The 69689-nt window shown below is 34.4% G+C and overlaps 11 protein-coding genes and 2 long non-coding RNA genes across 14 annotated transcripts; 4 read left to right on the top strand and 9 right to left on the bottom strand.

The window, feature by feature from the left end:
• Positions 1-764: 764 nt before the first annotated feature.
• Positions 765-2482, bottom strand: LOC125222420 (CASP-like protein 1E2). Its single transcript, XM_048125011.1, has 2 exons — positions 2114-2482; positions 765-1245 (listed from the first exon to the last, which is right to left on the bottom strand). Exons 1-2 carry the CDS (start codon positions 2356-2358, stop codon positions 906-908), a joined length of 585 nt encoding a protein of 194 aa, XP_047980968.1. The 5' UTR covers positions 2359-2482; the 3' UTR covers positions 765-905.
• A 4061-nt stretch (positions 2483-6543) lies between these two features.
• LOC125222419 (UDP-glucosyltransferase 29-like) lies at positions 6544-8289 on the bottom strand. The gene has a single exon (XM_048125010.1). The coding sequence runs from the start codon at positions 8143-8145 to the stop codon at positions 6784-6786; it is 1362 nt and encodes a 453-aa protein (XP_047980967.1). The 5' UTR covers positions 8146-8289; the 3' UTR covers positions 6544-6783.
• A 6162-nt stretch (positions 8290-14451) lies between these two features.
• On the top strand, positions 14452-15870 carry LOC125223939 (CASP-like protein 1). The gene is made up of 3 exons (XM_048127258.1): positions 14452-14762; positions 15240-15366; positions 15462-15870. The coding sequence occupies exons 1-3, from the start codon at positions 14518-14520 to the stop codon at positions 15699-15701; spliced, it is 612 nt and encodes a 203-aa protein (XP_047983215.1). The 5' UTR covers positions 14452-14517; the 3' UTR covers positions 15702-15870.
• A 641-nt stretch (positions 15871-16511) lies between these two features.
• Positions 16512-17977, bottom strand: LOC125218367 (divinyl chlorophyllide a 8-vinyl-reductase, chloroplastic). The gene has a single exon (XM_048120020.1). It carries the CDS (start codon positions 17882-17884, stop codon positions 16631-16633), a length of 1254 nt encoding a protein of 417 aa, XP_047975977.1. The 5' UTR covers positions 17885-17977; the 3' UTR covers positions 16512-16630.
• A 1323-nt stretch (positions 17978-19300) lies between these two features.
• LOC125219845 lies at positions 19301-21250 on the top strand. The gene is made up of 4 exons (XM_048121923.1): positions 19301-19497; positions 19636-19791; positions 20484-20732; positions 20835-21250. The coding sequence occupies exons 1-4, from the start codon at positions 19426-19428 to the stop codon at positions 21102-21104; spliced, it is 747 nt and encodes a 248-aa protein (XP_047977880.1). The 5' UTR covers positions 19301-19425; the 3' UTR covers positions 21105-21250.
• A 359-nt stretch (positions 21251-21609) lies between these two features.
• Positions 21610-22839, bottom strand: LOC125219846. Its single transcript, XR_007176217.1, has 2 exons — positions 22476-22839; positions 21610-21816 (listed from the first exon to the last, which is right to left on the bottom strand). It is a non-coding gene; the product is annotated as an uncharacterized LOC125219846 (long non-coding RNA).
• Positions 22840-23190: 351 nt separating this feature from the next.
• Positions 23191-26953, bottom strand: LOC125219844 (probable serine/threonine-protein kinase At1g54610). Its single transcript, XM_048121922.1, has 7 exons — positions 26213-26953; positions 25814-26098; positions 25414-25731; positions 25086-25313; positions 24719-24819; positions 24486-24603; positions 23191-23710 (listed from the first exon to the last, which is right to left on the bottom strand). The coding sequence occupies exons 1-7, from the start codon at positions 26603-26605 to the stop codon at positions 23441-23443; spliced, it is 1713 nt and encodes a 570-aa protein (XP_047977879.1). The 5' UTR covers positions 26606-26953; the 3' UTR covers positions 23191-23440.
• Positions 26954-30154: 3201 nt separating this feature from the next.
• LOC125217890 lies at positions 30155-33458 on the bottom strand. The gene is made up of 9 exons (XM_048119461.1): positions 33221-33458; positions 32319-32431; positions 31872-32044; positions 31404-31497; positions 31151-31261; positions 30963-31052; positions 30733-30818; positions 30568-30632; positions 30155-30448 (listed from the first exon to the last, which is right to left on the bottom strand). The coding sequence occupies exons 1-9, from the start codon at positions 33402-33404 to the stop codon at positions 30342-30344; spliced, it is 1023 nt and encodes a 340-aa protein (XP_047975418.1). The 5' UTR covers positions 33405-33458; the 3' UTR covers positions 30155-30341.
• Positions 33459-37104: 3646 nt separating this feature from the next.
• Positions 37105-42380, top strand: LOC125221763 (probable serine/threonine-protein kinase At1g54610). Its single transcript, XM_048124003.1, has 8 exons — positions 37105-38048; positions 38149-38433; positions 38529-38846; positions 39084-39311; positions 39454-39554; positions 39707-39824; positions 40269-41317; positions 42014-42380. The coding sequence occupies exons 1-7, from the start codon at positions 37644-37646 to the stop codon at positions 40569-40571; spliced, it is 1758 nt and encodes a 585-aa protein (XP_047979960.1). The 5' UTR covers positions 37105-37643; the 3' UTR covers positions 40572-41317; positions 42014-42380.
• Positions 42381-45453: 3073 nt separating this feature from the next.
• Positions 45454-48032, top strand: LOC125218392 (inactive beta-amylase 9). Its single transcript, XM_048120049.1, has 3 exons — positions 45454-45901; positions 46445-46924; positions 47005-48032. Exons 1-3 carry the CDS (start codon positions 45647-45649, stop codon positions 47878-47880), a joined length of 1611 nt encoding a protein of 536 aa, XP_047976006.1. The 5' UTR covers positions 45454-45646; the 3' UTR covers positions 47881-48032.
• An 81-nt stretch (positions 48033-48113) lies between these two features.
• LOC125218393 (tubby-like F-box protein 6) lies at positions 48114-51316 on the bottom strand. Of its 2 annotated transcripts, XM_048120050.1 has the most exons (5): positions 50690-51316; positions 49408-49495; positions 49150-49282; positions 48892-49071; positions 48114-48739 (listed from the first exon to the last, which is right to left on the bottom strand). In XM_048120050.1, exons 1-5 carry the CDS (start codon positions 51008-51010, stop codon positions 48268-48270), a joined length of 1194 nt encoding a protein of 397 aa, XP_047976007.1. In that variant the 5' UTR covers positions 51011-51316; the 3' UTR covers positions 48114-48267. The 2 variants fall into 2 exon arrangements, with proteins under 2 accessions (XP_047976007.1, XP_047976008.1); XM_048120051.1 differs by lacking the exon at positions 49408-49495 and having other exon boundaries at positions 50690-50771.
• A 3871-nt stretch (positions 51317-55187) lies between these two features.
• Positions 55188-56673, bottom strand: LOC125218395. The gene is made up of 3 exons (XR_007175948.1): positions 56500-56673; positions 56042-56303; positions 55188-55852 (listed from the first exon to the last, which is right to left on the bottom strand). It is a non-coding gene; the product is annotated as an uncharacterized LOC125218395 (long non-coding RNA).
• A 191-nt stretch (positions 56674-56864) lies between these two features.
• Positions 56865-60954, bottom strand: LOC125221418. Its single transcript, XM_048123538.1, has 7 exons — positions 60764-60954; positions 59705-59805; positions 58855-58941; positions 58598-58644; positions 57785-57842; positions 57466-57576; positions 56865-56872 (listed from the first exon to the last, which is right to left on the bottom strand). Exons 2-7 carry the CDS (start codon positions 59784-59786, stop codon positions 56865-56867), a joined length of 393 nt encoding a protein of 130 aa, XP_047979495.1. The 5' UTR covers positions 59787-59805; positions 60764-60954.
• Positions 60955-69689: the final 8735 nt, after the last annotated feature.

The raw sequence follows: 69689 nt of genomic DNA, 5'->3' as shown, positions 1-69689 counted from the left end.
TATATTTTAATTATTTAATAAATTATTAATTATTATTATGAATTATTATAAAATAAGTTATAATTATGATAATTTTAATCGTAGTTATTTATTTTCTAAAATTAAGTAGTATGATTTATATTTTTAAATTATTTTTAAAACATTCTAAATAATAATAAAAAAAAAAATATACTATATTGCATTATATATGTAAGAATCCTAAAACTGGGAAAAAGAATAACTAAGAAAAGCTAGGATTCAGAATCCTGGAAAATTGTACTAACTTTCCTTGTTCTCGGATTCTGATTACTTTCCCAGTTTGATTAAAAACTGAAACAAACACAGGAATTTAAAATTTAAGGAATCAGATTACTTTCTCAAACAGAATCCTGGCAACCAAACATGGCCTTAATGACAGCATTTCAAATTTTTCAAAAATAACTATATAATTTATAACATAAAAGAATATAATTTATAACATAAAATTTATAACATAAAAGAAAACGTCCTTAAGTTAATAGAAAATTATCTTAATGTTTTACTTGTTACGTCCTTAAGTTAATAGAAAGTTATCTTAATGTTTTACTTGTTTGGACGCTTCTATTTGTGCGTCTTAATTTTAATTAAAATACTAATTTAAGAATACTTTATGAAGTGTGATATAATTAGACATATAAATTAACATAGTTAATAGTATTAAAAAATATCCTTAGCCAAAATAGTATCCTTAATAGTATTAAAAAGTATCCTTTAGCTACTCTTTTGTTGAAGTGATAACTAGACAGTAGACAACAATCAAGATCATTATAATCCTGAAAATAATGCTTATAACCAAAGCAAAACATCAACACAGCCTCATTAAAAAAAATTCCTTATTTTACAAAAACTTGAATTTACTATGGATAAGCATTCAACTCTCCAATTATCTAGTGTCTCTTGTGGAGGTTGTAGGTGGCAAGCACCACCAATAAGAAGAATGCCACCGCGGCCGCAGCTGAAAGGCCCAAGGAGGCCGCGGTCTGGGAACAGAATTTGTCGAACACATTGCACACCTTCTCCCATCGCACGTGCGAGTTTCCATGGTAGCCCATGAGGCCGATGGCACCAGCGGCCCCGATGGCGGAGAATAGGAGGGCCACCATTATTAGGTCAAATATGGCGATCAATGTTGTGATCCACTTTTTAGTACCATCTCTATTTGCTAGGGTTAGAGCCAATGAAATGGCTGCATAGCCACATGCTATTGAGTTTGCCACCACTAAATACCTAAAATCAGACAATTTAATAAAGAAATGTTAGTATAAATGAGGAATCATTATTGATCTCTTAATAAACAAGATTGTATAAAGTCTAGATTAATACTGCTAGATTCTTTTTTAGCTTACATAATTTAAAAACATTTATGACTATAATATTTTAGTCTCACCCTCTACATAATTCTATATTATTTAAAACTTTTTTAAAATATTAAAATATAGTTGAAAAATGAGATCCATAATTAATTGACGATGTCTAACTAGAGTGGGATATTTTGAAGCACAACCAACAAAATTAATACTGCCCCCTGATCACAGTCAATAATAAATGAAAAAAGAAGTATGAACTAACAACTACTCATTTAAGACAATTTATTTCTTTAATAATGATCGTAATTACTCCCTTTTTGACTATATATACCTACCAACTAGTCTAATAGTTCAAGATTCCATATAACTTCATTATCGTGTAAAAAACTGTTTTATTTTATTAATCATAGTCTAACAAGGGATATGACTCTATCAATATAACTCTAACGCCCCTATTATTATGGAACGGAGGGAGTACTTAACTGCCCAAGTTTCCCACTACTTACTGATGAATTATTTTCTTTGTAATTAAGATTCTGAGAATCCATACATAGCCTCCAACACATTTAAAAATTTACATTATTTGACACAAATAATATTCCATCTATCTAATAAAAATAAAAATTCTTTTCATTCGGCTACTATAAAAATAATTAAAATTTATTTTTAGTAACTTCTCTCTCCTGTTACTTACTTAAATGAATTAAGTAAGTATCATTTCAAAATTAGTATCTAAGTATCTATTTTTATGGGACGATAAAAAACGAAAAAGAATCATAATATCTTACGTAAAGGCCGACAAGTAGTTCCATTTGGCGGTGGCCGGAATGTTGATCGGCGGCAGCGTGGGGACCAAAGTGACCGACACCATCTTGGTCTCCTTGTTGACGCCGAGAACCACGGCGGCGGCGAGGGACATCGCGAGGGAAAGGAACCTCAAAACGACGCCGCAGCCGCTCATACTTCTCCTGTTAGCAATCCTCGTACCACTCTCAAATCCCCCATAACCGCTCCCTTTTTGCTCAGAATCCATCTTTTTTTTTCTATAAATAAATTATTTCACAATTACTATTATTTGTTTCACTTCTTTTTTCTCTGTTGAGGAGCGAGAAGAATGTGAGAGCTGTGGTCGCCTTTTATAGAGAGGTGAAGGTGACCGTGTGAATTGTTTTTGCTTCTGTGACATTGGAAATGTGTGTAATTTATATCTCGTTAAATTTTTAAAAATTTAATGTATGCTTGTTTATATTTGGTGTTACTTTATTACCCCTAGATTTATTACTCTATTTTTGTTCACCACATATCATACAATGGCCCAACGACAATATCTCTATCTCTCTCTTAAATTATTTTTAGCCTGTACTAGTACTATTATTTAATAAAACAATTTCATCAATCTAAATCGATTTATGAATTCAAAAATACCCAAAAATGTAATGTTTTATACTACATCTGTCCTGCACAACTGTCACATTTACTTTTCTTTACTATTTTGTAAAAATATACTACTTTCATTCCCCAAAATTTGTCCAACTTTGATCCGGCACGGATTTTAAGAAATATAATGAAAAGTGAGCTGAAAAAGTCAGTAGATTGTGGATCCTACTTTTATAGTTTTATAATAAAATGTGAGTAGGAATAAGTTAGTGGAATATGTGATCCACTACCAAAAATTGTAAAAGTGAAATGGGACAAATTTTGGGGTCGGAGTGAAATAGAAAAATTGGACAAATTTTCAGGAACGAAGATAGTAATAAATAGTTAAAATCAAAAAATAATAAAATAAGAAAGAGAATAAGGTAGAGAATAGTCTTTTTTTACATTATTCTCTCTGTTATTTTACTATTTCTCTACTTTAATTATTTATTATCATTTTTAAAAACAAGTGCAGAAAAGTAAGTGGGACCGTTAATTTAACGCGGGACGTGGTAGTATTTAATTTAGGGAGTACTTTATAAATTCAGTGATTCAGAAGAATTTTTTGAAGTGAATTATAAAGAACAAATAAGAAAGTGATTATAATGTGAACCACAACAAAAATAATTAATCGATTCATTATATCATAAATATGAACAAATATGGAAATAATGAATGAGAAAGGGGTTGAGTCGTGCTACATTGACATTGGGCATTATGAGAAATAAATGCGTGTCACATGGTGTGGAATACGTGTGAGTTAGTTGATTTGCGTAATCCAAATCGGCCTTCAAATTCGGTGGAGTATGAATTAAGATTTCATTTCTTCACTTACTTTTTAGTTTTTCCAATACGTTTCACGGTGGAGTTGGATTGTTATGGACGTATATTGATTTATTTTCTTTTTAGCTTTGAGTAACATATTCCAACAGCTAGTATTTTTTTGGAATTATCGTTTTTCATCGGTAATTTATCAATTTATTAGACTATTAATCTTATGATGGTGTGGCTGATATAAGAGGATATTATTTATGCTTTTACACAAATAATAGGATTAATGTTCATGTCACACGTATGGAATATTTATGTGGACGTACTAGCTAGATCCAAAAAATGAAATTAGTACGTAATTAATGAGATCCAAGTTGAGTAGAGTAGAGTAGTTAGTAGATTGTGTAATATAAATATCTTCTAACAGTTGACCACTGAGTCAATGATTAATACTTAATGGAATAGGAGTATATAATTATTTCAATTCCGTCTTCAAACTCCTTCTAGAGTCCCTTTTCTTAGTTCTTAGTATTTGGTTGATGCATGATAGATTATGTGTTTTTTACGTTCGTTAGCGTGTAATTAGGATCTGCCCGCTTTTCTTACCAAAAGAAAAAAACACCTAAGAAAATAACTTGTAATATGCGCAAGTCGATATCTTAATTTATATGAAGAAATAAAATTCCCAATAAAGAAAATAAAATAAATTATGTTATAATATATATTATGTCCAAATTATTATCAACATCATTTATTTTAAAAATTAGAGTTAAATATATTCATTAGATCTCTAACATCAAATAAATAAATTAAGTTTTAATATATGTAATTTATAAAATAAATAAGCATTTAATAACAATTTCAAAGTATTAGAATTAGAATAAATTTATAAAATAAATACGTTAAACACGGAAAAAATATATATTTTCTATTTTCGTAGTATTTTGTTATGAATATAATATGCCTTATAATTTCAAGATCTTGATAAAGAAAATAGTTAAATTTGATATCTGAGACGTAACAATGGATTTTAAATTAATAAACTATGATTTTTTAAAGTTTCAATGTATAAATAAAGTTGTTATATTCAGTTATTAAAAATGTGTGCTCTTTATTGAAAAATATAATATGTGTCTGTCCATGGTCCATGTATGCAAAATTGCATATGATGTATATAAAAAGTATTTGGAATCTCAAAAATTATATATTCAAGTCGGAGGCAATAATACTAATAAGATGAGTTTGTTGACTGTTAATAGGAACGCTGATATATAGAGCAGCTGTCGCATTTTTTGACTCTATCTTTGTGTGGTTATTATTTCTGCATTAAATTGCACAGATTTGATGGATAATGTATTATATTTTCGTATTTTCGTTGAAACTTATGCGAGGAATTTTATATTAATTATTTGTAGCATATAGTAGAAATATACGAAATATTATTGTAGAGAAATGATATACTATATATTTTATGTAAGCTTCACTTTCATATTTGAATTACCTTTAGTATTGTTCGTTTCGATTTATATATTGTTCTAATACATTAAAAATGTTATAGAAAATTTTAATTTCATAAAATTTATAAAAATTAAAGTTTGATTTGGTATTTTGTTAATTTATTTGAAATAATAAAATTATGCATTTTTTGTCTAAATCATACATTTAATGAAGCCGTCATTTTGTGATATGTTTGTGGCCAGACTTTGCAAGTGGTTGGGGTATAAATTAATTCAGTTTGATGATCTGAAATTGATTGATCGACACTACATTTTAACTTTTTTTAATAACTATTGGAGCTTACTTAGTAGAAATTTCAACTTTGGCTCACATGAATGAAGAAGCCAAGACTTAACCAACTTGCAAAATTATTGCTAAATGAATTTTTAGTGAAAGAAGTAAAAACTAAATTGACTTTGTAAGTTCACTTATTTATTTAGAGAGACTGCTTTATTTGCAATATTATACCCTCGTAATTAAATTTGTACTATATTTGATTTATGAGATTAAATTTTACGACTTAATCTTAAATGATAATAATCATAATCACCCTCTAACTAAAATAATATTACAACTTAATTATATATGAATAATCATATTATAATAAGTAATGACATCCGAATAACGCATATCAATAAATGTAAACCGCAATTAATCTGCATATATCTGATGGAACGCATTGAATATATGTAGTCTCTTCACTTCCCATGAATATAATACCCACACAATAATAATAAGTTTGATTAATAATATGCGACAAATAATAACAAAAATTCCAACAATTGGAAGTAGAAAATTCGATCTTTGAGACATCTTACTCTTGGAGAAAAAATAAGGTCACGACGAATAAATGACTATTCAAAGATAATAATTATTTTATGGCATTCATGATAATTAGTTTTGATTACGACCAATAGCCGTCTATGTTTAGAAATTAGAACATATAACTGAGGGTATTAATTTTAAGTCAGTCCAAAATGTCTTTCAATTTCCACATTTGATTGATTAATATCGGAATCAAACAAATATTCTTTACGTTACTCCTATCTATGAAAAGTCTTAAATAATCTATTTTTAATTTATACCACACTTTTGCAAGTCTCCAATTGACTCATAATTTTAGCCTAGTAGAATCACAATTAAGTTGTGCTATATTTACAATTTATTTATTTTTCTCAATAATTTTCCGTTCAATTACCAGTTTGATTAGGTTATAAAATCGGAATTGTATTTTGTTGATGTAGTCATACACACATTGCACTTAGAGACCATGTGATCATATTTTTCAATAACATATTTCTAATTTTAATATAATAAGAAGTGGAAGTTATCCCAAATAATATATGCACTCATACTTTTATGGGCAGTCAGCCAATCTCATATTTCTATTAACTTAAAACATCACTCAATTCAGTCGATTGATAACTAGGTATTAGTAATATATAAAACGACTATTATATTTAATCATATTATAACATCGAATATGAATGCTCCTAATCTAGTACTTCATCATCAAACTTAATTAAACCCAAAATTATTTAAATAAATCCCTCAATCCATCACTACTTCACTTAGTACTTCCATTTAGGAGAATAAATCCATCAATCCATCACTACTTTACTTAGTACTTCCATTTATTAGTGTCATTCTTACATCGAGGCTATACTAATTTTTCCCTGTATCGTTTCAATTTTAGGGAAGGTTTCCAAAAGACATTCCGATTTAATTATTTTTTTCCATATTATATCAAATTAAAGATAATTTTGCGATGATTCTAACAAATCTCGGTTGTACTCTTCTTACAAAGCAACAACAACTCCTCCGCCGTCTCCTCCACCGCGGCCTCCGCTTCCCTCCTCATCCTCTCACTCAAATCCCGAACCCTTCTCCGTATCCCCTCCGACCCAACAACCTCATCAATCGCGGCCGCCACCTCCTCCCCACTAAAACACCCATCCCGGCCCCTGGCCACCTCCACCCCGACCCCGGCCGCCGCCACGACCCTCGCATTTATCGGCTGATCATACTTGATCGGCATCGCCACCACCGGCACCCCACACCACAAACTCTCCATAATCGAGCTCCATCCACAGTGCGACACGAATCCACCGACACTCCCATGGCTCAAAATCTCCGCCTGCGCCGCCCATCCCTCCACCACCAGCCCCCTTTCCCTCTCCCTCTCCACAAACCCTCCGACCACCGCCTCCTCCAAACAAGCCCCCTCCTCCGGCAGCCTCACCACCCACACGAAATTCGCCTTGCACATCTCCAAACCCTTCGAAATCTCCCTAATTTGATCCATGGATACGAAATGTTCGCTGCCGAAACAGACGAAAACAGTCGAAAATCGCTCCTTTTTACTCAGCCATTGCAGAATCTCTGAATTCTCCTCTCCGATTCGATGATCGGGCTCGTGAATTAGTGGACCGGTCGCCACAACTCTCTTGTTGCAGAGCTCAGACATGTAATCGAAGTATTTCCCATCAAAGCCTCGCAATCCTCTGATCAAAACGACGTCGTTTGACAGATCGAAAACCCCAAACGAGAAAGCGCCTTCGTCTTCCTCCGCATCCTTGATTTCGATCTTAATCGGAGGGCGATTGTCTCCTTTTTCACGATCGGTGAGGTATATCTCTTCGTGAGGGAAAGGTCGATCCCCGCCGTGCTTAAACAGGTGGTAGAAGTAGGAAAACGGCGCTGCTCCGGCGGTGGCGAAGTAAACAGAGGGAATGCCTCGGCGCCGGGCTTCCTTCGCCGCCCATGGCTGGAAGTAGTCGTAGATCAGCAAATCGGGGTTGGTTCTGCTCATGATTTCGTTGAAGGCGGTGGATGTTTGTTGAAATGCTTGAATGAGAGCTGGCGTGAGATTCGGCGGGAGATTTTTGGTGGTGTGGAGGTGGGGAGGGAGATCCGGCAGCGGCGGGAAAGGGAGTTCGATTAGATCGACGGCGGTGGGGGAATCAAGTGCGATTTTGGTGCGGATGGAGTCGAGATTGACGGCGGAGGAGCAGAAGAGGACGCGGAAGGATTTGGCGGAGAGATTGTTGGCGAGTTCGAAAAAGGGGTGGACGTGTGAGTAAGCTAGCCATGGAAACATTAAGATGGTGAATTGTTTAGTTTTAGCTTCCGCCATGGTTGAATTGAATGGAAGTGTCGCCTCTGGTTTGCTTTCTTCATGTAGACATTTTAACAAACAGTTGGCGGAGTAATTTGATCAGTGAGGTCACTGTTTTGATTCCAATCATTTGAGTGGAAAAGTCGAGGTGATTTCGATATCACAAATTCGCAATAATTCATTGCGTAACACTGAGACTATTTAGAATGTCCACGGTGGTGGCCTCTGTGGGGTATGTCCAAGCCACCATTTCTTGGGCATATGCCCAACAAACTTGGCCACTACAAACCACCAATTAAATTTATTTTTTAGTATTTGTTACTCCCTCCGTCCCAAATATTTTGGGACACTTTGACCCGGCACGAGTTTTAAGAAATCTAATGGAAAGTGGGTTGAAAAAGTTGGTGGAATGTGAGTCCTACTTTTAAAGTATTAGTTTTATAATAAAATATGAGTAAGAATGAATTAGTGGAATATGGGGTCCACTATCAAAAATGGTAAAAGTGAAATGAGACAAATTATGTGGGACGGCCCGAAATGGAATATTGGGACGGAGGGAGTATTAAATTTTGATTTTAGATATCATAAACATTATTTGCCTATAATAATTAAAACACATAATGCATAATTAAAAAAAATTCCTCGTTGAAAACTTTCATCATCGGAATTCATGTTTTAAAACTAAATTGAAAGCAATTTGAAAGAGTGGAGTTTGGTTTGGGGTAAAAAAATGGAGGAAAAATGATAAATATATAAAAAAATATGAAAAAAAAAATTAATTCGGATTGCCCAAGGACCGCGGCTCTCGGCCCCTGCAGTGGCGAGCCGAGTCGCGCGCCCAAGGGCCTCGGCCAGGCCGAGAGCTCGGCTCTCTCTCGTCCACCCCCCAGGGCCGTCTCCTCCTTGCGCCTCGGTAGTGTGGGGCCGCGGCGGGGCCGACTCCGGGCCAAGGGCCGCGGCCCTCCCACTATGGACACTCTTAGAGCCTCCACAATATTGCTCCCCTTTTTCAACATAAAATAGGAAAAAAAAATTGTCTCAATCCCATCTTTTTCCAATAGCTGAAGGAGTTCTCATTGATAACTCCCGTTCGACCCAGTTAACAACTCTAGTTCTCATATTGTACGTCTTCGGCATAATCGCATTGCCCATAAATCAAACGTTGGCATCCAACTCAATTTCGATAAACTTGGGGGGGTTTGTGGATGGTCTTAATCTCAACTTTTAATTGTTGGGCTATTAGTCATTGGCTCAATTTATTAAGTTATCCCACTTTATCACTTTAAAGATTTGCAAATCAATCTTTAAATCTTATCGCCAGGAATGATGTAGTTAGTAAACACTAATATAAAATGTAGCTACTTGTGCGATTCATTCTTGAGTACGTGTTGACGTGCTCCACCACCGTTGCGAGTTGTTGAGTATATCGAGTTTGTTGTCTAGTCAAAATTCGCCACATGGGTACATATATATTAGTAATATTTAGAAAAAATCAAATTTTACTAAATAAATTGTATTAATTCTAAATTTCAATGCTCAAAAATTACGGGTCGTACTTAAAATTACGTAAATTATGTAAATACTTAATTTATTAGTGTTTGGCGTTTTGGACTGGTTCGAGATGTTTGGTCTTATATTCCATGGCATAGTATAATACTATTGAGATGTTTATATTTTTGCTTTATTTTGCCCAAGTAGGAGGCCCAGCAAAATAGGCCTAAATTAATTGGATTTAGATTTTTTGACCCAATTTAATCCAAAAATCATGTACATTGAATCGGCCCAAATAGAATTCAACAATAATAAACTTATTATACGGAGTATTAAATTTAAGATTTTACACTCCGGAATCCATGTAAGTGACTTCTATTTTATTGTAAATTTATTATGAAAAAATATGCATAAGAAAAATATGTGAAAACTCTATCACACTTTTTTCTTTTCTCACATGTTCTGTAAGATGAAAAACATGGGAATATATTATCACGTCAATATTACATGAATATTTTGTACGTGGCTCCTTCTTCACTAAGACAAAACAATTTATTATTAATTATTTTAATACTACAATTTATTATTTTATATTTAATTACTTTGTGACCTTTTGTAGTTATTAGTTCGAAGAATAAGAATCAACTAATTAAGATATTAACGACCCGATAAAATAAAATTAAGATGCGACTTAATGCTAATAATTATGCTAGAAATAAATTATAGTTAGCTTAGTGAGCAAAATCACCGAAAATCGAATATCCGAACCGAACCAAACCGAAATTTTGAAATTCGGTTCGGTTTTTTCGGTTTTTCGGTTCGGTTCGGTTTTAAAAATACAAAAATTTCGATTTTTCGGTTCGGTTCGGTTTGGGCGAAAAAAAAAACCGAAAAACCGAATTATATTTTAAATATATTATTATATATTTTTATCCTATTAATTTAGTATATTATATCATATATATAACATATATTTTTCTAATATATTTTTATATAATAAATATTATATATATTATATTAATTTTATATTATATATATTTATATTCTATTAGTATATATAAAATAAAATAAATTAGATATATTAAAATATACTATTTTTTTTGGTTTTTCGGTTTTGTTTTGAAATTTCGGTTTTTCGGTTTAGTTCAGTTTTTTAAGTTTGATTTTCGGTTTTTCGGTTCGGTTCGGTTTGGGCGAAAAACCGAACCGAAACCCGAATGCACACCCCTAGCTTAAAGGTTAAAGCCTTAAATCAACAAAAAAAAAGTATTTGAACATTTTAAATATATTTTTATATATATTTTGAAGTCGACTTTTAATATGAACATTTTAAATATTTTGGCAGAAAGTAATTTATTAAATAATTATGATTTTTGATAAATTGTTTATTCTCAATTTTAAAATACCAAGAAAAATACTACTAATTTTAATTTTAAGTATGATTCATGCACAAAAGTTCCCCTAATAACTAAAATAGAATTAACTGAAAATAGTTTATTTAAGTAAGATACTGATAACAGTAATAAACACAAATTATAATTTGTATTTTTATAAAATATATGTAAGAAAATGCTGAAAAATATAGAAAAATGATATCTAAGAAAAACTAGGAAATAGCTAATGAAGCGTAGTTCAAATGGTAAAGTTGTTATATCGCAAAACTCTTCACTTAGTGAGAGGTCATGGGTTCAATCTCGTATACATGTGGTGCACTGATTTTTTTTATAAAATCAAATGGATTTACCCGGACCAATACATGATTTTCTTTTAGTCTTTCTAGGATCGGGTCTTATATTAGGAAGTCTGGCAGTAGTATTACTTCTGAATCCAATTTATTCGGCCTTTTCCTTGGGATTGGTTCTGTTTTGTAGCATTAGTCTTATAAGTTGTATATAATTATTTTTATTTTTAGAATTGTTCTCACTTTCTCATTAATTTAATTAAAAAAATCAACTAAAATTGATCATCTTAATATGGAGAATTCAGAATTCGTACCAAACAAACAAGCCCATACAATCAGGAGAATTCTTTAATTTAATTTGTCTATCAATAAATCGAAAAGCACAACAATAAATTTTAGTCAAAAATTAATAAAGTCGAATTAAAGCCTTATTTAACCCCATAATTCTCCCTGTCTAGTTAGCAACCTAATTATATGTTAATTATTAATTAAGATATACTGATCATAGACGTCCCCACATTTTATGGAGATAATTAATGTGCCTAATATAAAGTTACCCACCAAACAAGCTAGTTTAATAGTATAGTATGTAATTATGTATACAGTTGAGGTCTTCAAATTAATGACGAGCTAGCAAAGTTAGGTGCTTTTGATGGTACAAATTGACGATTTTGATTTCTAATATTTCCGTCAACATTTGTCTTACATTACAATAATTACAATGGAATAATGAAATAGTAGTAGTACTATTCCTAGTTTGCTTGTTTGTAGCAACAAACTCTATTAAATTTAATGGATCGACAGCAGGGGAAGATCTTCACAAGATATTTCTCAATTAAATTTCTCTAAATATTGTTTATTATTATTGTTGTTTAAATATTCTATTATAATTATGATTAATTTGATTTTGTTGGCAATTGAAACTAAAATGAAACTAAAAAATAATAATTTATAATTGTCCTACATCAGTGTCAAGAGAAAACTAAAACTAGTATAAGTCCCATGGCCCCTCCTCCTAGTACCAATTGGTTTTAGGATGGAACCCATGGATTTCTATTATGGTATCAGAGCGGGTCACCGACTGTGGGTTGAATTTAACTGACCCAGCAATATATCTGGGCCAAAATCGAAAAAATGACTGACCCATTAGTATATATAGACTTAAAATTTGGGCCAAGTGATCCAATCGATCAGAAAAAGTCCAACCCCTCCAAGGTTCACCTTGAAGGGTTTGAGGGAGGGTGTTGGCAATTAAAACTAAAATAACACTAAAAAAAATAACTTATAATTGTCTCACATCGATGTCAAAAGAAAACTGAAACTAGTATATAAGTCTCCCCCTAATACCAATTGATTTTAAGATGAAACCCATGAATTTATATCATATTTCGTCGATTAAGAATTCAATCTTTCACGTTCACACCATTGGAACATACAAAAATTCAAACTGTTCCATTCCCATAGTTAAGCAAAATAATAGTCAATATATACATACATAGTTGTAACCGTTTATCTTAATTTAAAACAAAGTGAACACTTGTTTGCAATAATTAAATCATTTAATTAAATGGCATGGTCAAGTATCTTGCATCCACATTATGACCACTATCTCAACAGAATAAACAAAAATAGTCTTATTTTATTCATATTGTTTTTCAATTGACCACTATCTCAACAAATTAAACAAAAATGACCTTATTTTATTCATATTGTTTATAATAGAACAAGTTGCTTGGGCGTGGAGGAATATCCAACCACATGAAGTCCAAAGAACACGTCCATTCCATCTCTATCGATGTATTATAAAACACTAAAATAACGAGATATGAGCTATAAGCAAGAAGTCATTCAAAAAAACAACAAAATCATCATATAAACATAAATTAAAAACAAAACAATTAAATTTGCGCAACTTTGATTTAGAAAGTGATATTGGTATCATTATGAATTACATTTGATACATATATTATTATTATTATTATTACAAGTTGATTCTGATAATATTGATTTTGCCTATTCTACTACCACTATCTATTTTATTTAATGATATTATCATTGTAATTTCATAGGATACTTTATAATTATACACTAGGATGTTATATTATACGACTAATTCAATAATAAATAAAAAAATCTTTTAATTAAAGATACAAAAATTGAGATGCAGTTTCTTGTGGTGGAAATTTCTTTAAAATAGTGTAATTTAAGATATGAAAGAAGAATTTTATAAATTGATGATAAATTATCTTAATCATTTGGTTTTTGCTTACGTTTGTATTTGTGTTCCCTTATTTTGGTTAGAACACAAAAAATAAGGACGTTATTTAAATTGTTTGGTGATACATACGGAAATTCAAATTAACGTCCTTTAAGTGTATTATAAAATATTTTTAGACTTAATTGTTGTAGTGTAACTCAAGTCATCTCACACAGGCTCATAGGCTTAACATTTGATGGACTTATAGCCTTTTGTTTTCTACTTATGAATGGGACATTTCCTTCATCAAGTGGTGATAAAACTTCAATTTTCTAATTTCTAAAGTCCTTAACTTTTGATTGTAAGATGTAACATTTCTATAATAAGATAAAATGTCTACAACATTATTCATAACTTTTTTTTTTGTAATTACTAAGGGTATCGACCGGCCGGCCCAATGACTATTCCCCGCGCTGATTTGTAGGCACCTCAATGGGTGGGACAGCTGGCCCAAAGATTTAAAGCTGCTCCATACCCAAAGACAGGGATCGATCCCCTGACCATTTGGTTAAGGATGGACGAGTCTCATGCCACTCGACCACACCCCTTGGGTTACATTATTTATAACTTTTAATAGGCTTTTTACCTTTCTATGATAGAGCTGATAATTTTTACCTAATATGGATACGGATTTGTTGCATGTACGAGTCGTGTTCGCGTTTGCATTATTGGATCGAGCTGATAACAACCAATCCTTACAATTCATCAGCTCATTAGCTGGAAGATCTGTCATTACAGCCACTAATTTCATTTTTGTTCACTTAATTAAATCTGTTTATACATTGTGTTTATACCAACCAGACCCTGTTTCATAAGGTTCCATATACCTACAAGGGTAAAATGGTCTTTTCCAGCACAAGATTACTGTATTTATATATCCCATAATCTTAGAAATTATCTTCCTCATCAAACTCCCAACTTTGGAAAACAAACAAACAACAGCACATACACATATATATCCATGGCATCGGCGACAGCTACAGAGGTCGAGAAGGCGGCGCCACCTCCACCTCCACCTCCAGTGCCGGTGGCGAAGGACAATTTTCCGGTGGTGGATGTGGTGCTGAGATTCTTGGTGTTTGCATCAGGTTTAGCGGCTGTTTTGGTCATGGTGACTAGCAAAGAGACACAAGTCGTTGGCCAAATACCAATTCCGCCCTTTCTCATTAGACGAACCGCAAAATTCAACCATTCACCGGCTTTCGTGTAAGCAACGCTCGTATTTTCATGTTACATCTCGTATTTCACTGTTATGTTGTCTAAACATATTGCATGTATTTTAAGTCATAAGGCGGACGTATAAATTTGTTTTGATAATACGGTTATAGTATATTCCGAATTTTGAATTCAGAATTTCGAGACGAGTTTAGTTGCAGAACACTAAAAACTAGACGATGTTGTGGAGAGAGAAAAAAAATTAGTAGCTCGGTTAAATTGACTAGCATGAATTCGTGCTTACTAAATGCTTGCTACGTATAAAAAATTACCGAACACATAAAAAAATCTCGAAATTGTCCTTTTTTCCGACTTAGTTGTTCGTGTTCGCTACTCTGGACCGGTTCTAGCTAGGTACTCTGTATTTAGCGAGGATATGCAGTGTTCGCTGAAGCCCGTTTTTTTGTAGAGTAAGCAACCAAATGTTATCCGAAAACCTAATTCGAGATTTATGATTGAATGATGCAGATTCTTTGTAGTAGCACTGTCAGTTGCAGGATTGTATGGCCTCTTAACAACCCTCATCTCCCTCATTGCTCTCTCCAAACCAGGCAGCCACACAAGGCTCATCTCTCATTTCATCATTTTCGACGTCGTAAGCTCTCCAAGATTCCATCTTTTTCATGCCAAAACACTGATCATTCTAGCCAAAAAAATATATGGACTCTTGACAATGTACATGTTATGCAGCTATTGCTAGGAATCACGGCTGCAGCCACGGGAGCAGCTGGCGGTGTTGCTTACATAGGTCTGAAGGGGAACAAACATGTCCAATGGAACAAGATCTGCCACGTGTATAGCGACTTCTGCAAGCACATTGGGGGCTCGGTTGTTGCGTCCTTGTTTGGATCCGTCGTGCTGGCACTGCTCATCTTGCTGTCGGTCCGCTCCCTGTCCAAGAAAATCCCAAGACACAACCACTCACATTAAGTCAGATTTATGAATCAGAATCATCCTTGTAGCTTCTATTGTTGTGCTATGTGTGTGCATATGTAGAGCTAGAATTCATCGTCTTGTATTTGCTTTCGTTCGAATTTCTTGCTGTTCGGATTGCTGCTGTGACAAATAATTTCAATAGATTTCTGTGATTTGTGATCAAGAAAGTACATTGCACGAAAACCTCTGCGATTTCTGGTATGTTACGGCTGAAAGACAAGTTCTCAACAATCAACGAAGACTATGCAACATTACGCGATAGACAAAGAAGCATACAAGAATTCAAGAACACATCATATAGCAACTTCATCAGAAATTAAGAACATCTAATGATTCAATTACACATGCTTAAAGAATTTCAATCAGAAGATCATTTGCTCTGATAACTTTTGTTAACATTTTCGACGTCAAACAGAAGCTTCGCACTAGGAGATGAAGCATAACGCGATGCAGAGCAAATAACCAGCATTCAAACACAACAACTGAATTACGCAGTAGATGAAGAAATATCAAGAATTCAAGAACACATACATATTTTGCTCTCATTCACATTTTAAATCAACTTCTGTCATAAATTAAGCACAGCGAACAATTCAGTTACACGCGCTTTCGAATAATTTTTTATGTCAGAGAAAGAGTTTCAACCAGAAGATGAAATATAACTCGATGCAGAGCAAATAACCAGCATTCAACGATTGACTTAAACTTCGCACTAGAAGATGAAACAGAACGCGATGCAGAGCAAATAACCAGCATTCAAACACAACAAGTTAGCTCTCATTTCCATTTTGTTGCAACTAATGATGAATCAAGCAAAGAAAATGATTCAGATAGAGCATATGCTTCTTTAAAAATTATCTCATTTTAAGCAAGAACATTCACATAGTAGGTACATAGTAAGCAAAATTTAGAAAGAATTTCAATCAAAAGATCATTTGCTCTCCTAATTCTTGGCCTTCCATTCCCTTTTCCAACACCCTCTTAAAGAATTCCTCCAACGTGTCGTTGCCATAACTAGGCGTGCTATCAGCATCATACTCGCCCGTCTCAGGATCCCAAATCAGCATACTCTCAGCAGCATAGTACCTCCCAATCTTGCCAAACTCCGCTGCATCTTCCAACGAGGGGAAGATCTTGACAAGGAAATCAAGAACTCCAATCGCAAAATCCATTATCTGTATAGGCACTTTCAAGAACTTAGGCTCTTTCCCGGCAAGCCTAAACAGCATCTCCCCTTGCTCCAACGGGGTCACTGCCTTCCCCGGCCCACCAACCGGGAGAACCTTATTCACCAACTCCTCACTCAACACACAATCTGCAATGAAGGAGGCCAGGTCCGGCTCACTAATAGGCTTGCACGCGCATAGCCTCCCGTCCCCAAACATGACATAAGGCTTCCCATCCTTTACCAGCTCAACCTGCCCTGCTAAGCTCTTGAAAAATGCAGTTGGCCTAACTATGCTATAACTGAACCCCTCATCTCTCTCAGCCTCCTCCATCAGCTCCGCCTCGAATTTCAGCTTAGCGCGCTGGAATTCGAGGAGGGGCTTCTGCACACAGATTGCAGACAGCAGCACAAAATGCTTAGCCCCAAATTTCCTACCAACAACAAGGCTATTCTTGGTTGCCTCATAATCAATCAGCCAAGAATCCTTGACTCCACCACTCCTACTAGCTAAGCAAGACACAACAACATCAATTGAAACCCCAAGGCCCTCAATGCTTCCCTCCAAAGATTCCAACTTTGTCACATCGGAGAAACAAGCATTTGCACCACTCAACAACCCTAGTGTCTCATCCTTGCTGTTCTTGCCCTTTATCCCACTTCTCTCTCTAGCAACGGCTATCACATTAAACCCTCTCCTCACTAACTCTTTCACCACAAAATTTCCAATGTAACCGGTGGAGCCCACAACCAGGACATTGATATCTTTTGGGTTTTTGCTTCTGAATGAGGTTTTGGGAGCTTCTTCAAGCGCTGGAGCAGCTGAAGCTGTGACAAGTTGGAATCTTTTTCGATTGGCTTTGCAAGATTGGGAGAAATGAAGTGAAGGGAGAGGAACAGTGTGTGGGATTGCTTGGCTGATGAATTGAGATGTGAGAAGGTTTTTGAAGGTGTTGGATTTTGAGGGGTTGAGTTTGAGACCATTGCAGTTGAAGGGTGTGCAAATGGACATTTTCTTGATTTCTTGAAGATCGGATTTTTATTAGGAGAAATTGGATTTATGAATGTGAAGCATTTCCAGGACTTGAATAAAATCTGAAGGGAATGGTGAAGAAATAGCATAACAAGTGGTTCTATCATGGTAGAATCCAAATGAATGGTTGATATTTGGTGGGAAGATCACTTGAGCATTTCTTAATCCCATAAATCGCATTGTGGTTTTCTCAATATATGAACCATTATAAATTTATAATTATTGTCATGGGTCGCGTTAAAATAAAATCAATCTTCTAATCCAGAACCCAGAACTATTGTATTAAAATTATAACACAAAGATAAAGTTTTCTCAATAGATTTGTGTTGATAAAATTATATCTTTGTGTTGAGATTTAAATTTACATGTTATGTTGATAAAGTTATATCTATATGTTGAGAAATTTCCAATATAATGTTAAAGTTCTGGATTCTGGATTGGAAATTAGTTAGCATTTGATTACCCTGTTGTCATGAGTCTAAAATATAAGTTTTCGATATTTAACGACTTTAAGTCTCAAATCACGAAATAATAAATTTACATCGAAAATATACTAAGACTCTTTTCAGTTTTGAATTTTGATAACCTTGGCCCTAGAAAATTAGGGGCACTATTTTCCATTTTTAAAGTGTTGCCCAAATTAATTCACATTTCTTACCTCTATTTATTTATTTATTTACATTCTTTTATACTTTATATGTCCCTCAATAATAGGCATGGTTTAATTTGCCAAGAATTTCAAGAAATATAGTAAATTTAGCACTAATTTTAAGAAATATAGTAAAAAATAGATTAAAAAAATTGTTCAATATAAATCATATTTTTATGTGCTTTTATTAATTTTATAATAAAATGTAAATGGAACTATAGAGTAGTAAAATGTAAAGATGTCTCTTAATTGAGGATAAAAAGAATTGATGATGATTAAGAGGGGACGGAGGAATTACTTTACATTTGCACGCAAATGCTAAACCCTTCGTATATACTCCCTCCGTCTTCATTAGGAGTCACACTTTGACCAGGCACAAGTTTTAAGAAATGTAAAGAAAAGTTGGTTGAAAAAGTTAGTGGAATGTAGGATCTTTTTTTTTATTGGTTTTATAATAAAATGTGAGTGAATTGAGTCAGTGGAATGTAGGACCTACTTATCATTTATAGTAAAAATGAAGTGTGACTCTTAATTGGAGACGGACCGAAATAGAAAAATGTGACTGTTAATAGAGGACGGAGGGAGTATTATTTGTGTAATAGTGGTGTCCAAACTAAACCATATGGCTCCTAATTAGCTACGTCACGTTTAAATCAATATTGAATTTTGGGAGTAAAGTGACGGAAGCTTTTCCTAAATAGACACAATCCCACGTGTACACTACACCTGATTACTGTAAGAATCTCTCTCCCACCTTGGAAAGATAACAGAATAACTTAAACAATCTCATCATTTTCAACATTTTTAATCGGTCATCTCCTCTCCTATTCTCCCTTCATTCCAAGAATTTTTCTTAAAACAGCCCACCGACATGCATCGATCAATCAATTTACAGAATTCGCTGCCTTACGATATTGCCCTCAAAATCGCCTCATCTCTTCCGGTACTTTCTTTCTCACACAAGTATCAATTCTTTTAATTACTTTTTACGTTTTTCTAATTATTTTGTCTTAATTGAGCTGGAAATCGTTTTTGATGAAGTGGGCTTTGAAAAAGATTTGATCTTTATTCTTTTTTGTAGGTTTTTGATGTGTGTTCATTAGGAAGTTGCTCGAGGTTCTGGAGGGAGCTGTGTGGGTCTGATTGTGTGTGGGAAGGTCTATGCAAGGACAGGTGGCCTCTAATTTTTGAGGATCAGAGTGAATCCAACGATCAGAAATTGACCCCCAATTCCAAGGTTGTTTTTATTTTTTGGTGAAGTTTGAGTTTGAGTTTTTTGTTGTGGTTTGATTCTTTTTTATGCTGTTGTAAAGTTCAGATTTTTTATGTTTGGCTAATTTTTGCTGAGTTTTTTTTTTCTGAATGGAAATTTTTGGGGTTACTATAATTAAGTACTAATGCTATACTTGATTTCCTTCATTTGGAATTGGAATTAGGGATTTTGAGGTTCTTGAAGTGCAGATAAATCCCCTAATCCATTTCAGATGGAACCTTCAAATGATGGTTATGCATTTTTATGATTAGGGGTTCATTTTGATCTGTGTTATACTTAAAGTTTCTTTCTTGGTAGAATGGGATATGAAACGGTATACGAGTAGTGGATTGGAGGGTTGCCTCGGGTCGGGGAGTAGTAGAAAGGCAATCAAGATGATCTTAGCACGAAGGATATCTCTGTTACAAATAGTGAACTAATCCTTGTATGAGTTTTTCTATTACTCGAGTGTGACATGAAATGGTGTATACAAGTTGTGAATTGGGGAATCTTGTGTTTCTGCCTCGTGTTGTAGATGGACTAGTAGAAAGGCATTCGGAATGATCATAGTGCTTACGATAACTCGATCTCGATTTATGCATCAATCTTTGTATGAGTTGTTCTATTACTCTTATCCGGCTCTTAGTGTAGGTTCTTGTGTTGTTTGATTACTGTAGAGATGGAGAGGTTTGTACGTAAGCAAGCACAACGAGATGGCAGGAAAAGTAGGGTCAGTCATGGATTTTATTGAAAGAGCTTTAGCTTATGAGTCCATCGAGGTTGGGAATTATTTGAAGGCAGTTGAACTATTGAACTCGCATCAGGCTGGATTCAAAGATGTTCAGATGTTCTTGCTCAAGCCAGAGCTCAACGTGCTGCTTAACTTGGTTGGCTTGCATTACTGCGTCGTTTGGCTTGAAATCCCGGTAATTTGACGGATAAGTCTATACGTTCGATAAACTTCAAGAATATATATTCCATAGAGATGCATTTGAATTGTGATTTTTTTGCTTGTGTTGTATATTCAGGCTGAGAATGTGATCGAAGCACTCGATAGCAGCGAGGTCTCGGAGAGGCAGGTGTGCGTCCAGTGGTGGAAGCTCGGGCGATGGTTCTACGGGTTTCGCCTAAGGGACGAGTTCCACTTGAGGAACGTCTCGTTGGGGGATCTCGCCGTGTCCAAGGAGGAAGTCCTCGGCGTGCTTCATCGTGGCGCGGTCCACGAGGTTATCCGTGTGCAGATCTCTGCTGCTAAGTCAACTCACACCTCCTGGTCTCACCAAGTTGCTCATGTGTGATGATATGGAAAGGATTTGATTTTTCAACAATGTAAATATATGGGGTTGCAATTTCTTCAATTTCTTTGTAAATGTATAATAATCATGTAAAGTTTAGATCAAACTGATTGCATTATGCTTAAAGATAAGAATGTGTTTGTACAGTACAACTCTTTGCAGCTTGTAATTCTTGACTTCAATCTATTTTCGATTAATTTTGATCACGTGCAATAGCTTGCAAACCACAGACGTTAGAGGCCGAATTCGTTGTGGTCGTGTTTCACACCTCTCAGACTTTTTGTGTGAAACGATCTGATGGGTCAAGATTCTTTGTCAAATTATGGCATGTTTGTTAGGGGTGATAGCTCATCTAGGGATGAAAATCCATGAACAAAGACATCTTTGTTCATGGATTTTCATCTGAGTTATCACCCCTACATGAGTTATCACTTCTACCAAACATGGTCTAAGGATTATATCCGTACCCAATTACATACTTATAAATCTAGTTTCTTTTTTCATCATATTAAAAAGGGCTCAAGAAGTTATTTCATATGATCAAGGATTTTTTTTATCTGACAAATACATAGAAACAAATACAATTGGGAATTCAAATCTTTCTCAATCAAACTGGATATGTATCCAGACACAATTAAAGTGAAAATTGAATTTGAAAAGGAAAAACAAATGAGCCATGAATATCATTTCACAAGTTAATCAGTAATCCAGAAATCTGAAAAAGGCAACAAACAAACAATTAGTAAAAGCAGATTAATTTTTCTTAAATTACATCCTACTAATTTCGCAAGTAAATTCAAATAATTTTGAATTGTTCACGTCAACAGACTCAACTGAAATACAATTGATTTAATAGTATCAATTGCTATTTTCACAAATTATGAAATTTGATTACATTATTATAGTTTTTTTTAACTTTGTCGAGCATCTCATTACTGACAAATTCAATAAGATTAGGTCAGGACACTGTGATTATAATTATGTTTGGAGTGATTATAATAAAATTGAAGCGATTTGTGACAATCCAACTACCATATAATAATTGATATAAGGTTGTAAGCATTTGTCCTCAATTACAAAATAATTGTTACAGAAATTGATAGAAGACCAACATTATAAGCTCATTAAAAACTAGTAGTACTAATTAGTTTTTTAAAAATATAAAGATTATTGTAACAGCACAAACGCATTTGATTCTTGGGATGAAACAATGCAATGTTTCTAGCAATAGAAATATAGGAGTAGGTTTTTTTTAGAACATGTATCTATTGACAATTACACACTGCAATTCATCATAATTTCATCATCAAAACTCTCATTCCACACACACACATACACAGAGCACAGAGAAGAAGTGTTTAAGATTTTTCATACCGATTTTCTTGAATTAACAACGGTACACGTACGTAACGCGTTTTCTTGGCGCCGGCATGCATAAAGCCATCAGTATGACTGCAATCAAAATCGCAACGAGAAGTCCTTGGATGTCGATTCCGCCATCGTCTGACTCACAGCAGAGCTTCCCCATTGCAGGTTAGATAGAGAGAGATATGGAGGTAGTTTAGAGATGAAGGGAGAAGTCTTCGTCTAGTACACATTACTTATAGAATATTAGAATTGGAAGTGGTAGTTAGTTTGGAGGCGATTTAATTAAATAATGTCACAAACTACCCAAACATCTTTGTCAATATACATGTTGCTTTTACACATAATTCATTATTTTGGGGTCAATGTATTTTATCAATATCTATATATATAACTACTGCTGGATTGTTTCCTCTTTTCTGCAGTTTACATGTTGCAAATATTTTGAGCAGATTTATTGCTCCTTTTTATTATTGAATTTGCAACAAGGCCAAATAAACTCATTAATAGTTCTACAAGAAAATTTCAATGAGATGAACAAAACAGAGTGGTTCTAAAATAATAGCCCGAATCTTGATCTCGTGGTGATTTTTAGCCCGAGTTTTGCACTGATGTTAACTTTACGGGCCGTGTTAACATTACCGGCCAAGTAAAGATGAAATGGACTGCCGGATTGATGTGGGTTTATTTAAAAAAAACTAAAAAAAAACAAGAAGATCAAAGATTGACATTGAAATTGAAATACTCTCATAGATCAAGATTACTGTATGTTCCAATGGAAAGGGGAAACTTTTCAGTATATACAGAACTGTAAATATTCTCATGATCCCAAAAAAATATACAGAAACAAGAAATGTGGGACAAATTTTTCTCTCAAAGAATTGCAGACTATCCGGCCGGGGAAAGAGATGCAAATAGAGGCACATACCGGGAAAAGAGCTTGTGCCGTATCTTGTGAGGTGACTCCGAGTTGATTAATTCAGTACAGAACTTTTCTTGGACTGCTTTGACTTCCTTCTTGAGGCCCCGACACCAGTAGGGTCAGCCAACGGGCCTGACCAAGTTTGGATGGGTTCTTTGGCATACGAGAAGTTCATGGAACTGAACGGGACGTCAGGAGGATCAAAGGCTGGGTCAATTAGATGTGACGACCCCAAAGTGTAGCCGAGTCCTCCATCTTGATGAGGAGGGGGGAATTTCTCGCTTTTGCTCTTTGCGTTTGCGTGGTTGATCAGACGCCGCCTCTGGTTCAAGGAGTGAAACAAAGTTGCTCCAATTTAGGGATAAATGCATCATACGGAATGAACTTTGAAATTTTTATGCTACAATTCCCACGATTAGACATGAAACTCTATATGTAATCACTCATAGCAATAGTATTCGTTAGTTTTTGCATTTATGCTATCATAGAGAATGAGTAGTATCCCAGCATCAAATACTTGAGAGTTAAATTATTCAAAATAAGATCATGTTCATCCGAATTTGCAACTTGCACAAGACTTTTAAAAGATTGCAACTACAAGATCCCCAAAATTTTCAGCAAAATTTCTCCGATATGTGCTGGTAGAGGTAGAACCGTAGGATGAAGTCAGTTTACCACTATAAACAATATAGTTTCATTGCTGAAATAATGGGGATGTTGTAATGAAAAAAATGGCATAAGGCATTGTAATTGCAAAGCTTTAGATCACTGTTATTTCCAACTATTAACCAATTATCCAAACCTTCTGAATTACATTCAGATTCAATCCCTTTACACAGCAGATATGCTAATACTAAAAACGAATGCAGTTTAAGGTATACTGACAAAAAAAATGGAGAAATGGCATTTTGCTCATTGTATAGAGATGAGGCATCAGTTAATGAACAGGAAAAAAAGTTTTAATATTCATTACCAAGTTAAGGTTTCGGTGGATTTGTAATATCATAATAAGCATGATTTTTTTAAAATGGCATGATTTTAAGGTTATGATCACAAATTGCAAGCAGATGAGGAGTTGATTGAGATATTAATCTTACATCAAGGTTGGCTTGCAGCTCGGCATTGGCTTCAGGGGCATGCATTTTCCGCATTGCTCGTTCACGTGTCCGTGGTTTCTTCACACCATTAGCATTTGTCTTACCGCCAGCTCTTAACCTACAATATTTAATAAATTGCATGTCACTCCATATTAATACAGCCCGGGTTTATTTATATGCACTGTGAGGTAAACTATTACTACTATAAGACACTTGACACCTATCAAACAGACCTTCTAGCTTCTTCATCCCGACGCTTAGCATCCATCTCTTTACTTGGTGGGTACTTGGGAAGGCTTGAAGGATCACATGCATAAGGTTTTGTAGTGAAGAACTGCCAAAACATAAAGCATTAAAAGCATATTAGCTCACAACCACATAGAAAAGGAGAGGTTGATCAGAGAAAAATTTGTGCATGAGGCAAATTAGAGAAACCGAGGGAATAGAAAGGAAGTTATCGATTTTCATATATTGGGAGGATTGTCTATTATATAAACAGTGTTTACAGATTTTATTCTTTTTATCATGTTTAGCTAGGCAAGATTGATGAGAGTAAGTGTGTGTGCATGATAGAGAAAGAGAGAGAGAGAGAGAGCTCACGTCGCTCCTTAAAGAAGCTGTGGCAGTTTGACGCTCAGCTGGATCAATAGCAAGTAGTGTCTCAATCAAAGGCAGTGATGACTGTGGGAAATCCTTAAATGCCTCTGCTATACGCCTTTTGTATGCTGCTTGTGGCTTGAATATGGTTGCATGCGGTAGCTTCGACTTTTTCCAATACTCATCAGACGGAGAACCACATAACTTAAAAATCCTGTGTAGTTGTTCCACCTGAGCACAAGAATTTGAGTAAATCAACAATCATCACTTAGAGTGAACATGTTGGGCTATAATAAACAACGTGAAGAGCCTTTAATGGCTGCAGTGTTACCTCTGTCCTCCCCGTCATAATGGGCTTCCCAGCAAATAACTCAGCTAAGATGCACCCAGCGCTCCACAAGTCAATGCCCTCGCCATAGTCAGTGGCACCAAGAAGCAGCTCAGGCGCTCTATACCACAGAGTAACCACACGGCTTGTCATAGGCTGCTTGTTGCTGGGGTCGAAGGAGGAAGCTAACCCAAAATCAGCAATCTTCAAAACTCCTTCGTCGTCAATTAGAAGGTTGGAACCTTTAATATCACGGTGCAAAACATAGCGGCTGTGGCAGTGTTCAAGGCCAGACAATAGCTGGTGCACAAAGCATTTCACCTACAGTATCAATTTAGACGAAAATCTTCAATTTCTAGCGCAGAGGCAAAATACTAGATCACACCAACAGGCAGAATCCTACCTGAGGCTCTGTAAACTTGATGTTGGGACTCGATGAAAGGCCAGCCAAATCATGTGGCATATAATCAAACACTAGGTACAAACTACATGACATCCTCGAGGTTACCAAACCTTGCAATTTGATGACGTTTGGATGATCCAAACGGCGCAGGATTAAAATCTCCCTAGCCATAAACCTTATGCTCTCTGGCTCTAAATTATCGAATCTAACCTTCTTCAACGCAACAATGCTTCCGGTTAGAGCATCTCTAGCTTTATACACATTACTATATGTACCTTGTCCAATCTAAACAAACATAAACACTCAAAATCAACAAAAAAAAAAGAACCGACAACATAAACATTTCAGTAAACTAGATAAACACACTCAAAACATGGCTATAACTGAAAATCAGCTTGCCTTATCGAGCTTCTCGAATGTATCAGCCCGGCGGGGGATCCAACCGTTGAGAGCCTCGCCAGCAACTGCCACGAGCCAAGAAGGCCATCCAGCAGCCACTTGCTCACCATGAACATTATTCCGCGGGTTACTTAACCTAGGATTCGGCTTCACCCTCCTCTTTTCGCTTCTCGATTGCCTCACAATCCCATCCTTCAAATCCTCCTTCTTAACCCCACCATTCTGAACCTCACCACCATTTGCTTTACTTACTGAACTCTCTACTCTTCTCTCCCCACTCTCAGCTGTCACTGCCAACTCTCTCTCCCTTCCCTTCTCTCTCCTCCTATCCACAACACCGTTCCCACCGGGTGAGCCAGAATCAGAAACATCTTTCCCAAAAGCACACCCCATCTCTCAGTCACTCCAGCCCTCATTTCTCACCACATAGCAAAATCATGCCCCTCATTCAAAACCCCACCAAAATATCACCAAATAACTAAATTAAAAATAAACATTCAGGCATGGAAAGAAGCACACTTCAAACTACAGCTAAGAATAGGAAAAATAAAAACACAAATATTACTCAATTCAAGTATATATGCGAATAACCTAAATGGGGAATTGCTGTAAACAGTGATATGAGTAATAAAGCACGAATCTTTGCAGTGTTAATGGAGCAATAAACCCTAGATTTATGAATTATGAATGCCCAAAAAAGCAAAAGCAGCAATTATGATTTTGTGAAAGCCCGCGATGAATGGCGGTCAAAAATGAGACTAATGACATAAAACCATAAAGTAAAGGCAATTATACAGTGAATTATTGGTCGCTTTTTTCTTTGCTTTACGTATTTTTCCTTATTTTTTAGGGGAAGTTCTACTAATTTTTTTTTCTTTCCGGAATTGAAATAAACATAAAAATAAAAATTCCCAATTTGAGTTTAAAAATTCCCACTTTTTTGAAAATTCCCAATTTGAGTTTGAAAATTCCCACTTTTTTCTTTTTTAACAAAAAAATTTATTTGGGCCGGGCCAATATTTTATGGGCATAACTTGGCATGCTATACTAAAAGACCCATTTTTACGTGGGTGGGATTTTTCGGAAACACCCTCTAAATCTAGATAGTTTTAGTGAAAAGAAAGTATCAACATTATTTTTCGGAAACACCCTCTAAGGATGACACTTTTTGTTTGATTTTCAAACAAGTAAGTTATATCCATTGGATCAAAAAGTTTTTGATAAATCTTTATAGTTGATTTTGAAAATCACAAATATAAATAGAGGTTTGAGCTGCATCATAAGGTTGCAAAATATAAGTATTTGGTAGTCAAATATGCAATGAAATATGACTTGCATTTAGTCTATTCATTTATAGATAAAAATCTAATTAGAAATTGTAATAAAAAATAAATATCAAAGAATTAAAATCTAACAAAGATCTAGGGCATTGAAAATGTATAACATCAATGACAATAAATCTATGGTTCTATATGCTTTAAAATTGACTATGAGTTAAAAGGGTGTGTTTGATTTTGCATTTAGGATTTTTGTAAAGAACACTATGTTTTAGATTGGCACTAACTGCATAAGTAATTTTACGTTTCATTCATTTTCTGGTTTCAGTACTTCTATAGAGAGAAATGCCCTCAGTAGTACCTTAGAGCAAAACTTGGAGTCATTTCAATAGTGTAACCTAATTCGAGTAGGCCACCTTGATACATGTCACAATCAGTTATACTAGGTAGATACACAAACCAGCAATTATGGCGAGACCTGTCCAAGGTCTACCGAATCAGCGATTAACCGCTGAACCGTAATCGCCGGTTACAGTTTCGATCCGAAATCGCGAAATATATCTCGAATCGAAACGTGAATTTTAGAATCATGATTCGGTTCAGGTTCCAATTTTTTCGAACCGAAACCGCGACCGAACTGCCGGTTTCACGGTTCTGCCGGTTAACCAATGCAACGATAAATTTAAACATAGTTAATCCTTATATTAAAACTATACTCCATTAAATAGAACATAGTTGAATGATCCGATTTTTGAGTTTTATACTTTTATAAGTAACTTTCATTTTTGGATTTGGTAACATCCATGGAAAGAATCATGTGGGACAAAATTTTGCAGCCAAAAATAACTTTATAATGGAGTACTAATTTTTTCCTTTTTTTGCCCTATTTCATGTTTTTTTTATTTACGTTTAGACGAGTACGATACTTGTAAAATAGTACAAGTATAAATTTGTTTGTTAATTTGTTTGTAAATTATGACACTTGTAGCATATCACTTGTGGTAAATTACAAGTGTAAATTTGTTTGTAAATTACGACACTTGTAGTATATCACACTGTAATTTTTCTGTAAATTTTATCACATTGTAATTTGTCTGTAAATTTTATCACATTGTAATTTGTATATGTAAATTGTAAATTTGATATCATTTTCACCTTACTCATCTTACTTCAATTTAAACTATCTATTTTCTTGTTACAATTTATTTTATAATTCCAAACTACATGGCAAAAAAAAAAAGGAAAAAAACCACAAAACCGAACCTAAACCGCTACGAATCGTCCGAAAACTGGCGGTTCGGTACCGAAACCGTGAAACAGCATCACGGTTCGGTTCCGGCTCCATATTTCGCAAAACCGGAACCGCCGGTTCATGAACCATGGGCAACTCTAACTAAGGCTTACATAACTCGAGTCTTTCCTTTTTTATCGGGTCATGCAGATACAATAAGTAACAGACCAAACACTAGCAATGGATCATTAGCAGTCAGGCATCATAGATACAGACCAAACACACCCTTAGTATATATACTCCCTCCGTCCCTGAAAGTTTGTGCCATTTTTTCATTTTCGTCCGTCCCACAAAATTTGTTGATTTCACTTTTTACCATTTTGGTAGTGGACCTCATATTTCACTACCTCATTCTTACTCATATTTTATTATAAAACTAATATATAAAAGTAGTATCCACATTCTCCTAACTTTTTCAACTCACATTTAATTACATTTCTTAAAATTCACACCCGATCAAAGTGAGATAAAATTTAAGGGACGGAACGAGTAATAGCATTGAATGACAATGCAATTTTAAAATTCAATGACAATGGGATATACAATGATAATCCATTACAAGTATCATTTTTACTTTGTGATATAATAATAAAATGAACAAAATAGACATTCACATATACTATATAGTTTTGTTATGATATTTATTGCTTCTAGTTATAAGTATTGGTTGAATATACTTTTTTTATAAGATATAGAATTAAAGGCATGGTTTATACACATCGAGTAGTAGCTCGTATAAACCACCAAAAAATTCAGGAATGAGTTATAATGTTTTGGTTGACGTGGGACATACGAACTCCATGTTTTATCAAGTTGGGTTGCTGACATATTTTGAGTCTTTGACAATATTTTTCTTCTCGTCATTTTACATGTAGATAAAACTACACCATCTTGAAGATTAAAATTCAAATCGATTTTTTTTCTGTTATCTTAATTTTTTTTAATAAGTGATTGCGTTTGTATATACAACAAAATATCTACACCATCTTGAAGATTAAAATTCAATCGATTTTTTTTTTTTTATCTTAATTTTTTTTAATAAGTGACTGCGTTTGTATACCGTGAAATGATGCATTAATGTGGTATACCGTGAAATGGAGCACAATAAGACAAGTCATTTATAAGGTTTAGCACTCAAAGCTAGCAACATAATGTTATGGTACAAAATAGCAAAATATTGATATGTTATTAGACAAAAACATAAAATGCTTATACGTTTACAACCAAAAGTGAACTTTAATCTACTGTTTAAGTGATTAATTAATGATGTTTAATTTACTAATCGGATTAAAATTGCTTTGGCAGTCAAATTTAATAATGCCATCATTTTTACCACTATAAAAGGCGTTAAACAACCACATGAATCCAGCAGTATTTAGGTAAGGAATTTTAATATGATTAGTGATTTTTGAACCAAAGGTGCAAATATTTGAGAACTCCAAAAGAATGTAACATCTGGTAGCGTGATTCAGATAAAAATTATACTTAACGGTCAGCGCTCAGTACACGCTACCAGGTCGTTAAGTCAGTCACTCTATGAGGAGTCTTTCGCACGACCTACTCACAGAGTCTCGAGAAATTGTGCGAAGCTAGGATATTTTGGCTCCCATCCAAGTTCCGCACGAGTTTTAGAGTTGTTCAATTTCTTACCTAGAGGATCTGATGTTCCTGCCAACCAATAGAAAGAAAATGTCATAAAGTCGGAGCGTTCTCAAATGGGGTGTTTAGAAACTTGCAAAACGCACCCTTATATAAATGAGTGACACAATCCCGATATGCAAGTTTACCTGTAAATGCGTCAAACTTCTTATCATACTTTCCACTCCTGTTAACCAATTCCATTACTTCTTGCCTGAATGCATATAACATGCCATATTAGCAACAGTGCTTTGATTTCATTTATGCTGATTCTGTTAGATGTACATCTTATGAAAATTGAGTTAAATGGGAACCTGGACAGAGGGTGATTGTCACAGCCAAGAAAAATCCTACCACGAAGATTCTTCTTTAGTATAGCAATTGACAGTGAAGCAGCATCCTGTGGAGGAACATGAAACATTGCACTAATTCATATTGGCAGACAAATGAACCAAACTAAACCACAATAAGGGGAAAAATCCTTATGATAAGTTTAAAAGTCATTTGAACTAATCATGCAGTGAACATGATTGACAGGGATTACCTCATAATGTATGAGATTAAGGATGTGATCTGGCCGAACTTCAAGAGTCCCTTTCTCCAACCAGTACGTATGGGCACCTCTATCTACCTTGTAATGCAAGTTAAGGTTGTTCTTACACACTGCATTTCCATTACCATAACTTTGAAGATATGAGCAGATTCAACCCTAGGTAACACTTGGAAGGATATATAAAGTCCAGCTAGTCTAACAACACAGCCACCAGCTTCCAGCACAACTTTCTCCGATTTGAGTAGATTATCTGTTCTGGGGCTTCTCCCAATGGGTACGGCTGGAGTGTCCTATAGAGCAATTAAAACTCATCATGTAAAGAGTAGAATCATATATTGAAGTTTTGAGATAAAGACAACATAGGAATATATATCAGATTTACTATTTGAAAGGATTGTAATCAGAAAGTTGCCTGTCAGGCAGATTACATACCTCATCACAGTATCCATTATCATTGCAGTCATATGGAGCAGAGCTTGAAGTAAAAAGGAAGCACCCTTCACCATTCCAATTTAAGGTTGCTTCTCTATTGAAATTGGTTACACAAAATAAATTAGAACTTGGCTTCTATTATGTTACCAATTAGTACATAGAGTAAATATAAATAACTTATCATGATTAAATAAATATATTTTGGTGTATTAAAATGATAACACAAAGACATGCTATTGTAACCCTATCGGCCAATCCTAAGCTTTGACGAGTATAACTTATCTGATTGACGAGTACAGTCAGTCAGATGCATTGTTAACATAAAAAATAAACCCATTACAGTCCTAAGTGACTTCCAACGGGGATCATTTGCTGCAATTTTTCTAATATTTACATATTGCTCTTAAACTCTGCAAAAAGAATGTATAGAACCTGCATGCTGTGAATTCAAGACTTTCTTATGCTTACCTGACTTCACCAGGGTAATCTACATTTCTAGATGGAGGAGCACAGAAGATGACATAGGGAAACTTATGAGTTACTTTGGTTTCCTTCAGAGATGGAGTAATCCCCATCTTCTTTAACTCTTCATGATGATTGCTCGTAAGAGTCTGTCCATAAATTTGAGAACCTGGATGTTCCTGCAACATTCAAGCGCTCACCTTTAGAGAAGTTTGTCAGTTTTGACATACAGGACAACAATGTAAAAAGGCAAAGGCCCATAACACTAGGATAAAGCCTGAATTCATAAATTATCTCAACGACAATTTTAAATTTAGGCAGATCAAGTTAAAAACTTAGCTTCCCAGATCAAGTTACAACACATGGCACAGCTCCACCAGATAGATTTTATTGTTTTAATGCAGAAAACTCAGCAAACAATAATACTCATCGTATATTTGGTCCAAAAATTACCTCTCGCCACTTTTCAGCTATTATACGCCCCAAAACTCCTGGTCCAACTATCAACAAGTCATTAGCTCCAACTGCTCCAGTAGATGAAGCTTCCAATTTGTTGTCAGGCGCACCTTCGGACATTAAGCACAAATTTAATAGACTGATTAACAACTTGAATCAAAACACCCTTGCAAACACAAACAGTACTACTACTTTTCATCACAAGCACAAGGCATCACTGCATCTGCACTAAATTATAGTTCATTCAATTATACAAACAAAATTCACATAACAAACCAGCCAATAACAGCATAAACACACAAACTGATTAAATCCCTCCAAGAAACTAGGCATTGTGAATTTTGTGTCAGAGTCGAAGCTGCGAGCAAGCATAAGGCTACTGTAGTATCAATAGAGTAGAGTGAAAAACAAACTAGCTCTCTCTGATATTCTCAAGCCGATGTCATCATTTCTTAGGTAAATGCTGAAGCCAGAGAAATATCACAAAAAAAACGGTCAACCACAGTTTGTCATTTCATCAAAACAAAAAACAAACATGAACAAATGAATTAAAATAAATCAACTATCATCCAAAACAATCTCATAAGAATACAGCCTTATCCACAAACATACAATTAAACAGAGCACCACAATACAACCCTCAAATCTCAAGTATTCACATAACATATACGAATACGATCCACTCCTTCACACGATGAGCTCGAAGAATTAATCCTAACGCAATCATTCACCAAAAACATCTCGTAAAATGCGAGCAAACGCTCAGCTGCAATACACTTCAGCACAATTCTGCAAAAATTCAATCATCCACGTATTCCGCGATAATCTCAATTGTAATTTTGTAACACAATCGAAGGAGATATTCAATTCAAGCGATAATTTAACTCAATTGAGAGTACCGATGGTGGATGAAGCTCTAGCTCTGGAAGAAGCGGCTGCGTCCATGGATAACGACGTCGTGAGAGGAGTCCGGGCGAAGGAATTGGGGTTGAAGGTCGCGGGAAACGGAAGGGAAGCAGAATTGAGGTTGTTAGGCCTAAGAACATTCGCGATGAAGTCAGTGCAGTTGGTTAGACTGCTCATTTTTTTCCAGATTTTTTAATTTTCTTTGTGGAATAATCGATACGATTAATGTGGGAGAAACAGGCTTCGGATTTCAATCAATTCATAAACTGTGATTAATTGGAGGCGCATCAACTGCAGAGGCCGAAATCCTCTTAGCCACTAGGAATTCGACAGCTGGACTGTTAATCTACCTGTATCACTTCTATCTGAGAAAATTTTCGATAGAATAATAAACTTTTCAATTTGAATATTTTCTTTCAAATAAAAAAATATTTTGTTCATAAGTATACTATTTTTCTTGGGTGTTTAGTTCTAGTTTTTTGCATTTGTTGGTGTTTCTTCCTTATTTATAGGATTTAGTTGGAATGATGAATCAATCGATTTCATAGTTGGTCATGAGGATAAAAAAACTACATTAATACTCCCTCCGTTCCAGATTAAGAGTCACTTTTTGCGATAAAAGTCCGTCTCAGTTTAAGAGTCACATTTAGAATTTTTCATATTTGATCATACAATTTTACTTCATTGTTCATCAAAATTACATTAAAATGTCATTATCTACATTAAAATAAACAAATAAACATCTTTTAATCCAAAAAGTCAAAAGGGACTCACCTTCATCAATCTCACTTCATTTATTACACACTCCATCATCTCATTTCATTTATTACACACTTCAACTCTTTCATAAAACCCGAGCCATAATAATTAAGTGACTCCTAATCCGGGACAGAGGGAGTATTCAGTATTTGGAGTTGCTTTTGACTTCATAGGTATGACAATTTCTATCTTAATCCATTATAACTAGAATATATTATCATTCTTAGTTTATTAGTAGTACCTATTACCAGTGATGATCATCACGCCGTTGTCTTTCAACGGCAACAACAACCTTCTTATTCCTTGAATCATGTTTCATTGATCCACTTTTGATTCTTTAATATGTTTCGTTGATCAATCGCTGATGTTAATGTAACTTTGGATGTAATTGATACACATTTACCTTATTTTGAAATTATAATTGTTTAGAGGCTCTCGGCGTTTGATTACGCCCTAGTTGCTAACCTAACTCCATGAGACAATTGCACGAAAACGTTAAAAATAATACGGAGTATATTAAATTAAGTACTATTAATGTTTAAATTTATAATGATAAACATTTAATCAAAATTCATGACTTTGTCGTTTTATTTCCAACTAACTGTCATGCTTCTTACATATATGCTGCCAAACACATGATTGAAAGGCATGATAAAATGACAATGTGTTAAGTAACAACTTAACCTACCTAAACAAACCTAATCATGTACTAATTTTATATTAATATATATTGTTGATGTTGAACTTGGAACGTAGACAATCAGTTATACTAGTATTGATGTATATTTTGGTAATTTTGTACAAATGCCATCATGAAAGGCCTCTTATTGAGTCAATGTCAAATTTATCCCAACTTATATTTTTCATATAAAGTGAATGTCTTTGTTGACACATTTGACACATATAACAAAATAGCATGTGTCAACATCATCAATAATGTCAATACGATCAAAGATTATGTTTATATATCATTTTCATAATTGTATATAAAGATTTAACAGCTCAAATAGTTGAACCCATGTATTTAATAATGTTGGGTCATGAGTCATGACTCATACCATATCAGATATATATAGATGAATATTCTTCCTTTTATTCTTCCAAACAATATAAACTAGTATTCGAGTATTTCAAAATTCAAACCATCAAAATTTTTATGACAATATCTTATGCTTACTCTAGCTTATATAGTTTTATATATAAGATGATATTTCAAGTTATAAAATGTTCATTTGGTTCAATTTATTTAGTTGCAACCCACACACACGCACACATACTTGAGCTCGAATGCTAACTTACTAATAAACGAACAATATCTTATCAACTAAGTTGTGATTTATTATTTATTTATTTTGATCTAATTATTGGTCGAAAAAAATATAGTCACTTATAAAAAGTTTAATAAAATGAAAGTCATATTTTTCGTCCACAGAACCAGCCGTGTACAATATAAAATACTTGTGACGATAAATTTGAATCATGAACAATAACCTTTAGTTTTAGTGGTTTCAAATACGTATCCTAAATAATTAAATGTTCGAAGCATAGTGATGAGGGACATGCATGCTTATAATAATGTGAAATATGTAAAATGTGCTATTAATATTTGTTAAGCTATAAAATGATTTGGGGGACAACCTTGGATTCATTAGAAAGCTTTTGCACTTTTGTAGCTATATATATCACTTTATTTTGAGAATTAAAGCGTGCTCCCTTCGTATCGCAATATAGACTCTTGTTTTTATATAATGAAAATTAATTTTGTTAAATTTTTCACTATGTCTACTAGATATCTAGGAGGATGTAATTAAATCAGGTAGTCATTAGACTCGAGCCTTGTTCACTGGGGCAAATCTATCTCTCCGAAACCAACTGAGTTACGCCCTGTCGGGCAAAGTTTAATTTTCTACTATCACAAATTTCAACACTAGTATAGAAAAATTCAATTTACGAGTATTAATTTACCAAGCAAGATGCTATTATAAAAAAAGGAATTTTTTTTTGACATAATGTTTCTATGATATACTTTTATTTCTATTTTTTACAATTATATTTTATGTTCTGACTATTTAATGTAACAATCAATCCCCATAATTATGAAAATCAAATTTGACAAATATATTCATCCAAAAAACTAGTACTACATATTTATACCCTTTAAGCATCACTCAAATTTAATAAGGTCTAATGTTCTATCAACTTGGATATTATATTGACTTTTTTCTAAACTGATTTTCACAGTTGTCAAAACGCATTTACTTATAGGATATTATAATTATTCTTCACAGTGAAATAAACTATACCATGAAAAAGATATTAGGCCTTAAAATCATGATTAAAAAACGATAAGATCATATCCATTTTTTAATCAAGTGTCTCGTAAATAAGGTAAAAGAATATTGAAATTCGTAACTAAAACACCTAAAATGGAAATATTTAATTAAACCGGTGGAATGACTAAATGCTACCTATAGTATATTACGAATTAGTTTGACCTAATCTCAATCATGTTAAATCTTGGGCCATTATTTTATATGACAGTTTCTTTATATATTCAATTATTCACCATTCAACAATCTTTATTAAAATTGCTAATCTCAATACATAGTTGATTAGTTGTACTACTAAATATAATAAAGTGTATGATCTCTAAACATTTTTATATGAATCAAATCTTCACTTAAATCAAAGTATACAAGGTCTCCCATTATAGAAAAGAAAAACCCAACCAATTAAAAGCTATTTTAATTAGAAGTCATTTTTATTGGCGCACTAACATTTTCTATTTACAACATAAATTAATTCTACTAAAAAATATGTTTGGTTGAAAATGAACAGGAAACTATGGTCCTACTTAGTCAAACAAACATTTTCTTTCCTCTTTTCCTTACTTGTAAATTAATTGTATCTTCACAGTTTAATTTCTCTTTAAAGAAAGATTTACCTAAAATATTTATCATAACATCTCCTAAAAATAAAATCAAAATATTAGTATAGCTGTGTTGACTTATTACTGCACACGTCAGCAATTTACATCTCTCTCTCTCTATCTTTCTCTCTCTAAGACAAACACACATCTTCTTACAGTAGAGTAGATCTGCTGCTTGATCATTTTCAAGACTTCATTTTTTCTTACCAATTCAAAAAAAAATTCCCAATTTTTGACAAACTGAACAGTGAGGAATTTTCCCTTTTTGCGTAAGCTCACTGTGATCTATCTTCAGTCCCACACAAAGCAGAGAGCAATCAAACCACTACAAGTATTTTTTTTTTCACTGTATAATAGTATTACTGTCTTTGCTTTTTGTAGGTATATTTGCTTCTTAATTATTCTTGTTGCTCCATAAGCTGTGGGGTTTGTTCAAATCATAATTGTTGCTTCTTCTTTTGGGGCAGCGACTTAATTGAACATTTCCCCTTTTCCCCTTTCCTTTATTCTTCTCACCGGAGTGCAAGATCATAATTTAGTTAGGAATTGCTTGGTAAAGATTTCATTTTTATTGAATTTAGGGCTGCCCATTTGCCTAATTTGCCCAAATTTGATTGATCTGGTTTGAGCCTTGAATATTTTATGGTGAATCTTTGATTTCTTGGGGTTTTGAATGAGCTGTGTGATTATGTTGTGTGGTGAGATATGAGAGTTAGGGTTATTGTGAAATGGGGTGTGTATTTGGGAAAGAGATTTCGTCGTCTGAGCGAGGTAGTGGAGATGTAGCTGGAAAGGGGAGAGGGAGAGGGGAAGAGAGGGATTCTGGGAGGAAGGAGAAGGTAGTTGTTGGATCAGTAGATAAGGCAGAAGGAGAGGCTGCTAGTGTTGGTGTTGATGGTGGAAGCCAGGCTCCGAATGGCCGGGATAAGGAGGAGAGGAAGGAAGGGAGTGCTCGGCAGCCTAGAGGCGAGAGGAGACGGTCTAGGCCGAATCCGAGGCTGAGCAATCCTCCTAAGAATGTCCATGGTGAGCAAGTGGCTGCTGGATGGCCTTCTTGGCTCTCTGCTGTGGCAGGCGAGGCGATCAATGGGTGGACGCCTCGTCGTGCTGATTCGTTTGTAAAGATTGATAAGGCAAGTGGCTAATGAATGTGGTTTGGTTGCTACTTTCTGTTTTTGTGCTATTTCATTTTATGTATTAATGGTTTTTTTCCTGTTTATGTTGTGTTTTTAGATTGGGCAAGGTACTTATAGTAATGTGTATAAAGCTAGAGACGCTATAACGGGGAAAGTTGTGGCCTTAAAAAAGGTTAGATTTGATAATTTGGAGCCCGAGAGTGTGAGGTTCATGGCTAGGGAGATTTTGATCCTGCGTCGTCTGGATCATCCCAATGTGCTGAAACTGCAAGGATTAGCGACATCAAGGATGTCGTGTAGTTTGTACCTTGTTTTCGATTACATGGAGCATGATCTGGCTGGTCTTGTTTCAAATCCCGGGATCAAGTTTACAGAACCTCAGGTGTGGTGATCTGCCTCTGTTTGTTCTATTAATTCGACTGCTAGGAGATTCGAAACTGTTTTCCTTATGTTTCAATAGTTTGATTGGTATGTTAGGTCAAGTGCTACATGAATCAGCTGTTGTCTGGCCTTGAACACTGTCACAACCGCCACGTCTTGCATAGAGACATTAAGGGCTCGAATCTCCTCATCAGCGATGGAGGAGTTCTTAAGATAGCCGATTTTGGATTGGCTTCCACGTTTGATCCCAATCACAAGCAGCCCATGACTAGCCGTGTGGTCACTCTGTGGTATAGGCCGCCCGAGCTGCTTCTAGGGGCCACCCACTATGGTGTAGGTATTGATTTGTGGAGTGCCGGTTGCATTTTAGCAGAGCTATTTGCCGGGAAGCCAATCATGACGGGCCGGACAGAGGTAACCTTTTATTTTATCAATGTTAAACCGATCATTGAAAACAATTCATACTAACTCCTGCTTGTTCACATGATCATCGGTGAGACTGATTGTCGTCTCTGGCGTGTTTTGCTGTATTCTTATATCTTGAATGGTTGAATCTAACATGCTCACTTGTATTTCTTGAATCTTTAGGTCAATTTTTAGTGTCACTGTTGATTTTATAGCCATAACGCGACGTTATTATTGTAAGCGTAGGTGGAACAACTTCACAGGATCTTCAAGCTATGCGGTTCTCCACCTGAAGAATATTGGAAGAAGTCGAAGCTTCCTCATGCGACCATATTCAAACCACAGAATTCGTATAAAAGATGCATAAAGGAGACGTTTAAAGATTTCCCTCAGTCAGCATTGTCTTTGATTGATACTCTACTAGCAATTGATCCAAGCGAACGACAAACTGCTACGGCTGCGCTGAAGAGTGAAGTAAGCTTCTCTGCCTACCTATCTTCTCTCCACACACTAGAAACTGCTAAATCTGTTTATTCTTTCAATCGATATGTATTTGTGAGGATCACATTTGGAGATAAAAGACAATAACATGGATTCTCTATTTGCCTTCTTGCAGTTTTTCACAACCAAGCCGTATGCGTGTGAACCTTCCAGCCTTCCGAAATATCCACCTAGTAAGGAGATGGATGCCAAGCGTCGTGATGAAGAAGCTCGAAGGTCTGGAAAACTATCACCATACAAAATTCTGTGTTACCATTGTAGTTGTCTTGATTTTGCTCTGATTTTGCAGTTTGTTTCCCTTTTTTGTTTACTGTGATCTATTATGTGTTGCTTTAAGAAACCTAACGGCATGGTTTGCACGATTGTAGGCTAAGAGCTGCTGGTAAAACTCATGCTGACGGTGCAAAGAAACCTCGGGCACGTGAAAGGGCAATGCGGGGAGTTCCTGCTCCCGAAGCCAATGCTGAGCTTCAGTCTAATATTGATGTAAGCTGTTAAACTTCTTCTATTATTCGGAACGTTTATGCATTTTTTTCGTACCATCTCTTTCGTTACACATTCCATACGTATCTCAATGGATTGTGTTTCTCCCGGTGATTTCTATCATTCTATGTATTTGACATAGTTAGTGCCAAGAATGTAATCAAATGCAAACTCTAAATATTGTACAAACGATCTAGACTGTTAGAAAATGTCAACAGATGACAAAATAGGAGCAACAGAAAATTTCAACACAGTGTCAACGGTTGATGCTGTGTAGATATTGTGTTGACATTTTTTATTGTTACTATTTTGTCAACTGTTGATATTTTTTGACGGTCCAGATCATAGTTTGGATTTTGTACAATATACGAGTTTGCATTTTATCACTACCCGTTAGTGGCATTTATAAACACTGGTTTGGGAGTAACTATTGCCTTGTTGAAGCAGAGACGGCGTCTGATTTCCCACGCCAACGCAAAGAGCAAGAGCGAGAAGTTCCCTCCTCCGCACCAGGACGGAGGGCTTGGCTACCCTCTGGGGGCATCTCAGCACCTCGATCCGAACTTTGATCCTCCCGACATACCCTTCAGCTCGACTAATTTCTCGTACCCTAAAGACCCGATGCAGACTTGGTCCGGCCCGTTGGCGGATCCTGCTGGCGTCGGAGCCCCAAGAAGGAGGTCGAAACCATCGAAGGATAGTCGGAAGGACAAGAACTCGAGCCGGAATAAGGAGAGCCAAGACTTGTAATGGAACACACACTCTCTCATCACATGCTTGAAAGAAGGTGCAGATTATTGTGTTATAGTGTATCATCTTTGGCGGGAAAATTTTTCCAAACTGTTTTAAGAGGTAACATATGTGAAAATATATCTTCTTGTTGATGTCATTTCTTTATTTTGCAACACAGACTACTTTTATTATACATTTCTAATGTCAAAACTTAATTCATTTTTTTTAAGCTTTTGCAACAATATTGCATATTTCTTGATGGGGAAATTAGTTTGTTTTAGTTTAAGGATTCTTGATTTTGTGTTACATGGTGTAGAAATTTAATGAAAGTTGGAAATTAAGTTGGAGACAGCTCATGGAGGGATAATTGTGTAAAATTCAACCTCCATCTATTGAATTTGTGAAGAGAAAAGATAGGTGAAAAAATTAAAATACTTATGAGATGGGAGCAATAAAATTGCAAAAACATAGGAAAAGAGAAAGCCAATAGAAAAGGAAAATGTGGAGTTTATGTTGTTTAAATAAATGATACGTGGACATGTTCATGCAACAACATGCAATATGTTCCAAATTCCACCGTCTCATACTCACATAAATACAATCAAACACTCCCTATTTTCATTTTATTTGGGTTTCATATTTAGGCAAAAAATTGAAGTTATGAAGCCACTGAGTGGGCATGGTGGGCCGGGCCCGGGCCCGGGCCGGAGATCGAGCCTACTACATGGTTGTTTCTACAACTTGTGCACTGCTATCTGTTCCTGGTCAGTATTTCTTCTCTCCATTTTTTTGGTAAATCATTAGAAAATCATGAAGTTTGTAAAATTATGGTCAATCTCCCATTTTTTTATTGTATCATTATATAGATTTTGAAGGAAATAATAGTACATGATTTGGAAGCGGAATTGATATTTTAAAAAAATTATATATCACTCATAAAAATTATTAATTGAATATGAAAAATACTCCTAGTATTTTAGTGTATAATACTCCTAGTATTTTAGTGTTCAATTTACACATACTTTCTCCCAGATCTATGCAAATGATTAGTTGAAAAAAAATATCAAAATTATAATATACACGTCCATCCTACAATAATTGTCACACTTCATTTTTTTTTATTATAAATAGTAAGTAGGTCTTACATCCTATCAACTCACTGAACTCACATTTTATTATAAAAACCAATATAAAAAAATTATAAAACTAATATAAAAAAGTGGGTATAACATTCCACCAACTTATCCTACCAATTTTTCTTTAATAAAAGTGACAATTATTGTGGGACGGAACGGAGGCGGTACTAATTAGGTATTTTTAAATAATGAGATTGACCAGATATTTAATCAAACCAGCCCATTTACTTATTAAAATTTAATTCATATTTGAAAGCTCTACATTTTTCATTTTTTTAAAAGAGAAAAAAATTGTGTTTTCTTGAATTAATTTGCATGTGGTAGCTGCTATGTATTCTCTTGTTGCTGGCTGTTGGAAGACTGCTTTGGGGGGCAGCGTAGCTTTCCCTGGCCGGCGTATGGATCGCCGGAACCACCACCGCCGCCGCCGACGGTGGTCACCGGGCATCACCATCATGGGATAATGGGCTCTGTTATAGGAGGCCCACCGGGCCCACCAGGCCCATATAGTCACCCCGGCCCATATGGTTACTCTGACGAACCGCCACCGCCTCCTTATAGTTATAGATGATTTTATGCATTTTTCTTCACTGAAATAATGTTTTTCCCTTTTGTTTATGACTTAATTATGTGTATCTACACCTTTGTTGTCGCATTTTTAATTTGATATCAATAATGTTTGTCTCACAAATTAGATTGGTTTTTTAAATGTTTTAATTATGTCCACCTATGTATATACGACTATGAGAATGAATATGTTGTGGAGTATGATTTTGAAATTTTAAATTAATGTGTGACACACTTTATACGCAACTAATGCATGTGATTAATAATATGCCAAATATCTAAAAACCACGATTATAATTATCATTGTATAATTAAATACATGGGGTGGATAGAAATAATCGCAAAAAACTACGAGCAATCCGTGCTCATATCAATTTTATAGTAAGTTGATTTAGTTGTGTTAATTAGTCACTAACAAATTGAAATATAAAATAAATTAATTGAAAATACGTGCATCTCTTATTTATGGATTTTTAGCCTTGTTTTCGAATCCCATTTGAGAACCAAAATTTTATATTTATTCACTTATCTCTTATTTATACTCTATTTTATATGTTTATTTAATGTAAAATACACGGAGAAATGAAACATTTGCTTTTTCACACATGTTTTGAAAAAATAAACTCCCTCCGTACCGCTTTAGCAGTTCCATTGACTTTTCAGCCATCTTTTTGTAAAAATGATAAAAAATAGTTAAAGTAGAGAAATGGTAAAGTAAGAGAGACAATAACGTAGATAAGACTCTTCTCTATATTATTCTCTATCTTAATTTACCATTTCTCTTATTTAACTATTTTTTATCATTTTTACAAAAAGAGACAGAAAAAGTCAACTGATCACGAAATGGGACTTCGAGGGAGTAATAAATAGTTAAAGTAGAGAAAAAATTAAGTAAAAAAGAGAATAATATAAAGGGGACTCTCCTCTACATTTTCTCTCTCTTACTTTATTTTTTCACTACTTTAGTTATTTATTACTCCCTCCGTCCACGACATTAAGAGTCTCATTTCTAAATGACGTGAGTTTTAAGAAATGTAAAGAAAAGTAATTGAAAGAAGAAAGTTAGTGGAATATGGATTTCACTTGTATATATTAGTTTTAAATGATATGTAAGTGGAATGAGTTAGTGGAATGTGGGGCCTCTTTACCATTTATGGTAATTATGAACCGGGACTCTTATTCGTGGATTTGGACCAAAAAATGGAAAAACGGAACTCTTATTCGTGGACGGAGGGAGTATAATTTTTTCAAAGCAAGTGCGCAAAAGTAAACGTTGCATTTTTAATGGGACGGAAGGAGTATTAGTTTATTACCAATTACCAACTACGCTATAATAAATACGCTATAATATTTCACTATAACTTTTTTAACCACATATAATCAAAAGTTCAAAACCCAAGTGATATTACATAGATCGAACACCCGACCTAATATGTACGATTAAGAGATGAATAAAACAAGAATATCATACATATAGTCATACAACATCTCAAATCATAACCAAATCTAAATCAAAATGATGAAAAATAGCCAAAAAAAAAACAATACAACACCTCCACACACAAAAAATGACAAAGCTGCAAGATTTTGAGGCTTACAATGATTTAGTGTTTCCATGGTGTAAAATAATTCTAAATAAACGGTCAAATAATAAAATGAGGAAAAATATGCATGAATACGCGTCAGAATTTTGTCATCCAGTAACACCTAACTTTTATTTCGAGAAATAGTCAAAATAAAAATAAAAAGAATGTGGTCGTTAAATTGGGTGTCACACAATAATTCCTAGTTTTTTGTTTCCCTTTTTTTTGCCCTTTATTTAGCGACCATTTTTCCAACTTGCACTTTACATGTCACCACTTTTTTTTATCCAAATTATACTTGGTCACAATTATGAATTATCCAATTTTTATTATTTTATTTTATCTCACTAATACGAGTTATCTAGTCATCCAAAGTTGAATTATTTATTCGAGTGGCATTGCTCTTTCTTTTTCATGAGAAGAATTTGGTAGTACTATTACTTTGACAGTTCAACATTAATTGTCACAAATTTAAATTTGTTGTCATTCTCTTCTTCTCATTACAAGTTTAATTCGAACATATAAATTAAGAAATAAAGTTGCCTTTTCATAGTTCCAAATTATACTCAAATCACTTTTAATGAAATATACCTAAAGAATTATATACTCTTTCATTCTCATAAAACTATATATTTACGAAACAATATGAGTTTTAATGTATGGAGTAATGGGTAAAATAAAAAAGATAGAAAGAAAAAATTATTGAGAAAAATAATTCTAAAGCATGTCAACCTTTTAATCTCTTATTGCCGTTTTAAACATCTAAAAATTATTTTCTTACTAACATTTTGCATTGAGAAAGTTCTTATATATACTCTGTTTGCTCATGAAAAATATTTTTAAAGAAATTGACATTGATTTCGAGCATAAGTTTCTCAATAAGTTTAATTGAGAAAAATACTTTTTACGACAACAAAGAATACTTTTCTTTTTATGACAAAAGTTGTTACAATTGAGAAAATCAAAGCGTCAGTTCAATTCAATTCGGAATTGAAATGTACTGCTACTATTTAAATTAGTTGTAGTTGAAATTGAATTATTCCTTAATTTTTTGAGAGTATCCCTTAATTTTTAAGAAAATATTGATACATAAAAGTTAGCAATAACTATAATTTGTTATTAGGAATGTAAGAAAATAATTTTACAAATTAATGTCATTAGTATATTTTTTAACTAGCTTTTTTACAACATTAATTTGTCATACTATCAAATCGGTCAAAATACCAATTAATTTCATTATTTTATTTTGTTTATAATGTTATAAAACAACCCTAGTCAACAAAAGGCCCAGTAACAAAGTAAAAGCCCAAATAGTCGTCTTCTCCATTTTCTCAATTTCCAGTTACAGAAATCTGGATGGTGATAATGAATTCCACATAATATAAATGAAATAATGAAATGCTAATTTTGACTAATCACAAAAAAAACAAAAAGAAAAGAAGAAAAGTTGGAAATCAATTATTATGCGGCTGTCGTAGGTTTCACTTCAGCCATGACACAAGCTGTGATATATCGATTTCTCTTTTTTCTTTTTCCAAATGGGCCCCATCCATCTTTTCTCTTTTAATGCATACAAATATTTCTATAAAATCCTATCCACTTCCAAACATTCAATCTCACATTTTCCCCTCCAATTCACAATTTCGATCAAAACCCATCAAAGAAAAATCACCTTCGTGGGATTTCATCCATTTTCTTTGACAAATCCCCCTAAAAACTCAGTCTTTTTTCACTTTTACATAAATTCCCAATTTTCCCAAAATCTTGCAAATAATTTAATTAATTTCCATTTGGGATATTTGCAAGTATGGAGGTGTCCGTGATTGGGAGCTCACAGCTTAATCTTGGAAGGATTGATAATGTTGCGTTGTGCAATCTTAGAAAAAATTGGAATTCTAACATCTTGAATTTCAAGAATTATTCAAAGGGGTGCAATCTTGTTCAGAGCCGAAGATTTTTATGGCCTTCGAGATCTGCAATTCTTAGTCTTAGGGCATCTTCTGCTGCTCAAAATCAACCTCTTGTTTATCAGAAAGCTTCAAATACTGCAACAAACACAACCGTGAGTCCTTGTTTTTCAATTTTGTTATTTTTATGGTTTGAGTTTTTCTTGATAGTAATCCATGAATTGTTTGTTATGTAAGAGGAGTGTTTTTTCAGTATATGCAGTTAGTCATAATAAATTACTCCTTATTTTCTTTTTTTTCTTATTTGGAGTATTTGCTAGTAAAAATGTGACCTTGGATTTCAGTATATTCTGTTAATCAATTGACTCTGGAACTTGTCTTCAAATATGTTTGTGTTTAAATAGGCTGAAATAACCTAAAAAAATGCATCTTTCTTGTTTTTCTTATAATATTTGGTTGTGAAATAGTGACCTTGGATTTTGTAAGACAGGAAGAAAGTGAAGCCTGTCTCCTACTTACATATATTTATATTGAATTATCATATGCATTTGGTTTTGCCATTTCTGTGTTTGATATAGGTTTTGGTGCTAATGCTTAGTAATTTAATCTATATTGTATTACTTTTGCTATTTTATCTGTGAATTTGCAAATGGAAGAAGAGACAAATGGACTAATTTTACATGTTAATGTGCTTGCAGATTGATGGTACAAAGCTGTATGTCGGCTTGCCACTTGACACTGTTTCCAGCTGCAACTCGATCAACCATGCTCGGGCCATTGCTGCAGGGCTCAAGGCTCTGAAGTTGTTAGGGGTAGACGGTGTGGAGCTCCCGGTGTGGTGGGGTGTAGCTGAGCAAGCAAGGGGGAAGTACGAATGGTCGAGCTACCTAGCCGAAGTCGAAATGGTGAAAAGTTTAGATCTCGAGCTTCATGTATCTCTTTGTTTCCATGCCTCCAAAGATCCCAAGCTGCCCCTCCCAGAATGGGTTTCCTTGATTGGTGAATCGGACCCGAGCATTTACTTTACAGATAAATCGGGCCAGCAGTATAAAGATTGTCTCTCATTAGGTGTGGATGATGTTCCTGTTTTAGATGGAATGACTCCACTTGAAGTGTACAAGGAGTTCCTCGAGAGCTTCAAATCCTCGTTTTCGCCTTTCATGGGCTCCACGATCACGGTAGAGGCTCGTTTACTTTGATACTCATATGTCAAGAAGTTGTTTTAGTTGCTGATATGTCTGACTTTCATTGTATACAGGGCTTGACAATTGGTCTCGGACCTGATGGGGAACTGCGGTATCCATCCCAACGGGCAACGAGTGCAAGTCTCGTTGGATCCGGAGAGTTCCAATGCTACGACGTGAATATGCTCAGCCAGCTGAAGCAGCATGCTGAATCACATGGGAACCCTCTGTGGGGGCTCGGTGGCCCCCACGACGCTCCCGGCTACGACGAGTCTCCGATGGCGAGAGGGTTCTTTGCGGAGAACGGCGGGGCTTGGGAGAATCAGTATGGCGATTTCTTCCTATCTTGGTATTCCAGCCAACTGATATCACATGGGGATCGAGTTCTCTCCATGGCTGCCTCAACCTTCAGTGACGACCCTGTCTCGTTGTCGGGGAAGATCCCTCTGGTGCACTCGTGGAGCAAAGCACGGTCGCACCCTTCGGAGTTAACAGCTGGATTCTACAACACGGCGGGGAGAGACGGATACGGAGCCGTTGCTGAGATGTTCTCAAGAAACTCGTGCCAGGTGATACTACCAGGCTTCGACCTATCAGACGACCGCCAGCCGGCTGAGTCCTGGTCAAGCCCGGAAACCCTACTGGCAGCGATGCAGGCTAGTTGTAAGAAGCACAAGACCGTCGTGTCCGGGCAGAACGCGTTGGCCTGTGGCGCCCCGAGGAGCTTTGAGCAAATAAGCAAGAACTTGATGGGCGAAAATGTGGTGGCGAAGTTGTTCACATATCAAAGAATGGGAGCGGAGTTCTTCTCCCCGGAGCACTTCCCGCGCTTCACGCAGTTCGTCCGCGGCCTCAACGAGCCGGCTCCGTTGGTCGACGATTTGGCCATGGAAGATGAGGAAAGTGCAGAATCGCTCTCTGGTATGAGTATGCAGATGCAGACGGCTTGAATATTGAAGTTGCTGTGTATGTAAATTATGATAGTACTGCTATGATTTTGCTCTCTGTTAATCAGTGGAGGGCAGTATATACAAAATTACAAGTAGAAACAATTATGTTGTAAAACCCTTGATAAATCAATTTTGAAGTATTTTTAGATATTTATCATGGTGTCATATCTCATATATTCTTCACCTTCACTCTATATTTCTTCATTAAAGTTTAGCATGCTGATATCTATCTCTTCACACCATTTTGGCAAATTTCATAACAAAAAGGATTGATTGTACAGAGACAATATTCTTTACATTACATAGTAATAATTCGATTGAACAAAGGTGGTTAAGAATCGTACATCTCTTTACATGGACACCACTCTTAGCCCCAGCAAACCACTTTTACTCGCACGCGATTTTTGTATCGAAGCTGCTGAGGCAGACGGCGAACGCCTGGAAGGCTGAGAGCGGGTAGCGATAGTCCATTGTAAAGACGTCTTTCCCCACCTTCCCGAACTGAAGGATGACCTTCTCGTGTTCTGGTCCGGCCTCACCGTTCTCAGGGGAAGCAACCAGCTGGAAATTCTTGACCGATGCAACAGTCACACGGCCATGAAAGTTCAAACACCAGCACTGGAGCTGCTCGTGCCAACGCGGGGCCTTGTTTCTTAAGACGAGGGGGCTGTCGGCATGGTTGCTTGTCAGGCCGGAAGAGGATTTGTTAAAAGAGCTCGATTTTAGGCCGAAAAGTGGGAGAGCGGGAGAGGAGTCGACGCTGGTTAGAGGGAAGTATGTCTGTGTTGGAGCAACGCCTCCAGGTTTAATGGCGGAAACTGGGATTGCGTCGATAACACAATGCATTCTTCTTGGACCTCTGCACATATTAAGTATATTGATGAATTCAACTTATTATGGAAAACATAAAAGCTTCTGTTCACCAGTCTGACAACTCAAGATCCGGATAAAAGCCTATATCGAATGGTGATAAAACATAAAATTTCAGCAATTGCGAGAACATAAATTTACCTGGCTCCCAACACATTCAACTCGTATGAGATGTGAGCAACAGTATAGTTTCCCGCAGGAAGCTTAGGAGAAATCTGTTTTGAACCGACCATGCGGGTGGACCAGCTTTTTGCCATCTTTGCTCCGGAATGGGGAGGAAGAGCATCAAACACGACAAACTTGGTTCCAAGAAAATTTGATCTGAGGAGATAACGATATTTAGCTCTCTTTTTCTTAACATAAAATTCGCAATTATTAGTAGCAAAAATAGACACTCACCTTAGCTTTCCCACATACGTTTCACTTCCCTTTGAAGTATTATCATCTGCGTGCAGAGAGATCATGTAATCCGTGCATGTTGGCCGCCTACACTTACGAGCAGAAAGAAGAAACTTGCCATCATCAGCAAGTGCTGCCACAGATAACAATGGAGGATGTTAAAGAAAAAAGCAATGAAATGTATGCTCAATATAAATCAAGAAGAAAGCATTTGCAAAAAGTATTTGGCAGGAAACCAGCTAAGAGAACACCATTCACCTTGACTTAAGCTCACAAAAAGATAATATGTTTGATTTGACCGATTCCTTTTTATAAAGCACTGCATAAGAGATTCTCTTGGGCCAGGCTGCAGAAAAACGGAGATTTCTTAGTGGAATCAAAACATGTAACTATAAGCTAAGTTTGAATCACAAAGTTTATCCGTTTGAATATCCATTTAACAAATGAGGATTCTTGATTGCAAACACAAGAATCAAGAATGCCAACAAAATTTTGGAATATTCTCCTTTCACATGCACAGCCATCACAAAACATGGAGCGAAAATGCCAAAATATCTTATGAAATTTCGAAAAAGATGTTCCCGGAGAGAAGGTAGTTCGAAATAGAACTACTGAACCAATGTAAACAAGATTGCCTACAAATTGATAATGACCATGTTATCCTCCCAGAATAAACCATGCACAACTAATGCTACTGGCAAGTCTATTTTTCACGAGCCATATCAGTATTCAGGAACTATATATATACCATATCATACTGTTCATATAAACTTTCTGGATCTGGAAAGCTTCATAAATGTGAGAGGAAGTCCAAGGAGCAAGAAGAGACAGATTTTTCACAAAAACACTGAATATTCTTTAAATAGTTAACAAACCTATGCATAAAGCACATATTTTTTTTGGATACACTAAATTTTGCTGGAATAAACCTTTAATCGAATCATGGGCATGAACAATTCTTCTCACACTCTCAATAATCAAACATTTTCATGAGAAGGCAAAAGTGATTTCTCTCCAGATCAGTTCATCGTTAGTAATTTAGTCTTCTCTCAATACTAGAAGAAAGAAATAATCTTTCTGCATTCATGATTCAACTGAATATGAATCACTAAGCCACCATAACTAATTAGCACCATCCCTTACAATCAAGCTGGGAAACAATGCCAATCATTTATGTAGCTATATCCCTGTTTCCACACTTCTCGTCTCCTCTGAATTCACCAGGAAACCTCGAGATTCTAAGTCGAAGAACGAAAACTAAAACCCTTCTTCCAGATACAGGCTTTAGAAATCTCCAAGGCTAAATCACCAATCATTCAAAGCACCATCAAATCCCCCAGATTACAATCCCCAAAACAATTTTCTTATAAACAAGTCTGAATTCTCTACTGCAAAATTGCATTTTCTAATCCCACCACCACGTTTACCCCCAAATTCATGATGAATTTCTCAACATATCCGGCAAATTGTGTTAATGCAGCAGATAACCAACACAACAAACATCAATTTCCGGAGAAGGAATCGATAAAAAGAAGCATACCTGCTTCACAGATATAGGAAACGTGATCTTTCCAGAAGCTTCCGGAGTTTTGACGAGCTCCTTCATCACTTCCCTCCAGCTCTTGCACACACCCGCACACGCAACTACGTGCTTCCTCGCCGGCCACTTCGACTCCGATTCCTCCAATTTCATCAATACTTCCCTCAACAACTCCGGCGGCAAACTCGCCCAGCAAAAATAGCTGCAATTTTCATCCGATTCGCCTTTAATTTTGCCCATTAAAACCTTCGATTTCTCCACCGCCATTGAGCTGTCCTGCACCACTCTCCGCGACCGTGATTTCAACCCCAGCTTCATCATTGCGCCGCGCAAACACCGCTAGGTTTTATTCCAAATCGCAATTCGAAATCCCCAAAATGTCACGCACAAACAAACAAACACAGCTTCTTCACAGTCATAAATGCAGAGCTCAAACTTCACATCGAAGCTACACGTATATAACTATATTGGAATTGATTGTATTCACCAGAAACACGAGAGAAACACACCAAATTGAAGAGGAAAACGGCTCAAATAAGAGATTTTTGAGAGCTGAGAAATCGAGATTTTTTTTGTTTTTCTTTTTCGAGAGTAACGATGGAGAATTCGAGATATATCTGAACGCTTACAATTTTAAATTAATAGTAATAAAATATAGATATAGAATAACTAAATTTTTTATATTTCTTATAATTCAAGATATTAATTTATAAGACTAATATTAATATAGGGCCACGTTAGGGTGCCACTACCCCTTAAAATAACACCATACCACTATTCCCAGCCAATCATTTGTACACGTGAACGAATAATAAGTTGCCACGTGGCAAAAAAAGGATCCCAAAAAAGACGGCCAGCAATTTGCTGGTCTTTATCCAGTAATTTTTCTTGTCCAGCAATATCCGACACACTATACAACAATCTATAGATTGTTGTGTAGTGTTTGTAATATTGCTGTGTAACGTTTATAATATTGATGTATAAGTGATGTCTCGATGTCACTTTAAGAGGGTTGTCATTTTAACACAAACCCTATTGATATATTATGCTTTCAAAGGAAAAAAAATATGGATAACGTCTAAATTAATAACCTACGATAGGGTAGAAATAATAAATTCAAGGTGGATGCAATAGTCATTTTCAATGAAAAAAGGAAGAATAATTGTAGTAGTAGTAAATCTAGTGATGCAATACACAAATATTTATTGCTTTACAAATTATTGCAATAAATTATTCACAATAATAATGCTTTTGATGGCATGAAAAATAGTAATGGGGTGTATTTGTCGACCTTTGAGGTGTACTACTAATAGAAATTCAATTAATTTAATAATGCCTAGATTTATTTGATAATGACTTTAATATTATTTTATTTGATTAGTATGCCCATCACGTAATTGATTCATATTCCTAAATTAATCTCTGTTTCTTTCCAGTTGGCATAAACTTTTATTCAATGTACACCATAATATTAAATGCATGTATACAAACATGTAGTAATACTACTACAACTATAATACCGTTTTAATGTTTTAATTTTGTTTTAATGTCGATTAGTTTAGCAAGGATGAATCGTTTGGTGATTCTATTAATTTTGAGTATTTTTAAAAATTTTATATAGTCAAGTAATAGTTGTACTATTATATAATGTTGCTATTAGACGGTTTAATACAATTGTTATTATATGTCACATTAATCTTCCACTAATTTAACTTAAGTTCCAAAAATCATAAAGATTATCAAGCTTCAATTTTTTGCAACAAAACTCATGGAATCGAATAAAATTAAAAAATCATCACCGATATTAAATCATGATGTCATGAACTGGTCTAGTAGAATCGATAGTCTCCGACTTCATCGAGATTCACCATTAAATTAAATATAAATATATACATATACAAAATTGGCTAAATGTTACTCTTCCGTCCCATAAAAGATGTCACACTTGTGGGACGACACGAGATTTTAGGAGGTTTTGTTTTATGTGTTAAATGGATAGAGAAAATATAATTTTTATATTCATGTGAGAGAGAACTTTTTCCAAAAAGAAAAATGTGTCATCTTTTGTGGAACAAACTAAAAAGGAAAGTGTGACATCTTTTGTGAGACGGAGAGAGTACTTTATCTTATTTAAATTCTCTTATAACTAATTGTTACTCTATTGCATCTAAATGAAATTAGTTGAAATTGAAATTACATACAATATTCTTAACCTTTTTTTGTCATGTCATAATATTGTGTACTAAGGAAACAAAACTTTATGTTAAAATTATATTCTGTCGTTAGCTTTATAATGGAGTATTGAATAATGCTTTATGGGGTGTCGATTTTTTATTGTTGGCTGTCAATTTTATAATGATAAGAGAAAGCAACTGCATTGTAAAATCATGACTTCTAATTTAAGACCACCACATGCAACTTTATCCATAAAATTATTAAATTATTATTATCATTATCATTATTAGTATTGTGTAGATATGTCTTCTATTCATGACATATCCAGCACCGTGGCTAATAATTGTTATAAACAATCGAACATTTAATACGATTTTATATTTCCACATAATTTTAGAATAATTTTATTATATAAACATTAATTTATACAATATTCTGAAAATTTTATTAAAATTAGTCCAACGTTCACCCCTAATAATACGTTATCAAGACCAACGAAATGACGTACTTATTGCAGAAGCTTTGATTAACTGCAAAAAATAAAATGTGATTTTGTCATAGCAATATTTTAAAAGACGTGTGGCATTTCCAATTAAAAAAAATTGAGTATTTTTTGGGTTATAATCTTAAATAGCATGTTTTCTATTTATTTAAGTTTTCTTATGCATCTAATTAAATCCGAATTTCAACAAGCGAAATTAAACCCACATTTAAGTTCGATTGTTTTAAACTAATATTCCATTTCCTATATATTAAGTTAGTATTATTGATTTAGGACCACTAATCATTGATAAGGACCAAAAAGTAGGTAGTTAAATAATTCAGGACCGCTTTTAATTACTAAATCAAATATCATAAGAAACATATGGATTATTTATTTATTCAATTATAAAGTTTCAGTTGGATGTATTTATTTAGGAAGTTTTTTTTTCCATGTTCATACATATGGTATCACCGGTTTAAATCTGATAAACCAAAAATGATTAGGGGGAATAGATATAAATCTAAGGTCATTGAATCATAGTACAAGTGTTTGATTTGCATCTAATCATATATAGCCTCGAAACCTAATGAATCCCTATTGTATGTTCTCCAATTTGATATGTTGTTCAATTAAAAATATAATTTTTTAATTTAGTATTTGGAATCAACTAACTCCCATCTAACTCCACTTTCAACAAGAAAATGGAGAGATAAATCATACTACTACTACAAATAATGATGTTGCAAAATATTGCAATTAGAGAAGTTGGCAACTAACACCTAACATTAAAACAACCAAAGTTCAACAAACCTTTTTTCTTTTCTTTTTTCCCTTTTTTTGTTTCTTCTCAAATCGAACTATTCGCTTATTGATCAAAAAGATTTTCCCAAACTAAATCTTTGATCAAGTCCATGTATCTTGCCTCCCACTAATTTTATTTTATTGTGAGGTTGATATATGGAGTATACGATATTGAATTGCTAGTGATAGCATTTCTTTTTTTTTTCTTTTTTACTCATAACTCATTATGATCATGATCATCAAATTTACAAATTAACATTTTTTTGTTCTTATAAATGGTATGCGTATTACTATATCCAGACAACTTGAAATAATCTTTTTGGGTTGAAATTACCAACAAATCGCAGCTACGCTGGTAATTAATTACATGTCATTTTTACTTGAATAATTAAACTTATAGTAATTTGTTACTTCAAATTAATTATGAAATGTTATGGACTAAATATTAGTATATTTGTCCTTTAATTTTTAGCCTGCTTAATGTTATAGTGGTGTTGACAAAATTGTAGTGCTTGCCTGCTTGGTACCAACCAGAAGATTCCAATGTTTGGCCTCCAACCTTTTAATTATTTAAAATATAGTATATGAATAAAATGATTACTCACCGCTCCGAGTCGACCGCTCCGAGTCGAGAGTAAAAATCCTATAGTCTGGACATATTGCCAAGTGGTGTGTCCAACCAATTACGGTTGCCAAAAAAAGAGAAAAAAAGGAGAAAATAGAATAGTCATATAATTGTGATTGACTGGACACACATCACGTAGCAAAACGTCCAGACCAGTATATGCTATTCTCTTCTTAGACACGTCTTTATTCCATAATAGAGAATGTGAAAAATTATGATTCATCACAATAGATGTGTTAAAATGTGTAATTCCATAATTCCACTTGGACAAATATCAAATATGAAAAAAAATTCAAATAGATATGAAAAATGAACCATTGGAATAGAAACATGACACGTTCATGATATAACATGACCCACATTTGATGCAACTAATGATTCTTTTCTTATCTCTTTAGCCTTTGGGGATATCATGTTAGGTAGCTGTCTCCACTCACATAATACAACACCCACATACAATATGGTAATACCAACAAAATGATAAAACCAATAATATACCAATATATCTAGGCTCCAACAATCATAAAGCAGCTTGAACAACCCTCACTAATCTAATTGTTGGCTAGCAAACAATTTATAGCATACTTGATAGATTGAGACCACTCTAGAATTGTGGATTTCACGTCAAGAAAGAATCACATGGTGTAGGATAAACAAGACAGGAAACACCGAAACAGGCCCGAAAAACATCTGTGTGGGCGTGGCAACAGAAAATTCAGCAACACCAGTGATGCATTCAGTAATGATGTGCAATACCAATGAGAAATGTTGGCTAAGAAAGTAAACGGGTGATTGGCTCGACTAATTAGAAAATGACGGATGATTCCATGTTGGTGCTAGAGTATTGAGTATTCACAATATTAGAAGCAGCCTATACACACTGGTCTTTAAATTAGTAGTGGGTGCAATGTGATCACAGTTAAATGTTACGCTAGCACTGTGCATCTTTTCTTTTTTCCGTTATCAAGTTTAGCCTAAGTCATCAGTTAGAGCAAAAGGAGTAACAGCTGTACCAAGCAAATTCTCCATGCTGAGTCCTATACAACCGGAACACTTCCACTGCTCGGCTGAAGAGTACCTAGAGAGCAAAATATTAGATATTGGACAAAATTAAGCACATAAAATAATGAGATAAGCTACTAAATCGCATGCACGAGAAGATGGCAGACACTAATTCTAATTGTTAACCAAAATTTAAAACTGAAAAGGTCTCACATTTGGTAGTTCGGAAATAAGCACAAACCAGAAATTGTGAAAATGAGTTTACCTGGTTTGTCAGAAAATGAATAAGAATTTGATATATAATGAGGTCCTATAGTATTAATCACAGGGAGCTGAGCAGCTGAGATCATGGATGGTTCAAATGCTCCAGCTCGCCCATGTAGAAGTTTGACCTTGCTGAAAGAATGTGATCAGTCGTTCGAGCAAAGAGCAAAAAATTGCTGTCTCTGTGTGCCAAGAAAGAACTAAGTTTAGGTTTCTGTTCCACTAATTCATGTTCCAGTAACACGTTCCCATCTTTAGAACTCCTACAAGGATATATATATGCTTCCATCAGTTAACATGTATATCATGAGTGAAAATTTTAACCATATCGCTTAGAACTCATGAATGTCAACATAAAATATGAGAAAAATAATTGGGTAGCTGACACAGGAACCTGATGACGTGCAACTTGTTCATGGCAAAAAGCTTCAAGACAAGAAGTTTTTCCTAGAGCCTTACTTGATATTCTTCTGAGGATGGAACCTCATTGCTGAACTCTTTGTCTGGTTCCTCAAAGAACATGCGAGAAATGGCTCTTCGGAGATTGTGATTTCTTTGGGAATAGTATATTTTGGTCGCAAGGGGAGCTGGAACATCTGATATTGTCACACATATTACAAAAATCAAGATATTGCTTAAAACCGTACCAGGAAGATGAATCAATTTGGACTGTCTAAATTATTCTGAGACCCATTTCAAATCCCAAAAACAGAAGTTTCAAATCAGGATGTCACAAACTAGCATTGGTTTTCATAATTATAAAACTCCGTTACACCTGAACGGTGCACTTCACAAGTTCTTTCCCAATTTTATGAGCCACACAGTTAAACTCCTGAATAAATTAAAGATGAATAGGAGGATATACAGGAGAATCTTTACCCATCCATGTAATCAGAAAATGAGGCAGTTAGAGATCAGTAGTTCAACCAGGTCGGAAACCATTTATGATAGAAAGGGATCAAAACCACTTTGCTTTGAGCAGTTATTGGTGAAGGCTTCAGGATTTCAATTCGTAATATATTTTCTAAAAAGTAATACTTCTCTACATAGAATAAGAATTCACAAGTGTAGGATTTATTTTTCATGAATCTGACAAAACATGAATTAGTTAAGAGGATAGGAAGATTGAAATTACATGCCAAATTAGTAATCTTGTTTCACTAGCTAGGAATTCATTATCACATGTCCCTTTCTTTATTACAACCTTATTTTTGCTACGTATAACAAAACAAACAACTAGTAAATTGCACTGTTTAAACCAATCATTTAAAGAGCTGTAGACCACAGAGAGCTATTGTATACTCAACTTAGACTACTAAGCAAAGAAGATAATTTTTAGTGATCAAAATTTGAAAAGTTCATGAACTGAAGTACATAAAAGTAAAAATAGTCTGTATCGTCCTAAAAAGCAAAAAAGGATACTACTCTGAGTAATCTGTGACTTTTTCCTCTCCTTCCTTGGAGGTTTTTTAGTCACTGCAGGACCATCAAGTTCCACGTTGATTTCCGCTCTAGAACTTAGAGACTTACAGAGCTCTGCAAGGACAAAAAAAACAATAAGTATGATAGAATTTGAAAAAAGATAACAGGAGCATCAATACTAATGTACTTAGATTGTTTATTATCTCTCTGATATAATAACAAGATCGATAAATTAAGTTCTCGAAAGATGTGAAACAACATTTGACGTTCAACTATGAAAACTCAAAAATACTAAAAATGAGCAACAAAAACTAAAAAAGACCTGCATGCATTGCATAATGGCTGGCCTTGATTGGCTTCTTGCAAGCATTACAGCATACCTCCAATACAAATAAAACATTCTGGTATTGTTAGAGAAAATGATCTAATTAATAACTACAGAAGTATTTATTATCAGTAAGATTTTCTACATTTCTATTTCAAAATGCAATATACTATTTAATTGTACAGCATAATCATTAATATAATAAACATCTTCATAATATGAGTAGAATGAATCCATTGCCTTAATAGACCTTACATAAACGCACTCTATAGACCTGAAGCACAACTATTTTAATTTTCAACTTTATTGGGAGTTAACCATTCATATTAAGTTACATGGCTAATGATTTTTGAACCAATCTCGTCCTAATAATTCATATGATTCAAGTGATTCCAGTAAACAAGGCGGGCAATTTCACCATAATACGGGCTTGGACTTCGTTTTCTAACCTTAATTAATGCACTGATTATTTACTGATTAGTATATTAACTGACTTTTTAAACCATTTTTAATCAATGATTGATATATTGAAGTGATTCCACAATAGCTTTCAACTACAAAAGTCCATATAGGCCACATAATGCACTTCACATCTTTGCACTACCTTTTCTTCTTCTCTAATTATTCTGGTATGAATAAATGAAAATTTCCATTAAAATGTCATTGTCGAATCTAGCAAATGCAGGCCATTATCATTCCTGTAATATGAGAGCTTACATAATCTTTAAGTACTATAATACTCCTACAATAATGCTATACATAGTAGAATTTGACGATAAAAACTACCATGAGTAAGTTACCAAGTCTTACCAAATCTAAATAATCTGCCATTGGTCTCAAACCAAAAATATGCATATCTACAAGAGAAAATCAACCAGAACAACATTGACAAATCAGAAGCCAAAATCATATATAAAAGATCCTAGGACAAGATAGTGCAACACAATTATGTCGGCATATGAAAAAGGATTACCACCTTCGTGCGACCTATCATAACTGGGACTGTGTAAAGGAGAATTAAGAAAATAATTGGCATCTTTACTTTAGACATGAATGAATATACAAACCTTCTTCATTAATCAAATTTGCTTCATCTGCATCTTGTAATTCTCTCCCTATGGATTGTGCAGCCAACTTCTGGTAGCTCGCTTCCTCTGTAAAAGAGAAAGAATGGAGCGGAAGTTGCACTTTAAATATCAAATTGCTTACTTCACAATCTAAGTTTGGTCTTTCCTAGCTGGACGAAACAAAAATAATAAAACAAAATAATAAGGGTGCATAATAGAAGCTTATGGTTCAGTACTGATCAAAGTTCTGCAATTAAGTTGAGAAAGATGCAACAATTTGGTCATATATAGCATCATAAGGGAAATGGGGGTGCTTGTGCATGCAACAGATGGAAGAGAGGAGATAAACACATGGCAGCAAGACATGAAATCAAAAATTAAGTAGCACTTCCCGCCGAGGCTTCTGCTCGGATGCTACAGAGATTCATACAGATAGGGGAGGCCTTTTAAAAGATAAAATACCACACAAAAAGGTTATCATAGATTCATATGTTGCTGATTGCTAAGGTGGGGAATATGCAAAACACTGAACCACTCCTCCAGTTAAGTACTCCCATTCACCAAGCTTATTCAGTACCTAGGCTCAAATCAAACTTTCAATGTAATCCTGTCAGCTCTACTTCCAATCATTTCATTGAACATGGGCTTAAAACTAAAAACATTACAGTGACAAGCCTATCATCAAATAAATCAAAGACCATGTAACCAGTTATATATAGATAGAGAAAGATATATGATTGTATTCTATATATAAATCAAAGAAAGTGCATGCTTCTTACCACGACTGAACATAATAGTACTGCATTAGATCTTACTTGCACCATATCTTAAGATAACTTCACACCATTACCTCTTGCAGTTCGTGAGAAACTTCCAGCATCCACAAGCCTCGCCAAGGCTGTCATTTTCCCACTCCAGATAGAGCATACCATCAAATAGGGGGCAAGACCCCTACAAGCAGAAAGTTAAGAACATATGCCGAACTGATGCCACATATACATTCAACATGAACCATGCCCACCAATAAGTCCAAATCACATTTTCAACAATGCCTTCCAACCACAAATTATAATGTAAGCCACCAATTCTCTACTACTACAAGTGTCTAAAACTTTGAAATCCAGAGAGTTAGAGCATCACTTTGAGTGGATAACAAGGTCGATTAAGTAAAGCGCATCACCAATTTTACAAACCAAATGCATTTTAGAGAAAATTAGTTAGTAGTAGTATTTTATTTCGTGGAAGCACGGTAGAATTGTTGTCCTTAATTATATGATCACAACTCAAGCAACAAACTAAATTAAACGAAGGTCTTATTTCTACTACTACTAGTCGACTACTACTAGATATGATACTTCCAAATCCAATACGAATGAATTCATCAACATCGAGGTCATCCAAAAAAACTACATTCATCATCCAGAAAAAAAAAACAATAAAATAACTAACCATGCCACATCAATTCAAAGGGTAAGTGAAAGTACAAACAGAGAATTCAAATTTCAATTTTATGATTTACTCCAGGAAAACAACACCAATATAATATATCATGTAAAAGAAGATAGGCACCTAAAAAATCCTTTTGTCCATTATAATTAACCCTAAGCTCCATCAACACCTCAACTTTTTATTAAAATACATATATTTAAGAAAAAGATCATGAAATTAAATAACACATTATCTTTATTCCCATGCTAGAGCAGTGTACAGCATCAGCAACACAATGCACCACCAAACAAACTTAGCTTCGCATGCACAATGCCTCACACGTCGCTCTAGGCAAAACACCTCCGGCATTATCATTAAATCAAACAACACACTGAAAATAACATAAATGAATTTGCATTTCGGGATTTCAACTTATCAAGGACAAAAGGTACTCAAAAATCAAAATTCAGAGCGTCATTACCTCGCGTTAAAACCCGATCCCGGTATTTCTGTTTTTCTTCCTCAGAAAAGTAATTTTCACCGAATCATTCGAAAAATCTGAAACAAAGTTGAAATTGGAGCTGTTCTCGTCATGATCGAGGAAATCGCAATGCTGGATATGTGAAACACGAAATTTCTGGAAATTTTAATGGATGAATTTCTTCCTCCGAAAAAAATATGCTTCATATAATTGATTAGCAGAGAAGGAAAAGTGAGTAGAAGAGCATACAGCGCAAGCAAAAATGGAAAATGCAGAAGAACCTCTGCTGTTCCATTTTCTGCGGTTCTATGCAGTTCATCACTCCAAAATAAAGTCGTCACTCGTCAGTGTATTCCCGATAATGGAACCAATTTAACTGCAGCAATAATTTGGGCTTTTTGTTTTGTGTTTAGGGGTGTAAATTCGGGTACTCGTGGGTACTCAAACCCGAAAATTCGGATACCCGAACCCGAAATCTCAAAAATATCATACCCAATATCCGACCCGTATGTGAATTCGGGTACCCTAATACCCGATGCGGGTACCCGAACCCAACTAATCGGGTATCCATAAACCCGAAATTATTATATTTGAAATTTATTCTTTTATATAAATTAAATTGTGATGAGAATAGAAATTATTAAAATAACACAATACTTATACTATTTATTGACTATAATTTTGCTCCTATATAATATAAAATAAACATTAGACAAATAGACACTACTTAATTTTAAAATAAAATTTTTTTGGTATAAATTGAAACATAAAAGAGATTAATTTTTTAAGACATTAACTGAACATGTAAATAAAATGGAGAAAACATAACTAATTAACTATATATTTTCAAAAGATAACAAGTAAGAACATAAATAATGCAACATGAACCGAACACGAATGTAAAAAAGTATTAAAGTCGAGATAATAGAACAATGAAATGTCAAAGCAACCAAACATATAATCTAAATAATGTCAAAGTAATCAAACATAATCCAAATAGTAAACTAAGAACTTTATAACCCAAAATATTTATCACAAATACATAATTAATCGGGTTTAATCGGGTATTAGTCGGGTACCCTAATACGGGTTTCGGGTACCCTAAACCCGAAGAGTTCTAACATTAATTACCCAAACCCGTACCCGAACCCATAAATTCGGGTACCCAAAACCCGTCGGGTATTGAGACTGGGTCGGGAATACCAAATTAAATTTTCAGGCCTATTTGTGTTACTAAATAAATCATTATTAAAGAGCTCAATATTAGTAATTTTACAATAAATATAGATACTTCGCCTAACATTATAGATTTAATATGTGGCATTTATGGTCATCAATTAATGTTGCTTGTGAAAATCTTAGAGACAAATTTAAGAGGTTATTGAGAGAAATATGCAGGTAATATATTTATTACAATGAATATATAAAAACAATGTGTAATATAGTGATTATAATAAATATATAAAAATGTTTTGACGTTGACATATTAATTTATAGTATAAAATTATTATTAGAATAATGAAGCTGCAACTATACAAAATGCTGCAGACCACGTGTTTATGTAAAATTGTTTAACTATAGTCAAGATAAGAAAATGTCAAATTTCTAGCTAATTTTTAATATTACTCCATAGTACATATTTTATAATAAGATTCATTCGATTCATATACTTCTCAAAGAATTTAATTTTAATAACCGAATGAATTTCAAAACAAAAAATTATTAAGATTTTAAATTTATAAATAAGATAATAGTACTGATATTATTTTTAAGAAAATGCTAAGTTACTGGGCCATATAGCCCATAAATATTATTTCGAACTAATAAGTCATTCTATAATGTACTCCATATTGAACAGGCCCAGGTTGAATTACTACTAGTAGTAAATTACAGTGCAGTTGTAATTTGGATCTAATAGTATTAAAATGAGAAAATAAGAGTTACTTAAAATAAGATTTTTATACTAATAAATAATTGAGTAATGATTTAGAGACATAATGTCCATGCCAAAATGCCCTTATGTTTTTTTGCCATAAGAATAATTCATATATAGACTAATATACCCTTATTTCAAAAGAAAGAAAATTAGATCCGTTTGATTATAAAAGGAAAGTCCAATCAAAGAACATTAACTATTAACTTTTAATAACTTTTGGGAATTATAATTAAGTTGTTAATAACCCCTCTTTAATTTTGCATAATGTAAAAGGATTTGAATTGGTTTACCTTCAAATAAAAATTTTTATTTTATTTTATTAAACACTAATATAAAAATTAACTTTTCAATTGAATTTGTTCATCTAATAGTAATCAATAGCAACTAGTTATTTTATTATAAGATAATTCTTAAAATTCTAAAGTATAAAAATAATTATATACATAAAAATTAATTTCTTACTATTATTATTAAACAAAATAATCAAATCTTTTGATCTAATTATTTTATGAGTATTAAATCACTTTTAAAATTTGACTTATTAGTAGTCATCCACATCTATTTATTTTATTGGTATTAAAAACTTTCATCCACATCTATTTATTTTATTGGTATTAAAAACTTACTCATTTAATAGTCATCCATAATAAATTATTTTATTATTAAAGAATTAACTTTATACCATAAAATTACTACGATTAAATAGACGGAAAAACTTGTGATTATATTTTTTTTTATCGAGATTCAGCGTAATGTTCCGAAACTTAATGAATAAATTATGAGAGAGAAAGGGAAAAAATTAAGAACAAATTTCCATAAATAAAAGTGATACCACTAATTACAGTGAATGGACCAAAATGAACATAATCAAAAGAATTAGTATTTTTGGAAAATATTTATTTTATTATATTTTTATTTTCAAATAGAAGAATAGGTGAAATTGATAAAGTTTTTCTTATACTTTTCTTTTTTGTATTATAAACGGATTACAAAAATTTGAAGTGAATTACATTTAAAAAATTATAAAAGTGTGTAACAAAATGTAGGTCCCATTTCTCATAATATTATAACTTCTTTAGGTATATATTTTAATTTTAATTCATATCTTCCACATTTATATATATTCCATAATTAATCTAGCACATACTTATTTAAGATCATAATTAAAATTCCATTATGCGCATAGTTGCTTTTTTTAAGATGTAGGGGCAAAAAGGTAGATGTAAAAAAGTGTAGATTTAATTAAAAATATAATATAGTAGTATAAGATTACAATTTTAACCTCATTATGGTATTATGGCTTGGAAACATTATATCTCTAAAACATTTTTCTAAATAATTATAGTTTGAATTTTTGTTGAGTGTTATGATATCTATACTATTAAATATTTTCCCCAGGTAATCGCTAGATTAGGCAAATATTCTAATTTAAATTAAAAGGAATTACTATATCTATGTGAACAGGCCCAACTTGAATTATTTATTCAAGAAAAATGTTTTAGAGACATAATGTCTCCAAGCCATAATGCCATAATGAGGTTAAAATTGTAATCTTATACTATATTATATTTTTAATTAAATCTACACTTTTTTACATCTACCTTTTTGCCCTTACATCTTAAATAAAGATGTGGTAGCTTAATTATGGAATATATATAAATGTGGAAGATATGATTTAAAATTAAAATATATACCTAAAGAAGTAGAATATTAGAGAAATGGGAGATTTATTCATAAATGTTTTATTCAACGTAATGTTCCAAAACTAAGGGAATAAATTATGAGATTTGAACTTAATGAATAAATTATGAATCCATTTTATAAAAATACTAATCCTATATTATTTTCTTCTTTTTTCTTATATAAAATATTAGAGTTTTAAGCTCTATTCAGTATATCATTAAATAAATTAATAATAATAATAATAATAATAATAATAATAATTATTATTATTATTATTATTATTGACTTTATAGTTTTTATTTTAAGAATTTAGTAATTTTTATTATACTACTTCTTTCCTTTCCAAAATTTTAATTTATTTAAATTTTTTTATTCTTAGAACATTGCAATCGAACTTCGATCAAATAAATAATTACAAGGCATTTTCTCTTTTGCTTTATAAATAATTAAGTTATTAGCTCAATTCACTATATCATGAAATAAAATTAAGAAACTATGTATAATATATTAATACTAATTGGGTCTAGGTTTTTTTATATCATACTTTACTATTCTAAATTATTCAATTTTGGAAAAATTTAATTTATTCAAATTTTAATTTTAATTTTTGGAAAATTATTGTCGAACCTTAGTCAAAATAAATATAATACTAATTGAATTTATTATTTTAATTTTATGTATTTTATAATATTAGTTCTCTAGTTTGATTGAATATTTATTTTTATGTTATTCCTATGTAAAATATATAATATACTCTATTGAATTTGACCATTAGCTTTTACTAGTCTTTTTTATAGAAATTAGATCACCCCCTAATGATCATGCTAATTGATTTTATTCAAAAATAGCGTTTGGTTATATTTGTCCACATATAAAATATAATTATGGCATAAAGACATAAGGGTATTATGGCATGAAGACATTATATCTCTAAATCACTACTCAGTTGTAATTTGAATCTAGTATTAAAATGAGAAATAAGAGTTACTTAAAATAAGACTTTTATACTATAAATAATTATAGTTTGAAATTTTTTTGAGTGTTATGATATATATACTATTAAATATTTTCCCCAGATAATCGCTAGATTAGGCAAATCTTCTAATTTAAATTAAAAGGAATTACTATATCTACGTGAACAGGCCCAACTTGAATTATTTATTCAATTCAATTATAGTGCAGTTGTAATTTGAATCTAGTAGTATTAAAATGAGAAAATAAGAATTACTTAAAATAAGATTTTTAATAGCCTATTAAATACTTTCCCCGATAATCGTTAGATAGGCAAATCGCAAATCTTCTAATTTAGATTTAAAAAGAATTATACCTACACCGACTATATAACACAAATTAAAAGGTTCGTATAGGTGTTTTTATTCATTTTTAGTAATTATTTAATAGACAAATGCATTATTGATGAGTGATACACATGATGAATGATGAGCTCCTTACTTCTGCCAGATCACATATTAAAATTTGCATCAAGAAAAAGGAAAAAACAGAATAGGTCAAGATTTGTTTAGGAAGGGAAATTGCACATGGACTACACGTTATTTTCTAGTGTTGTTGGTTTTTATATCCATTAAATAAAATGTTCCAAAAAAACGACGAGCACCAAAATAGTAGAAAAAAAATTAAGAATATAAACAACAACGGCGATAAGTAGAAAAATGGTTCTATATATAACAAACACAAAAGCAAATAGTATTACAATTAAATGTTAATTTTTTTCTTGAATTTTGTAAGTCTTAAAACTTAATCCAATTTAATGGATTAAATTTGTACAAATCAGTAGTTCAATAGTGATAAACTCGTAGTTTAGTAAGTGTTTTGGATGGTTTATAGTGCTTAATTGAGTATATTGTAGCACATTACTTGAGTTTTCATCCATGATCCCTGAGTTAGAGTGCTCTGATAAGTTTGTCGAGTTTTTGTAGTCAAAACAGGTGGAAACGGACGAAAATGACAGCCAAAAGATCAAGCCGGGCGTTTTCACACAACTAGCCGGGCGTTTTGCCACCAAGGCCGGGCGAATTCTCTGTCCCCGGGCGTTTTCCCCTCTGAAATCGCCCGGGCCGGGCGTTTTGCCTCTCAGACCGGGCGAATCCACTGTCCCTGGGCGTTTTTCCAGCTGAAAACGTCCGGGCCGGGCGTTTTGCGCAACCTCGCGCTTCAAGAAGAACGCCCGGTCGGGCGTTTTGTTACTTAGAAATCACCCGGCCGGGCGATTTGCTCGTCTGCAGCTGAATTTCTATTTTTTCGCCCCGGGTATAAAGAGGACTTAGGGTTCGACTCCAGGACAGATTCCACACGCCCCAGAAGCAGTTTCCACCTTTTGAGAGTTGATTGAAGCGTCAAAGAGTCCGATTCATCAACAAGTTTGAAGCCGAAGACGATTTGCCCATTCAATTCACCCTTGGGAGTATCTTTATTAGTTTACTATGTTCAACTCTCTTTCTATGGATTTCTCTTGTGAATTTGCTTTGGATATGAGTAGCTAAATCATTTGTAGAGTTTTGGTGAAGACTACAACGGATACTTTGGATTAATTTAAGGACTTTTGATTACCTTTGCTCTTGTGATTTCTTTGTTTCATCCTTGTGCCTTTTTAATTCAATTGCTTAGCTACCAATTGGGTTTGTTGTCCTAGTTTGAGTAATCGAGAGATACCTAATTAGGATTGTTAAAAGAATGAACAACACCTAGATAATTTGCATTCGAGAGAAGGAATTCTAGAGTGAGGGCTTGAGCCTTTTGTTTTAAGGAGTTATTTGTGACGTATTAGAAGGAGACTTCAATATTAATAATTAATCAACTGGTTAAGTGCACTCGAGAGAGGGCTTAGCCTAGACTAGCGGCTTTCCTAGTAATCCTAGAGACTTCAATTGGGTAATCGAAGTTGTTGAGTTGTTCACATCGTGTTCGTTGTAGTTGGATCCAAGACTCTATCTCGTTCTATTATTTGAAACTCGTCTTTTGTTGCATACTTGTGTCTTGTTTATGTTCAGTTGTTTTTCAAAAATCAAAACCAACTCTTCCGGATTTTCTAGATAGTAGTCAAAATTGGTTCGTGGTACTTGAGCTGCACAATTTGTCTTCGTGGATACGATACTCATACTTGTTTATTGCTACACTAGCCCCGTACACTTGCGGGTATTTCTCGTGTTTAAAATAAATTCGAGTCAAGTTTTTGGCGCCGTTGCCGGGGACAATTTGTGTTTTTAGCTTAATATCGTGGTAAAGATAGAGATTACTACTCTAGATTTTATTGCTTTAATTTTTATTTTTATTTTCTTTGAGCTCTCAGATTTGTGTTGTCTTTTTCAGGTTGTATGCACACACGCTCTAAGGGATTACCTTTAGAGCCTATTGATCTTGAGATCGAAGCATCCAACAGAAGGAGAAACGCTTTGAAGAGGCTAAACCAGCGGATCCGAGTTTCTTCTCCGGTCCAGAGACGGTCACCTTCACCAGTTCAAGAACCACCGTCACCTTCTCTATCACCAGTTCACTCTCCTGTCCAGTTTGAACCACATCCTCCTTTTCTGATGGACGGAGGAAACGGGGGGAACAACAGGAATAACAATCCACCACCTCCTCTAACGAATGCTCAACTTCAAGAGCAACTCGCAGCATTGCAGAGGCGGTTAGATCAAGGGCAGAATGGGATACCAGTGCAGAATATGTTTGCCTATAATGGGGTGTCCAATCCAGCAATCGTCAGCAACAACGTGGAAGCTAACAACTTTGAGCTCAGGAGGGGGCTCCTTCAGATGGTAGAAAACAATATTTTTAGAGGCCGATCCACGGAGGATCCTAACAAACACATCACCAAGTTCATCCAGATCTGCAATACGACGAAAATTAATGGAGTACCGGATGAGCAGATCAGATTGAGGGCATTTCCTTTCTCTCTAGAGGATGATGCCCGGGATTGGCTGGACAGTTTGGAGCCCAACTCCATCCGTACGTGGGACGCATTGGTGGCCAAATTCTTAGCAAAATACTACCCTCCGAGTGAAGCATTGAATAGGCAATCAGCGATCCTAGCATTTGAGATGACCCCTCAAGAGAGTATCCGAGGAGCTTGGGAAAGGTTCAAGAGCCTTTTGAAGCGGTGTCCTAATCATGGTTTGAATCCAACCCATCAAGTCCTCGCATTCTACAAGGGGTGCTTGCCTGAGGCAAAGAGCGAGCTAAACTGGAGCGCAGGAGGATCACTGATAAAGATTGGTGAGGCGGCAGCAATGGAGGTAATCGAGAGGGTTGCCTCGAATGATGGAACTTGGACTAACGAGAGGAGCAAGGTGCACAGAATAGCTTCTGCCACAGAAGTCAGTCCCAATAGCAGCTTGGCTAATCAATTGGAGCTCATCCATAGGAAGCTGGATCTCATGGGAGTGGGACCATCGGTGCAAGATAATCTAGAAAGTGTAGAAGATGTCAACTACATACACCAAGGGGGCAACAGATACTATAACAACTTCCGCCCCAATCAAGGGGGTGGAGGTTTCAACCATTTTGGGAGTAAGCCACACCCCAATCTCTCCTATGGGAACACCGACAATGTCTTGCAGCCACCTCCGGGGTTTACAGTGTCACAAGGAATAATCAAGGAGCCGCAGAAGAGGAGTTCAGAGGACATACTGAATGCCTTCATGACCCAATCTCAGAAGAATATGGAGCATTCGAACAAGAGGCTTGAGAAGGTAGAGAATGATGTGCACAGCATGGCGACCCATATGAAGAACTTAGAGGTACAGATGAGTCAGATCGCTCAGTCTGTGAGCGGCCAGCATAAGCCAGGGCAATTCCCAGGACAGCCAACGATAAATCCCAAGGACTGCAAGGCGATTCATTTGAGAAGTGGGACGAGTTATGAGGGTCCTTCCATACCAGAGACTCCATCAAAACCTGCAGCTGAGCTCGAGAAGGAAGTAGTGACTGAAGCAGAAGAGGAGGAACTCGAGACATCATCTCCTGCAGTTCACCCTGAAGTGAGAACACCACTCAAGCCAACAGAGGTTAGAGTGCCATTCCCCCAAATGATGCAAAGGAAGAAGAAGAATGATCAGTTCACTAAATTTTGGGAGATCTTCAAGAAGGTGCAGATTAACATCCCGTTGATTGAGGCACTGCAGCAGATGCCCGGATATGTCAAGTTTCTCAAGGAAGCTGTCGCCAAAAAGAAGAAGTGGGAGCATCATGAGACCGTCAACTTGACGGAAAACTGTAGTGCGATCTTGCAAAGGAAGCTTCCAGCCAAGATGGAGGATCCGGGAAGCTTTACTATTGAGTGCACCATTG

Source organism: Salvia hispanica, chromosome 4 (assembly GCF_023119035.1).
Source record: "Salvia hispanica cultivar TCC Black 2014 chromosome 4, UniMelb_Shisp_WGS_1.0, whole genome shotgun sequence".
NCBI lineage: Eukaryota > Viridiplantae > Streptophyta > Magnoliopsida > Lamiales > Lamiaceae > Salvia > Salvia hispanica.
Note: the sequence above shows the minus strand (reverse complement) of the source record. Positions and strands in the feature narration are given on the sequence as shown.

Bases quoted from the DNA above. Each gene is read 5' to 3' on its own strand.
- LOC125223939 (XM_048127258.1), top strand. From the start codon at position 14,518: ATGGCATCGGCGACAGCTACAGAGGTCGAGAAGGCGGCGCCACCTCCA. The intron at 14,763-15,239 runs GTAAGCAACGCT...TGAATGATGCAG, and splicing joins AACCATTCACCGGCTTTCGT to ATTCTTTGTAGTAGCACTGT. The intron at 15,367-15,461 runs GTAAGCTCTCCA...CATGTTATGCAG, and splicing joins ATTTCATCATTTTCGACGTC to CTATTGCTAGGAATCACGGC.
- LOC125221763 (XM_048124003.1), top strand. From the start codon at position 37,644: ATGGGGTGTGTATTTGGGAAAGAGATTTCGTCGTCTGAGCGAGGTAGT. The intron at 38,434-38,528 runs GTGTGGTGATCT...TTGGTATGTTAG, and splicing joins TCAAGTTTACAGAACCTCAG to GTCAAGTGCTACATGAATCA. The intron at 39,555-39,706 runs GTCTGGAAAACT...GCACGATTGTAG, and splicing joins CGTGATGAAGAAGCTCGAAG to GCTAAGAGCTGCTGGTAAAA.
- LOC125219844 (XM_048121922.1), bottom strand. From the start codon at position 26,605: ATGGGGTGTGCTTTTGGGAAAGATGTTTCTGATTCTGGCTCACCCGGT. The intron at 24,820-25,085 runs GTGAGCTCTCTC...ATGTTTTGGCAG, and splicing joins CAGCTTCTTTAAGGAGCGAC to TTCTTCACTACAAAACCTTA. The intron at 24,604-24,718 runs GTCTGTTTGATA...TAAATATTGTAG, and splicing joins CGGGATGAAGAAGCTAGAAG to GTTAAGAGCTGGCGGTAAGA.
- LOC125219845 (XM_048121923.1), top strand. From the start codon at position 19,426: ATGCATCGATCAATCAATTTACAGAATTCGCTGCCTTACGATATTGCC. The intron at 19,498-19,635 runs GTACTTTCTTTC...TCTTTTTTGTAG, and splicing joins AAATCGCCTCATCTCTTCCG to GTTTTTGATGTGTGTTCATT. The intron at 19,792-20,483 runs GTTGTTTTTATT...TGATTACTGTAG, and splicing joins AATTGACCCCCAATTCCAAG to AGATGGAGAGGTTTGTACGT.
- LOC125218367 (XM_048120020.1), bottom strand. From the start codon at position 17,884: ATGTCCATTTGCACACCCTTCAACTGCAATGGTCTCAAACTCAACCCC.
- LOC125217890 (XM_048119461.1), bottom strand. From the start codon at position 33,404: ATGAGCAGTCTAACCAACTGCACTGACTTCATCGCGAATGTTCTTAGG. The intron at 32,432-33,220 runs GTACTCTCAATT...TAATGTCCGAAG, and splicing joins TAGAGCTTCATCCACCATCG to GTGCGCCTGACAACAAATTG. The intron at 30,449-30,567 runs GTAAACTTGCAT...ATTGGTTGGCAG, and splicing joins GAAGTTTGACGCATTTACAG to GAACATCAGATCCTCTAGGT.
- LOC125222419 (XM_048125010.1), bottom strand. From the start codon at position 8,145: ATGGCGGAAGCTAAAACTAAACAATTCACCATCTTAATGTTTCCATGG.
- LOC125221418 (XM_048123538.1), bottom strand. From the start codon at position 59,786: ATGGTATGCTCTATCTGGAGTGGGAAAATGACAGCCTTGGCGAGGCTT. The intron at 58,645-58,854 runs GTTTGTATATTC...TTTCTCTTGTAG, and splicing joins AAATTTGATTAATGAAGAAG to ATATGCATATTTTTGGTTTG. The intron at 57,843-58,597 runs GTAAGACTTGGT...TTTGTATTGGAG, and splicing joins TGGCAGATTATTTAGATTTG to GTATGCTGTAATGCTTGCAA.
- LOC125222420 (XM_048125011.1), bottom strand. From the start codon at position 2,358: ATGGATTCTGAGCAAAAAGGGAGCGGTTATGGGGGATTTGAGAGTGGT. The intron at 1,246-2,113 runs GTAAGATATTAT...GTCTGATTTTAG, and splicing joins AACTACTTGTCGGCCTTTAC to GTATTTAGTGGTGGCAAACT.
- LOC125218393 (XM_048120050.1), bottom strand. From the start codon at position 51,010: ATGATGAAGCTGGGGTTGAAATCACGGTCGCGGAGAGTGGTGCAGGAC. The intron at 49,072-49,149 runs GTGAGTGTCTAT...TTATCTCCTCAG, and splicing joins ACGTATGTGGGAAAGCTAAG to ATCAAATTTTCTTGGAACCA. The intron at 48,740-48,891 runs GTAAATTTATGT...TAATATGTGCAG, and splicing joins TTGAATGTGTTGGGAGCCAG to AGGTCCAAGAAGAATGCATT.
- LOC125218392 (XM_048120049.1), top strand. From the start codon at position 45,647: ATGGAGGTGTCCGTGATTGGGAGCTCACAGCTTAATCTTGGAAGGATT. The intron at 45,902-46,444 runs GTGAGTCCTTGT...ATGTGCTTGCAG, and splicing joins ATACTGCAACAAACACAACC to ATTGATGGTACAAAGCTGTA. The intron at 46,925-47,004 runs GTAGAGGCTCGT...CATTGTATACAG, and splicing joins TCATGGGCTCCACGATCACG to GGCTTGACAATTGGTCTCGG.